At 45.7% G+C, this 72,089-nt stretch overlaps 2 protein-coding genes across 4 annotated transcripts; one reads left to right on the top strand and one right to left on the bottom strand.

Annotated features, from left to right (window-relative positions):
- Window positions 1–979: 979 nt before the first annotated feature.
- On the top strand, window positions 980–22,874 carry LOC141174314 (CKLF-like MARVEL transmembrane domain-containing protein 3). 3 transcript variants are annotated; one of them, XR_012252844.1, is made up of 5 exons: window positions 980–1,173; window positions 4,641–4,796; window positions 16,364–16,459; window positions 17,831–18,032; window positions 21,375–22,874. XR_012252844.1 is itself a non-coding variant. In XM_073659177.1 (5 exons), exons 1-5 carry the CDS (start codon window positions 1,057–1,059, stop codon window positions 21,401–21,403), a joined length of 519 nt encoding a protein of 172 aa, XP_073515278.1. In that variant the 5' UTR covers window positions 981–1,056; the 3' UTR covers window positions 21,404–22,874. The 3 variants fall into 3 exon arrangements, 2 of the variants coding, with proteins under 2 accessions (XP_073515278.1, XP_073515277.1); XM_073659177.1 differs by having other exon boundaries at window positions 981–1,173; window positions 17,831–17,951; XM_073659176.1 differs by having other exon boundaries at window positions 986–1,173; window positions 17,831–17,957.
- Window positions 22,875–24,309: 1,435 nt separating this feature from the next.
- Window positions 24,310–45,098, bottom strand: CMTM4 (CKLF like MARVEL transmembrane domain containing 4). Its single transcript, XM_073659175.1, has 4 exons — window positions 44,594–45,098; window positions 30,565–30,741; window positions 27,793–27,891; window positions 24,310–27,002 (listed from the first exon to the last, which is right to left on the bottom strand). Exons 1-4 carry the CDS (start codon window positions 44,777–44,779, stop codon window positions 26,829–26,831), a joined length of 636 nt encoding a protein of 211 aa, XP_073515276.1. The 5' UTR covers window positions 44,780–45,098; the 3' UTR covers window positions 24,310–26,828.
- Window positions 45,099–72,089: the final 26,991 nt, after the last annotated feature.

A 72,089-nucleotide genomic window follows, 5' to 3' on the forward strand; every position in this document is an offset into this window, starting at 1 on the left:
TGGTCCAACCCCCTGCTCAAAGCAGGATTCACTAAATGATCTCAGACAGATGTCTGTCCAGCCTCTGTTTGAAGACGTCCATTGAAGGGGAACTCACCTTGCAGAAGTGATCTGCAATTTTTTTTTTTCCACCAAGAGTTTTTGAAAACGAATTCAGGGAAGAAAAAAGATTAAAAAAAAAAAAAAAATCTTCATATAAACTAGTTTATTCCCATATAAGTGAATAAGAAGAGTTTTCCAAACTTTCCAAAAAAATCACCCCCGATGCCATTCTTTTGCATATTTCAGATGAGGCTCGCCTATTCTAATGTGCGGCTGTGCAAAAGTAATCGAATGTTATATGGATCATCATCCATCTAGAATCCGATTTTTACGGACACATTGCAATTCTTTTTATTTGAAAGAGACAGAGGAAGTGACATTGCAATTCTTAACATAAGAAGCTGAATTTGATTTTGTCCATTTTGAACCGTCGATGTATAAATCCAGATGAAAATTGGACAATTTTTTTCTTCCGCTCGTCTGAACCCAGACTTAACATGGAAAAAAGAATCATCTCCTCATTTCTTCAGGCTTTTGTATTTGAAAAAAATGATCACTGGAAAGCGGAATAAAATGTCACCAAACATAAAATAAAACTCTTCCAAATTTTTTGGCATATTGATTTTTTTTTCTTGCCATAAAAATACTCCCAAGCAGCTTGGGGGTCCAGATTTTACAGTCCTGGAATGATAGGAGTGGTAATCCTCCTCTGTATCTGGCAGGGTGTCACTCAGCTTTCCCAGACTCCTGGATGGCACAGCCAGGACCATTCATGGATCATAGCTGCAGGTATCAGGGGCACAGATCAGTGGGCAGTGCCAGGCTTGGCTGGTGGAGCATTGTGCGCTGCAGCCTGTGGTTTGCGCACAGGATGTGGCTCCGGCGGTGCGGGGGTTAAGGCTGCTCACTTTCACACATGCTGCACTTTTTTTTTTGCACATTTCCGCATTGTCACAGTTTCCGCTCCCCCCTCTCCCCTTCCCAAAAACACAAAACTCCTGCCCAGCACACAGCATGGATGACCCGGAGTGCGCAGAGCAGCCCCCAGCACCCAGATCTGCCCTGAGCGCCCTCATTCCAGCCAGGGAGTTCCTGACATCAAGGAAAGGACAACTGCTGCTGGCTGAATGGGTGAGTGCAGCATCACTCTCATCACCCCCCCCCCCCTGATCATCATCACCGCCCCCTGATCACCATCATCCCCCCTGATCACCATCTCCCCCCCCTGATCATCATCACCCCCCCTGATCATCACCCCCCCCTGATTGATCATCATCACCCCCCCTGATCACCATCATCCCCCCTGATCATCTCCCCCCCCCCCCCGATCATCATCATCCCCCATGATCATCACCCCCCCCCTGATCATCATCATCCCCCATGATCATCACTCCCCCCACTAATAATCATCATCCCAGCTCACCATCCTGCCAACCCTCCGCACTGCCCCCTATACCAGTTATGGATGATGCTGGTGGTCATGGGTGAAGAAGAAGCTTTCATAGACCCAAGCTGCATTGCTTCATGTTTTTGAGGATTTTCCAACTGTCCCTTAAATAATCTCTTAAATATTGATGCCCATTATTCATTTTGCACCATGCATATAGCGGCATCATCAATCTATGTCATACGGATCCGTAATATGGTGTGTACGGGCACCTAGAATCCGCAAAAGAAAAGTAACTGGGCTTGTGTATGAGGAACTGAATGGAGCACAATCCTTATCACTGTGCAGGGGAAGGGGCTTTGATTCACTTGGCTTTTTTTTTTCTATAACATCATCCTGATGTTTTTTTTCTGAGCAATCAAAACTTAAAGTGGCTCAGAAATCCCAGCATTTAGCGACTGGTTTGACTTCATCAATTTTAGGAGATGTTACTCACAGCATTCCTGTGGGCAGCAAGATCACAGGGATTTTTTTTTGTTTGTGTTAATGATTGCAATGTATCCTGGCAAAACAGATGCAATGCAGATGACCTGATCTATATGGGGTCATTTTTTTTTACTAGTTTTATCCAGAAAATGGAAGACAAGTGCATGCTGCGATTGTTTTTATTTATTTTTTGATGTGAAAAAAAAGGCGTATCGAAAAACATTTGTTCCCGTAAAATCCAATTTTATTGCAGACAACATAAGTCCACAAAATACTCTCATTGGCCTCATTCAGACTTCCATTTTTCACATGCAGGTTCTATGTTTTGTTTTGTTTTTTGCAAGCTGATTCTCCGCTAAAAAAAACCCTGAAAAACGGAGACCTGTCCATTTTTAATCCACTTTCAGAATCAAAATCACCTATTAAAGTGAATGAGTCCATCAGAAAAAAAAGTACATGGCTGCCATATGTCATATGGTTCTTTTTTTTTTTTTACTGTGTATTGGATAGGAGAAGCTTGGAAATGTTATTATTTTTTTTCCTTTGCATATTAGAAAATAAGCACACTGACCAAAAATGGATGAAAATCGAGTCCAGAAATTGTACCATCCAGTATGCACATAATTATTGGATTGGACAGAAGAGTATGCCTGCACAGCCCCTTTATGATCAGACAGGAGAGTATGCCTGCACAGCCCCTTTATGATCAGACAGGAGAGTATGCCTGCACAGCCCCTTTATGATCATACAGGAGAGTATGCCTGCACAGCCCCTTTATGATCAGACAGGAGATTATGCCTGCACAGCCCCTTTATGATCAGACAGGAGAGTATCCCTGCACAGCCCCTTTATGATCAGACAGGAGAGTATCCCTGCACAGCCCCTTTATGATCAGACAGGAGAGTATGCCTGCACAGCCCCTTTATGATCAGACAGGAGAGTATCCCTGCACAGCCCCTTTATGATCAGACAGGAGAGTATCCCTGCACAGCCCCTTTATGATCAGACAGGAGAGTATGCCTGCACAGCCCCTTTATGATCAGACAGGAGAGTATGCCTGCACAGCCCCTTTATGATCAGACAGGAGAGTATGCCTGCACAGCCCCTTTATGATCAGACAGGAGAGTATGCCTTCACAGCCCCTTTATGATCAGACAGGAGAGTATCCCTGCACAGCCCCTTTATGATCAGACAGGAGAGTATGCCTTCACAGCCCCTTTATGATCAGACAGGAGAGTATGCCTTCACAGCCCCTTTATGATCAGACAGGAGAGTATGCCTGCACAGCCCCTTTATGATCATACAGGAGAGTATGCCTGCACAGCCCCTTTATGATCATACAGGAGATTATGCCTGCACAGCCCCTTTATGATCAGACAGGAGAGTATCCCTGCACAGCCCCTTTATGATCAGACAGGAGAGTATCCCTGCACAGCCCCTTTATGATCAGACAGGAGAGTATGCCTGCACAGCCCCTTTATGATCAGACAGGAGAGTATGCCTGCACAGCCCCTTTAAGATCAGACAGAAGATTTGGGGGCATATTTATCAAAACTAGAGCAAAGACAAAGTAGTCATTATTGACAACTGTTCCAAGTGTTTTTCAGTTGCTATAAGAGGCCCCATGTGATATCTCTGCATCTTATCTCTGATCTATAATCTTCCTTTGTCTCTGCTGCTGCTGAACCTCATCAAACCTCATTATTATCCCCGCAGCCACTTAATGCAATCATCATGTGTCCCCAGGAGGGGAGCGCAGAGCTGACTCCTTCCAGATGGAGAATGCATCTTCTCTATAAAACCTGAGGGGCATTAGATAATGAATGGCCGCCCCCTGCCCTGGATCCTGGGTTATAAGGTCAGGGGGTGGCCGCATGGAACGACATCTGCAAAATCTGCTCTTCATTCACCAGCTATATCCGCTTCTGGGAAAGCTGGGTGACCTCTGTGCTGACACTCGGGCGCGGCAGCAGAAATGTCCTGCCCCGGCCAGTTCTGGATGACGTTATGGGTGTATGTGCTGGGGGTTCGCTCTGATATAACGCAGCCCGTGGAGGGTCTCGTGCTGCGCAGATGATTTCATATCTGAGCTATGGGGTCTGGGAGCAGTAATCTTGTAGAATCAGAAGTCACACATCATGCACCGCCGCCTACTCTTATTTCCGCTCTTCTTATTGTCCTTAACCCTCGCATATATACAATATTATTTTTTGGGTGCCAATGATCCCTCGTGGGCAATATTCAATCTTTATGATGTGCTCACATTGGGTGGTCAATCGAATTATCTGTGCCCGGCAAAGTGGTGACCTATGCTGCCCAGGCATCGCCATGAAAAAATGCTCTTTCTTCTGGTGACATGTGGCACTTGGGTTTAGTTTTTGGTTCCAAAAAAATGTCATTTGTAACCACTCTTTTCGAGTGATGAGTTGATTTCAAGGGGTCATGACAGGTCCCCTCCATACTTCTCTCCCCATAAGTAGTCCTCAAAAGACCTTCTACTCAAGATTTCTCCCGTGCTTCCCCCAACTTCTGGAACCTGCTGCCCCAACATGAGACTCCCATGAACCAGACTTTCAAAAGCAACCTGACCTCTCTTCTAAAACGCCTACACCCATCAGTTACGCCCTCTCGCCTTCTGTGCCAGGTTGCCACTCTCTAAGCCCACGTCTATTGCCACACATTCGTGGTAGATATTTAACCCCCTTCTCTTCCATTTCCTTCGCAGGTGGTGTCATTGATCACATTCATCTGTTACGTGGCATCGACAGCCGTGGCTCTCATGACTGTTCCCCTCATAGAATTCCTCTGGGCTCTCTTCACGTTCTTTGCTTATTCCACAAAACTAAATCAACAGCTGAAAGGAATTTTCTGGCCACTGCTGGTAAGTGCTCTGACATCTGGGACTTTCCATATTTCAGCTTTGCTTCCTCAGCCACGTCTGGGGAAGATTAGTGCAACTCTCAGTAGAAGATGTTGCATTTTGGTTTTTATTTTTTTTTTCCAGGCGAAGGCAAGGGGTATGAAATTGCAAAATAGATGCACGTGATGTTGTCACTCTGCCAGGCTCACAAATCCAGACAATGTGAACTGAGGTCTAAGATGGCAGACATACAAGAAACAGAGGCATGTTCACACTAGCAAAAAAGAAGCAAGACAAAAATATATCTCATACCCTACCATAATTATATATAAATGTAAAGCAAAATTGCATAATAAATATAGGGTACTTAGTGAACTATTTTTGATCAAAAAAAGTATACAAGCCGTCCCACCAGCGGCAAGGTGACCCTAAATTGGGACGGTACCTATACTGCCTATATTAAAAACCTTACTGTATATCAGAGTTGAAGTAATGCATATAAAAGGGTAGACAAATAGGACCGGGTCCCAACTCCAGACCACCCAGGCCCGTGGTAAGCTACATATATACCAATCAGCTCAACAAAGGGCATGCCACACCCTTAAATTGCACAGAATGCAAACAAGTCAAAAAACCAGACAATGTGAACTGAGGTCTAAGATGGCAGACATACAAGAAACAGAGGCATGTTCACACTAGCAAAAAAGAAGCAAGACAAAAATATATCTCATACCCTACCATAATTATATATAAATGTAAAGCAAAATTGCATAATAAATATAGGGTACTTAGTGAACTATTTTTGATCAAAAAAAGTATACAAGCCGTCCCACCAGCGGCAAGGTGACCCTAAATTGGGACGGTACCTATACTGCCTATATTAAAAACCTTACTGTATATCAGAGTTGAAGTAATGCATATAAAAGGGTAGACAAATAGGACCGGGTCCCAACTCCAGACCACCCAGGCCCGTGGTAAGCTACATATATACCAATCAGCTCAACAAAGGGCATGCCACACCCTTAAATTGCACAGAATGCAAACAAGTCAAAAAACCAGACAATGTGAACTGAGGTCTAAGATGGCAGACATACAAGAAACAGAGGCATGTTCACACTAGCAAAAAAGAAGCAAGACAAAAATATATCTCATACCCTACCATAATTATATATAAATGTAAAGCAAAATTGCATAATAAATATAGGGTACTTAGTGAACTATTTTTGATCAAAAAAAGTATACAAGCCGTCCCACCAGCGGCAAGGTGACCCTAAATTGGGACGGTACCTATACTGCCTATATTAAAAACCTTACTGTATATCAGAGTTGAAGTAATGCATATAAAAGGGTAGACAAATAGGACCGGGTCCCAACTCCAGACCACCCAGGCCCGTGGTAAGCTACATATATACCAATCAGCTCAACAAAGGGCATGCCACACCCTTAAATTGCACAGAATGCAAACAAGTCAAAAAACCAGACAATGTGAACTGAGGTCTAAGATGGCAGACATACAAGAAACAGAGGCATGTTCACACTAGCAAAAAAGAAGCAAGACAAAAATATATCTCATACCCTACCATAATTATATATAAATGTAAAGCAAAATTGCATAATAAATATAGGGTACTTAGTGAACTATTTTTGATCAAAAAAAGTATACAAGCCGTCCCACCAGCGGCAAGGTGACCCTAAATTGGGACGGTACCTATACTGCCTATATTAAAAACCTTACTGTATATCAGAGTTGAAGTAATGCATATAAAAGGGTAGACAAATAGGACCGGGTCCCAACTCCAGACCACCCAGGCCCGTGGTAAGCTACATATATACCAATCAGCTCAACAAAGGGCATGCCACACCCTTAAATTGCACAGAATGCAAACAAGTCAAAAAACCAGACAATGTGAACTGAGGTCTAAGATGGCAGACATACAAGAAACAGAGGCATGTTCACACTAGCAAAAAAGAAGCAAGACAAAAATATATCTCATACCCTACCATAATTATATATAAATGTAAAGCAAAATTGCATAATAAATATAGGGTACTTAGTGAACTATTTTTGATCAAAAAAAGTATACAAGCCGTCCCACCAGCGGCAAGGTGACCCTAAATTGGGACGGTACCTATACTGCCTATATTAAAAACCTTACTGTATATCAGAGTTGAAGTAATGCATATAAAAGGGTAGACAAATAGGACCGGGTCCCAACTCCAGACCACCCAGGCCCGTGGTAAGCTACATATATACCAATCAGCTCAACAAAGGGCATGCCACACCCTTAAATTGCACAGAATGCAAACAAGTCAAAAAACCAGACAATGTGAACTGAGGTCTAAGATGGCAGACATACAAGAAACAGAGGCATGTTCACACTAGCAAAAAAGAAGCAAGACAAAAATATATCTCATACCCTACCATAATTATATATAAATGTAAAGCAAAATTGCATAATAAATATAGGGTACTTAGTGAACTATTTTTGATCAAAAAAAGTATACAAGCCGTCCCACCAGCGGCAAGGTGACCCTAAATTGGGACGGTACCTATACTGCCTATATTAAAAACCTTACTGTATATCAGAGTTGAAGTAATGCATATAAAAGGGTAGACAAATAGGACCGGGTCCCAACTCCAGACCACCCAGGCCCGTGGTAAGCTACATATATACCAATCAGCTCAACAAAGGGCATGCCACACCCTTAAATTGCACAGAATGCAAACAAGTCAAAAAACCAGACAATGTGAACTGAGGTCTAAGATGGCAGACATACAAGAAACAGAGGCATGTTCACATTAGCAAAAAAGAAGCAAGACAAAAATATATCTCATACCCTACCATAATTATATATAAATGTAAAGCAAAATTGCATAATAAATATAGGGTACTTAGTGAACTATTTTTGATCAAAAAAAGTATACAAGCCGTCCCACCAGCGGCAAGGTGACCCTAAATTGGGACGGTACCTATACTGCCTATATTAAAAACCTTACTGTATATCAGAGTTGAAGTAATGCATATAAAAGGGTAGACAAATAGGACCGGGTCCCAACTCCAGACCACCCAGGCCCGTGGTAAGCTACATATATACCAATCAGCTCAACAAAGGGCATGCCACACCCTTAAATTGCACAGAATGCAAACAAGTCAAAAAACCAGACAATGTGAACTGAGGTCTAAGATGGCAGACATACAAGAAACAGAGGCATGTTCACACTAGCAAAAAAGAAGCAAGACAAAAATATATCTCATACCCTACCATAATTATATATAAATGTAAAGCAAAATTGCATAATAAATATAGGGTACTTAGTGAACGTGATGTTGTCACTCTGCCAGGCTCACAAATGTAGTTCTCCAAAGCATATAAGTTCTCCAAAAGCTTACCTCCCAACCTTCTGAGTCCAGTGGGGCGGTCCCAAATTTGGGACGCTGTTCTAGGAGGTCAGGGGAAGGTCGCAAATTCTCAGCAGCAAGGAGTCAACAGGTCATTGCTTCAGCCTTATGGCTATGTAGAAATCGAAGGTACCTTTTAGATCATGTGACAGGACAGCAGAGACTAGCTCAGTCATCATACTGTGTGTGTGGGGGGAATGTACTGTGGGGACATCATACTGTGTGTGTGGGGGGAATGTACTGTGGGGACATCATACTGTGTGTGTGGGGGGAATGTACTGTGGGGACATCATACTGTGTGTGGGGGGAATGTACTGTGCGGACATCATACTGTGTGTGTGGGGAATGTACTGTGCGGACATCATACTGTGTGTGGGGAGGGGGGAATGTACTGTGGGGACATCATACTGTCTGGGGGGAATGTACTGTGGGGACATCATACTGTGTGTGTGGGAATGCACTGTGGGGACATCATACTGTGTGTGGGGGGAATGCACTGTGGGGACATCATACTGTGTGTGGGGAATGTACTGTGGGGACATCATACTGTGTGTGTGGGGAGAATGTACTGTGGGGACATAGAATCATAGAATCATAGAATCATAGAATGGTAGAGTTGGAAGGGACCTCCTGGGTCATCTGGTCCAACCCCCTGCTCAAAGCAGGATTCACTAGATCATCTCAGACAGATGTCTGTCCAGCCTCTGTTTGAAGACGTCCATTGAAGGGGAACTCACCACCTCTCGTGGCAGCCTGTTCCACTCATTAATCACCCTAACTGTTAAAAAGTTTTTTCTAATATCTAATCTGTGTCTCCTCCCATTTAGTTTCATCCCATTGCTTCTAGTCTTTCCTTGTGCAAATGAGAATAAAGATGATCCTTCTACAATGTGACAGCCCTTGACATATTTGTAGACAGCTATTAAGTCTCCTCTCAGTCTTCTTTTTTGCAAGCTAAACATTCCCAAATCCTGCAACCGTTCCTCATAGGACATGGTTTGCAGACCAGTCACTATTCTGGTCGCTCTTCTCTGAACTTGCTCCAGTTTGTCTATGTCTTTTTTAAAATGTGGTGCCCAAAACTGTACACAGTATTCCAGATGAGGTCTGACCAAAGAGGAGTAAAGACCGATAATGACTTCACGTGATCTAGACTGTATGCTTCTGTTAATACATCCCAGAATTGTATTTGCCTTTTTTGCTGCTGCATCACACTGTTGACTCATGTTCAGTCTATGATCTATTAGTATACCTAAGTCTTTTTCACATGTACTGTTGCTTAGCTCTATTCCTCCCATTCTGTATATGCTTTTTTCATTTTTATTGCCCAGATGTAGTACTTTGCATTTTTCCCTGTTAAAAACCATTCTGTTGGTTGCTGCCCACTGCTCCAGTTTATTTAGGTCTTTTTGAATCCTCTCTCTCTCTTCTCTAGTATTAGCTATCCCTCCTAGCTTTGTGTCATCAGCAAATTTAATCAGTTTACCCTCAATTCCTTCATCTAAATCATTGATAAAGATGTTGAACAATACAGGTCCCAGGACGGAGCCCTGTGGTACCCCACTTGAGACATTCATCCAGCTGGATGTGAAGCCATTTACAACCACCCTTTGAGTCCGATCACTAAGCCAGTTATGAATCCACCTAACAGTTGCCTGGTCCATTGCATACTTGGTCATTTTTTCAATAAGGATGGTGTGAGATACTTTGTCAAATGCTTTGCTGAAGTCAAGATATACTATATCTACAGCATTTCCCTGATCCACCCAGTCAGTGATTCTGTCATAGAAGGAAATTAAGTTAGTCTGACATGACTTGTTAGTTACAAACCCATGCTGACTCTGGTTAATCACTTCATTCTTATCCATGTACTTACATATATGTTGTTTAATAATTTGTTCAAAGATCTTTCCTGGTATAGAAGTCAGACTCACCGGCCTATAGTTCCCTGGGTCCACCTTCTTCCCCTTTTTGAAGATAGGAACAACATTTGCTCTTCTCCAGTCTTCTGGGACTTCTCCTGTTCTCCAAGAATTTTCAAAGATTATGGAGAGTGGTTCTAAAATTTCTTCTACGATCTCCTTCAGTACTCTGGGGTGTAATTCATCTGGACCTGGAGACTTGAACTCATTTATGTTAGCTAAATATTCCCTCACAATCTTTCTGTTTACAGATAACTTGGATTCCTCTATTCCTTTAAAAGGACAGTGAAGATCAGTTGATGTTACATTTTCTTTCTGAGAGAAAACAGATGCAAAATAGGAATTAAAAAGTTCGGCCTTCTCAACATCCTCTCTTACCATTTCTCCATTTTCATCCTGTAAAAATCCTATAGCATCTTTGACTTTTCTTTTACTTTTGACATACCCCCAAAATCCTTTTTTATTGCTTTTGACATCTCTTGCAAGCCTTAATTCATTGTCAGCTTTAGCTAACCTGATACGTGCCCTACAGGATCTGCAGACTCCATTATAATCTTCTTTAGATATGCCTCCCTCTTTCCATTTAATAAACATTTCTTTCTTTCTTTTTAGCATGTGTTTAAGTTCTGTGTTCATCCATCCTGGTTTCCTTAAATGCTTCCCATTCTTCCTACTTTTCGGGATTGTTAACGATTGTGCTTTGAGAATCTCATTTTTAAAAATTTCCCATCCTTCCTGGACATTTTTGTCCTTAAGGACATCCAGCCATTGGATCCCTCCTATTCTCTTTCTGAGTCTCTTAAAATCTGCCTTTCTAAAATCTAACCTTGAAGTCTGAGTCTTCACATGTCTTCCTCCTCTAGTTATCCAAAATTCTATAATAGCATGATCGCTGCCTCCTAGGGTCCCAGCCACCTTTACCTCCTCAACCATTTCCTCCCTGTTTATAAGGATTAGATCCAAAGTAGCAGATCCCCTTGTTTTCTCCCCTACCTTTTGGAAGATAAAGTTGTCAGCAAGAGAGGATAAGAATTTGCTTGACCTGTTAGTTTTACTTGAGAGAGATTCCCAACAAATGTCTGGATAGTTGAAATCTCCCATGACCACTACGTCATATTTTTTGGAGAACTTGGTCATTTGATACATAAAGAGTTCATCCATATCTTCAGCTTGCCCAGGTGGCCTGTAGTAAATGCCTACAATGGTGTCCTTTCCGTTGTTCTCTCCTTGTATTCTTACCCAAACAGTTTCCACAAAACTCCCAGTCTCTGAAGCTTCAATCTCTGTGCAGATATATGCTTTTCTAACATACAATGCAACACCTCCTCCTCGTTTATCAAGTCTGTTTCTTGCAAATAAGTTGTATCCTTTTAGCCTTTTATTCCAATCATGTGTATCGTCCCACCAAGTTTCAGTGATTCCAATGACATCATATTCCTTTTCCTGCATTAGTAGTTCCAATTCTCCTTGTTTGTTGCCCATGCTTTGTGCATTTGTATAAAAACATTTTAGTTTGTGATTGGTTTCTCTTCCTCCCATATTTTTATTATTTAGATTTTTTTGTCTTTGTTCTTTCTTTCCACTTCCAGTAGCAGAGATCTCAATAGTATTTGTCAGCTGTATGGCTTTTTCTGGCCTTTTGCTTCCCTTCCCACATTGTTCTAGTTTAAAGCTCTTCTGATGAGTGTAGCAAGGCGACTTCCAAATACATGTTTTCCAGTCTTCGTAAGGTGCACCCCATCTCTAGCAAGTAGTCCATCGTATAGGTAATTCATTCCGTGATCCAGAAATCCAAATCCTTGTTGACGGCACCATCGACGTAGCCAGTTGTTCACCTGTAGAATCTTATTCCACCTCATTGTTCCATGGCCATCCACTGGGAGGATGGATGAGAAGACCACCTGCGCTCCCAATTCTTTCACTTTCTTGCCTAAGTCTTCAAAGTCACTGCAGATGGTTTCCAGGTCCTTTCTTGCGGTGTCATTTGTCCCCACATGTATTAGCAGGAATGGGTAGTGATCTGTAGGTCTGAAGAGTCTTGATATCCTGTCAGACACATCTTTAATTTTTGCTCCTGGAAGACAGCACATTTCTCTTGAGGTTATGTGTGGTCTGCAGATAGCGGCCTCTGTTCCTCTTAACAGGGAATCCCCCATGACCACCACTCTCCGTTTTTTCTTCACAACATTCTTCTTTCTCCATCCAGGAGGATTCTGAGGGCTTACAAGGTTATTCATTGCTGGCAAAGTCTTATTTTGCTGTATTTCTTCATGGTTCTCCTGCGTGAGAGCCTGGTACTGGTTCCTGAGCAGTATGGGTGCTGACTGCCTCTCGATCCTCCTGCTTCTGTGGGTCACATGCTTCCATTCCTCTGTTTTGTCAGGTGCAGTTCGAATTTCTTCTCTTACTGAATCATGAAGAGATAATTCTGCTCTGTCTAAGAACTCTTCACCTTCCTTAATGATTTTCAAGGTAGTTAACCTCTCTTCTAGATTTCGCAACTTTTCCTCCAACAGGGACACAAGCTTGCATTTCTGGCATGTGAAGTTTGGCTTTTCCACTGGCAAGTCTGTGAACATGTAGCAGGATATGCAGCTCACCAAATGGCTCCTGGACTCTTCCATGTTCTTATTGTTAATGTTCTGAAAACAGTGAAAAAAGCTTTAAAAAAAAAGCTTCAAAATGCGAAAAGTGGGAATATGCAAATTATCTCCTCAGGACTCCTCCCCTGGTTTACCGATGTCCTCTTTTCAGCTCCAACAGCCAGAATCCAGTGTTCTTTGAGCTCGCGGAGAGTCTTCACTTACCCCAAAATGCAGTGGGAATATGCAAATTATCTCCTCAGGACTCCTCCATCATACTGTGTGTGGGGGGAATGTACTGTGCGGACATCATACTGTGTGTGGGGAGGGGGGAATGTACTGTGGGGACATCATACTGTCTGGGGGGAATGTACTGTGGGGACATCATACTGTGTGTGTGGGAATGCACTGTGGGGACATCATACTGTGTGTGGGGGGAATGCACTGTGGGGACATCATACTATGTGTGGGGGGAATAGACTGTGGGGACATCATACTGTGTGTGGGGGGAATAGACTGTGGGGACATCATACTGTGGGGGGAATGTACTGTGGGGACATCATACTGTGTGTGTGGGGGGGAATATACTGTGGGGACATCATACTGTGTGGGGGGGGGAATAGACTGTGGGGACATCATACTGTGTGTGTTGGGTGATTGTGGGGACATCATACTGTGTGTGGGGGGAATAGACTGTGGGGACATCATACTGTGTGTGGAGGGGAATGTACTGTGGGGACATCATACTGTGTGTGGGGAATATACTGTGGGGACATCATACTGTGTGTGGGGAATGTACTGTGGGGACATCATACTGTGGGGACATCATACTGTGTGTGTGGGTGAATAGACTGTGGGGACATCATACTGTGTGTGTTGGGTCATTGTGGGGCATCATACTGTGTGTGGGGGGAATGTACTGTGAGGACATCATACTGTGTGTGTGGGGGAATAGACTGTGGGGACATCATACTGTGGGGACATCATACTGTGTGTGTGGGGGAATAGACTGTGGGGACATCATACTGTGTGTGTTGGGTCATTGCGGGGCATCATACTGTGTGTGGGGGGAATGTACTGTGAGGACATCATACTGTGTGTGTGGGAATGTACTGTGGGGACATCATACTGTGTGTGGGGGAATGGACTGTGGGGACATCATACTGTGTGTGTTGGGTCATTGTGGGGGCATCATACTGTGTGTGGGGGGAATGGACTGTGGGGACATCATACTGTGTGTGGGGGGAATATACTGTGGGGACATCATACTGTGTGTGGGGGGAATGTACTGTGGGGACATTATACTGTGTGTGGGGGGAATGTACTGTGGGGACATTATACTGTGTGTGGGAGAATGTACTGTGGGGACATCATACTGTGTGTGGGGGGAATGTACTGTGGGGACATCATACTGTGTGTGGGGGGAATGTACTGTGGGGACATCATACTGTGTGGGGGAATGTACTGTGGAGGCATCATACTGTGTGTGGGAGGATGAACTGTGAGGGCATCATACTTTGTATGTGGGGGACATATTGCTGTGTGTGGAGGGTATGTACTATGGGGACATCATACTGTGTGTGTGGGGAGAATGTACTGTGGGGGCATCATACTTGTGTTTGGGGGGGATTTACTGTGGGAACATCATACTGTGTGTGTGGGGGGAATGTACTGTGGGGACATCATACTGTGTGTGTGGGGGGAATGTACTGTGGGGACATCATACTGTGTGTGGGGGGAATGTACTGTGGGGACATCATACTGTGTGGGGGAATGTACTGTGGGAACATCATACTGTGTGTGGGGGGAATGTACTGTGGAGGCATCATACTGTAAGGGCATCATACTTTGTATGTGGGGGACATATTGCTGCGTGTGGAGGGGGATGTACTGTGGGGACATCATACTGTGTGTGTGGGGAGAATGTACTGTGGGGACATCATACTTGTGTGTGGGGGGGATTTACTGTTGGGACATCATACTGGGTGGGGGAATGTACTGTGGGGCCATCATACTGTGTGTGTGGGGAGAATGTACTGTGGGGACATCATACTTGTGTGTGGGGGGGATTTACTGTTGGGACATCATACTGGGTGGGGGAATGTACTGTGGGGACATCATACTGTGTGTGTGGGGGAATGTGCTGTAGGGACATCATACTGTGTGGGAGAATGTACTGTGGGGACATCATACTGTGTATGTGGGGAGAATGTACCGTGGGAGCATCTTACTGTTTGTGGGGAAATGTACTGTAGGGACACCATACTGTGTACTGTGGGGACATCATACTGTGTGTTGGGAGAGTGTACTATAGGGACATCATACTGTGTATGTGGGGAGAATGTACCGTGGGAGCATCTTACTGTTTGTGGGGAAATGTACTGTAGGGACACCATACTGTGTGTTGGGGGTGGGGGGGGGGTGTACTGTGGGGACATCATACTGTGTGTTGGGGGGGATGTACTGTGGGGACATCATACTGTGTGTGGGGAGGGGGGATGTACTGTGGGGACATCATACTGTGTGTTGGGAGGAGTGTACTGTGGGGACATCATACTGTGTGTTGGGGGGATGTACTCTGGGGACATCACACTGTTTGTTGGGAGGAGTGTACTGTGGGGACATCATACTGTATGTAGGGGGGAATGTACAATGGGGGCATCATACTGTGTGTAGGGGGGAATGTACAATGGGGGCATCATACTGTGTGTGGGGGGGAATGTACAATGGGGGCATGATACTGTGTGGGGGGGGATTGTACAATGGGGGCACCATACTGTGTATGAGGGGAATGTATTGAAAATGAAAGCGGAAAAACCCTTTAAGATCACCATGGGCCCATTTCAATTAATACAAAGTAGTGATGAATCCTTTTAAGAATTTCTATTCCATGACAGCAAGGAGATCATAGAAGATTTAAGGAACTAAAACACAAAGTATTGTAGAAATTTGCCTTAACCATCATGTACTTAAAAAAAATGTAAATGTTCCCGTAAGGCTAGTGTTACACAGCAATATTGGAGGTGGAAGTGGTGCGGCGGAGCTGGTGACTGTGGTGCGGCGGAGCTGGTGACTGTGGTGCGGCGGAGCTGGTGACTGTGGTGCGGCGGAGCTGGTGACTGGGGTGCGGCCGAGCTGGTGACTGGGGTGCGGCCGAGCTGGTGACTGCGGTGCGGCCGAGCTGGTGACTGTGGTGCAGCAGAGCTCCTGCCATGTTTCCTGTGGAGTCAGAGGAGTAAAAAACTGGATGAAGATCATAGCAGTATTTATTTAGGAATCCTCCCGACTCTCCCCTCCCCCCAATAGATGATGTCAGGGGAGAGAAGTGAACTTGTTTTCGGGGGAGACCAGCCGCTGCCAGAAGAGTCTCCTCTCTCTATGGTGCAGACACTGCTATCTCATGTGTATGGGATAAAATGGATCTGCACATCTTATCTCCTCCTCTGAACCCCTGACTCCTGGGCCTGGATTGCCTTCACCCTCCTCTTTGTTTATATAGAGGGTCCGGGTGGAGGGGGGTACATAGAGATCCCTCCAGACTAAATATTACTGTTCCCTTGTGACAGATCTGGGGCCGGTGATTTATGACTCCATTGTATGTTTGGATTAGAGCGCATTAACCCACCCCGTGCCCCTACTCACATGGCTGCTGCAATGTAACCGCAAGCTCTGCTCTCTCCTAGGATTTCATCCGCTGTGTCTCTGCTGCCATCATATATTTTGTGATATCACTTGTGGCTGTGTCCAAATATTCCTGTGTGGCATCAAAAGCTGCTGCGGTGAGTTCTCTGTTTGGGAAATGTGGGGGCCGAGGGTGTTAAGAACTAGTGGGGAGAACTGATTAAAGTTGACCAAACCTGACGATTCTGTTGTAACTGGCCGACTAATGTACATAGGGGCCGCCCGACTTTCCCACGACAGATGTTGGAGGGAATAAAGGATCGTAGTCGAGCGCTTTTGTTCTTGGGAGAAAAGCTACTAAGAGATATACCTGGCAGCTGCTTACTTCTCTCTCCCCATTGAAAATACATAAATACATGGCCAGGCTGAGCATTAAGGCCAAATTCAGATGTCCGTGAAACACAGTCCTTGTACAGACTGTGATGTCCGGTCCGGGCATGTGTCTCCTAATGTCACGCACGATGTTGGAAGGAACATTGTACAACGACGGGAAAAGGGGGAAGGGAACCCAACAACTAGGAAAAGGGGGAGTGGAGATCCCTAGGCAGATCTAATATTACCCTGACTACCCTATTGTCCCTCTATAGGTCCCACACCTATCGCTGAGCAGGAAACCTAATCCCTGAATGTCCCTAGAGCTAGGCCCTAGATAGGGAGGGGACAGGGTGAACACTAGTCAGGCCCCACTGTAACTAAAGACAACAAGGTAAACAAACAAAGGGGATACACTTACACTTAGCTTGAGAAGACATCAGAGAGATAACGCTGACTGTTCTCCAAGGGAAGTCCAAGAAGAAACTAGCCGACTACTAGTACTCCAGGCATGGACAGAGGAACATAGAACTATCACCGGAGACTGGAGACACTGAGAGTTTTTAACTACCAAGCAAGGGTGTGTCAATCAGCAGCAGAAGGTGTAGGTGGCTGCTGGGTCCTAAAGGAATAAGCATACCACTACACTACAGAGATGAGAGGATCAAGGTGTCTGCAATGCCAAGTGCAGTGACCTTCTACAGCCGGATCCAGAGAGACTGTCTGTCGTACTTGATACACCCGTGACCCCTAACCCCAAACTGTTTCATATCATGGTCTGTACATTGACCATGTTTCATGGATGTCTAAATTCCCAAAAGTATTTCTCAAGGGGTCCATTTGTTGGGACCCCCAGGTATCCATGGGTCGAGCAAACGCACCTCTGCTCCATTCATTGTCTATAGTACTGATTGAGAAATCTGAGCGTAGCAATCAGCTTTTTCTGGGAGTCCCATAGAGTTGACTGTGAATGGAGAGGTGGTGGGCACAATCGACCTCTAAGGAGCCCCATTCTCCGGACTGATGGGGGAGTCCCATTGGTCGGATCCCCAGAGATATGTAAGTTGTCCCCTATTTTATGGATAGAGGATGACTGTAACTTTGTTTTCTGGTCCTCTTGCAGCATTATGTTATATTCTACTTTTCCCATGTCCCAGGTGCTTGGATTTATTGCCACCATCGTCTATGCATTTGACTTCTACATTATCTTTAATGACCTGGTCGAATTCCTAAAGAAGGGAGATTCTGCAGATGACGAAGCTCCACGACGGAAATCAGGTGACGGTACGTAGGTTGTGGTGCGAGGGTGAAGATCCAGGCCAAATACTCTGCACCCCCATAGTATTATCTCAGATCCAGGTACGGGTCTATTCACACTGTTTCATGTATATATTGGAGACATATGTCAGGAGGACTTCCTACATATACTGTAGTGTTCAAAATATTAGCAGTCCAGTATGACTAATCAGATTAATCACTGTTTTTGGTATAAATTATATCACCACATGTTAAACAATTTACCAGTTGGTGCAGTAGATGCTAAGGAAACCCCCAGACTCCACATTCACGATATGCAGGTTTCTGAGTCTGTGTATTTGAATAATGAATTGTGTTCACAATAATAGCAGTGTGGAGTTCAATTAGTGAGGTCAATCATTCTGTGAGGAAACAGGTGTGAATCAGGTGGCCCTTATTTAAGGGTGAAGCCAGCACATGTTGTACATGCATTTCTCCTTGAAAGCCTGAGAAATCTGGGTCGTTCCAGACATTGTTCAGAAGAACTGCCTAATTGGATTAAAAAGTTGATTGGAGAAGGTAAAATGTGACATGCAGACGTAGTGCTGTTGCTTCAAAAGCATCCAGCAACTATAAGAGTTAACACAGTCACAAGAGACTGGGAGTGGTTAGCAGAGCCCCAGGGGGATTGTGGGGAACTTGTTTACTATTCTGGCAGCAGCCAAAGGGAGAAGTGGAGTGTGATCTATATCTCACAGAAGTGCAGGAAAGAGAACAGGATTCAAGTCCAGAGTGAAGCTCAACACATGTTAGATACCCTGCACTGTTAGTTCAGGAAGTCTATCATCGGGCAGGAAGATAAGGACTGGAAGGAATTGTGTCACACAGATCATCTCCCTCATCAAACCTCCCCCTCCATCTCCATGCAGGATGAAGAATGCTGTGTACTATTGTGTCCTTGTGAAGGAAAAGCCTGTGGTTGTGTATGTATAGAAGTGTGCTGCTAAGAGATCTAATCTATGCTGAATTATGCTACTGAAGAGACTAATACTGTGCCCTGTGAAGAAACTCCTGTTGTTACTGGAGCTGGTTGCTCAAGAAACTCAGACTGTACTGTAATGAAGATTGTTGCTGTAATATCCCTGAATTGCACTGGCCGTGCTTCATATTTAATTCAATCTATCGTGGGCCTGAGAGAAGCTGCAGCACATGGTCTATGGTCGCCCTGAGTAACTGTTCTCCCAGGATTCCAGTGAATTTATGAAACCCGTCTCGCCCTATCTGAACCTAGCGGCGTGCGTGTAACAAAAACTTATAAAGCAGTGCAGACAATGATCGGCTGTTCAGCTAAAATGATCTCCATTGCTTTAAAATGGAAAAAAAAAAACAGAGAGATGTGGAAGAAAACGGAAGACTACCATTCAAATGGATGGAAGAATAGCCAGAATGGCAAAGGCTCAGCCAGTGATCAGCTCCAGGATGATCAAAGACAGTCTCAAGTAACCTGTGAGTCCTGTGACAGTTAGAAGACGCCTGTGTGAAGCTAATCTCTTAGCAAGAAGTCCCCGCAAAGTCCCACTGTTATAAAAAGACATGTACTGAAGCGGATACAATTTGTCAAAGAAAACATCAACTGGCCTAAAGAGAAATGGAGAAACATTTTGTGGACTGATGAAAGGAAAATTGTTCTTTTTGGGTCCAAGGGCCGCAGACAGTTCGTCAGACGACCCCCAAACTCTGCATTGAAGCCACAGTACATTCTGAAGACAGTGGAGCATGGTGGTGGAAGCATCATGATATGGGCATGTTTCTCTTACTATGGTGCCGGACCCATCTACCTCATACCAAGGATCATGGACCAGTTTGCATATATTATAATACTTGAAGAGGTCATGTTGCCTTACGCTGAAGAGGATATGCCCTTGATATGGGTGTTTCAACAAGACAACGACCCTAAACACACCAGTAAACAAGCAAAATCTTGGTTCCAGTCCAACAAAATTGAGGTTATGATGCGGCCAGCCCAATCCCCGGACCTTAATCCGGTAGAACACTTGTGGGGTGACATCAAAAATACCGTTTCTGAGGCAAAGCCAACAAATACCAAAAAATTGTGGGATGTAATCAAAGCCTCCTGGGCTGGAATAACAGCTGACAGGGGCCAGAAGTTGGTTGACTCTATGCAACATAGATGTGAAACAGTTCTAAAAAACTGTGGGTATACAACTAAATATTAGGTTAGTGATTCACAGGAATGCTAAATCCTCAAAAAGAGAAGAGAAAATATTGTGCGTTTGTAAAGACAAATGCAGACACTGCTGTTTTTTTAGAACTTCATTTTTTGTTAAAAGTCCATACATTTCTCTTCATGTTGTGAATTAGAAAACAGTGTGCAATGTTCCCAATGCTGGAAATAAAAACTAGTATAAAGATTTTGTGCTTAACGCATGTTTTTGAACACACTGCTATTATTTTGAACACTGCTGTACCTCCGATGGCTGCCTCTGTACAGGCCTATGGTGGCATGATACCATTTTGGTAACCGTATGGCATTGTGCCCGACCTACTAATCGGTAAGTCAGGGTCACAGATTATTGATGCCTTATATGGCTGGAAAGTGTTTCCGGAAGTTTGTACATCATGTAATTAAGAAGAATATGGAAACCACAGATATTTGAGTGACCGCCTTAATGATCTTTCCCCCGGAGATGGGTTTTCTGTGGCTTCTCGCATATATTTAATTAAACGCAGGATGTATACGGTCGACGGGGTCCGACCAGACAATGGGGGCACGGTGCTGACATGGAAGTAGATTACACAAAGCAAAACAGGAAGAATTATATTATAAGATAAGGTCACGTCGGCGGTCATCTCAGCCCACATGGTAGGAGAGCGGCACCGTTTATTAACCTATACTGGCATAGAAAGACAGAGGCGGCATAGATACACAGGAAGTGAATTCTGTGATCCCCAAAAATAAAAGGGGGTTTAATCATTTTAAATGGGTTGTATTTATTTTGCCGTTCGGTCACATTCAGGTGATCTGCAATGCCAGACTAAGCCTGTGGACAAGGGTGGCGCTATTTCTAGATGAAAGCAGCCATGTTTAATAGCGTGCGCTCTTTTTAACTTAAATGAAAAAAAAAATCAGTTCCAGTCTTCTGGGGTGGACTCAGATGACGGGAAAGTTGCAGAAGTTTCTACAATAAAATCCAAAGTGCATGACCATGCTCGGATCGTAATACCCGGCCTGACCACTAGGGCATCTGAGACAGCACCAGAAGCCAAGCAAAAACACCTCCCCATCAGACTGCTGTATCCCCAGCCTTCAGCGATGACAGGTTGCAGTGTGATCGTTGCAGCGGTCCCAGATATTGCTGTATATTTTGATGACAAATGGCAAAAAAAATCCTCTCTCTCGAGTGCAATGAACCCTAATCCAATGACTCTTGTTCTCACTTCCAGATGAAGACACAGATTCGGACTCAGATTGATGATTTCCTCTCAACAAGAAGTGGAGATAATTTCCTTCCTGCCCCTGTGGATAGTTGTGGTCAACACTGGACTCCACAGCCAAGATTACTGTGAAGTTGAGGATTTTTCATCTTTTTTTTTTTTTTTTTTTTTTTATAGAGACGTTGTATTAAAGGACTGAAAAACAGGAGGCGTCAGATTGTGGAGCAGTCCCGTTACAGAATATAGACCGGTATCAGCAATCCACAACTCCCAGCAACTTATGAGGCTTTTTGGTGCATTTTTTTCCTGATTTTGTATTTTAAAAAGGAGCCACAACTATTAATAATCTTTTAATAATTACTCAGAAAACAATTATATAAGACCAAGGAAGAGAAAAGAGGTGTAGTAGGATCTGCAGGATAGGACTTTTCTGTTCAGGTGGAAATGTGCTACAATAGGCTGGAATAGATATGGGTCAGGGGGCTACAGACCCCCAACACTGGACGGGGAGGTGAGTAACTACTTTGTCCTAAGGCTTTCTGTGGCATTGTGTGAAAGAGACTTTGAGAATCACTACAGGCTTGATTATTGTACAAGGGTCAGTGTTCATGGCAGAGTTTGGGGATAGGGAGGAGTCTTTTAGCAGGTTTTTACTATGTAATTTGAGACCAGCATGATGTAGAGGCAGAGACCCTGGTTCCAGCAATGTGTCACTTAATGGGCTGCTTCAATACAATCATTGTTTTATCAGCAGGAGATTATCACTACAGGATTAGATGTCGTGGCTTCTGGTCCAACTACGCCCCCCCAGCATGGACTGGTGGCTTTCTGCCAATCAGTGATGTGGGCTGGGTTATACACAGCATTCTGAGCACTGCTAGAGCTGCAGCAGAGAAAACTGTGATCGTACCAAAATGACAGCATCGCTGGAATGAGGATCTCAGCCCCTACATCATGCTGATCCCAGATTATAAAGCAAAAAAAACTGCTGACAGATTCCCTTTAAAAGGCATACACACACGACCCTGAACTCTCCTCTACTGGAGCAAATAAAGCAGCTACAGGATTCTTTATAGTACAAGTATTGACTCATTCAGAAAGCCATATAAATGCCATAATACTGGGAAATCATGTGAACCAAGCCAGAAAACTCACTGATGATCTAACTAAAATCACAGATGGTCCGATTATGGAAAGAAAGTTTCCTGAGCTAAACCTCACAGCAGTATCTACGCAGCAGGAGCCCCACGGCCGGTCCGTATATCGCAGTGCGTAGCCCGACCGTGAAACTGGCCCTACATACACACACCACTCTTGGGCGACCTGCTCCGTATGCTCCGCTCAGAGGATTTCCCATCATTTTGTGAAAGATCTTGTTGCAAACATATGATGTGACGTATCAACAAGCCTTATTAGAGCCGAAAACTTTATACGTGGTGCCATTGTACAGGAAATTATTATTTTTGCACTTGAATAACTTTGTACAATAAAAAAATGCTCATAATTTAACAGATATCCATGCATTAAATACGACTGCAAGTCAGATAGTGAATGTCCGGCTCTAGGACCCAGAAATCGGCTGCGAGCTATGGATGTCCCTGCGCAGGATAAATTAGGTATTAAAACCAATGGTGAACTAGTGTAACCTATTGAAAACTACTACACCCAGCATGCCCTGGGAAGGGAGGGGGAGGGAAAGGAAAAAAAACAACAACCATGCATTTGATCTTTTATTACACGTTACAAAAAGAAACTCCAGTCTCCATATTGTACCAGCACACGAAAAGGAACACGCATCCAGTCTTACAATAATACACAAGTATCGGATGGTTGACAAGTGCACATCGATACGAAAAAGGCACACGAGGTGAGACGATTCCCAAAAAAACAAAAGAAAATGGAGAGTAGAAAAAAAAAAAAGCAAGGCATACACAAAGCATAATGATTACATCCAAGAGACACGTACCGTTATACAAAAACGTAGATTACAAAATATGATATATAAGCACCATGAAAAATGCTCGTATGTGTCGGCTCTTATCATACACGTGTACTGCTGGCCGATAGGGGGCGCCGTTCTTTTCTCCGTGTGGAGTGTTTAATGCAAAAAGTTACAATGAAACAGTCCGTGGCTCGGCTAAAACGACCGGATTTACACCAAAGATGTCACAACTTCAAGAAGCGTCACAGTTATGTACAAAAAGAGGATTTTACTCTAAATGATAAAGATACATTTCATTAAATAGCCTAGATCTCCTACACGGATGTGAGCGACAGTAATTACAGACAGCGTGTCTGCTCCCCGGGGTGACAGTGCGCTCCCGATAAGTGACAGTGCGCTCTCTGATGGTGCCAGCTTTTTGAGGGGGCCTGCAGGGATACTGAAGCAGGCCGGATAAAGCTTCAGAGCAGCACTTGCAGGCTCTATAGCAAAGAGCTTGTAAGCACTGCATCCCTTGACTAGGAAGCTCAGATTACAAAATTGTAATGAATGGATATGTGACTGCCCACCACTGTTTCTATGAGGCTTATGCGCCTGCAGACTCCTGGCGAAATCTGGGGGCCAGTCACAGACGCCACCGAATAGGTGGGTTTAGACTTTACGCAGGGGGTCCGTTTTGGCAGATAGACATTTTAAGACTAATGGGTCAGGCATTGGACGTCTATATGGCATTGACCACTTGCAGACTTTATCCAAGAAGCATTGCCTGTAAGCCTCCGGATCTCCACCACCAGGAGGACCAGTACCTCTCGAGATGATGTCACATACAAGATGCTCCACCTGCCATTATCACAGCAGCCAGTGATTGCTTATAGAGGAAGAAATAAAACTTCTATATAAAATTTATAAACAGTAAATATTTGGTCCTATTGCATTCACTGAAGGTCCCAACACCATAAGGCTAGGGCTACTCGGCGACTCTGGCCACGACTGAAGTTTGCGACACCAACACGACAAGTCACAAAAAATCCAACTGAGGTGCGGTCGTTAGTGTTACAATGTGACCTCAGTTCTGGGGAACGCAATGTCGCCCGAGCCTAAACCAGCCGTCAGGAAATGTCGTCGTCCTGGTCCCTCTAGTTTAGAGCGAATAGAAAACTTTGGGGGGTTTTCCTAGTGTGAAAACAGCTTCAGGGAACTCCATTTTTGGTCCCCACCACCCCGGTGCATTGTTTGGAGCATTTTTCCATCAGGAGACACTCTAAAAATAAAAAAAAAAGTGACCTGCACTTATCAAAAGCCTGAAGCAGGAGGAAAGAGAAAAAGATGTAATGCAGCCACTGGCTTTAGAGTCTTAAGGAACGGACCCCTCCTCAATGTCATCTTCTGCGGTTATACGAGCATGTATCTCGTGTGTCGAGATGGTGGGATAAATTGCGTGGAAGACTGTGGAAAAGCTACGAGGACAGGAAGCAAATATGGTTATAAGGGAATGTCCAGCTGACTGCAAAACTTACAAGTACCCCAATCCTCAGCCCCTAAGACTCTCCACGCGTTTCGGTCAGCGAGTAGACCAGTCATGGAGACATCAGGACCACAGAGGTCAATGTGGAGTGAAGCTAGGAACACATCTATGCATAGTGGATGCCTCAGAATAGAAAGTCAGTACTGTACAAGCCCCATAGAAGAATTCCCACACGTTTTGGTCAGCTAGTCGACCAGAGATGAAGACGTCAGGGCCATAGAGGTCTATGCATAGTGAATGTGTCAGACATGATAAGACTCGCTCGCCGGCTAATTGGATCCTTTACATCATAGCCGTCAATGGAGAGTCAAGAGGCCTCCATACAAGGGGTCCCTGACACTTAGGTTTGTGGGGGGTGGGGTGGCATTAATAGGACAATTCCTTTACTGATGATTTGCTTTTATGATTTTTTTTCGCACAATTACAGCTTAATAAGCTGTAAAAAAAAAAAAGTTAATAAATTACATATCCTACACAAACCCGGATTATAATCAGATACTTCATTTTTAAACAAACCTACGACGAGGCACAAAGATTATACTAAACCTTCATTTCTCAGGACTTTTTGTTTTTGTTTTTTTGGGGGGTGGTCGGTTATTGATTTTTCAGATTACGATCGATTCCCTTTAACGAGATAAATAGTGTTAAAATATTGCTTAAAAAATAAAATAGCTGTAGTTGTCAGTCCATAGTGTAATATTGCATATGTATAGTGGCGCCATCTCTCTGATCGCTACGTTACTGACATGAATTAGAAAGACGGCGATGAAAGGAAAAAAAAAGCACCGCCAGAAAAACCAAATCAAACTCCCCCGAAGTGTGAATTAATAAAAGGGGGGGGGCATCCAATCTTCCTTCTTCAGGAGCTCGGCGCTTCTTCTTCCTGCTGGGGGAGCGGTGCGCAGGAGGTTTGGTTACACCGCTGTCTGAACAGTGCGCTTCAAGCAGAGCAATCCTGGCCAGCATTTGCAAGTGCACGCTCCTTGCCTAGGTAACCGACCACCACCGATAAAACTGACAGAGGTGGCCAGTAACCTAGGCAACGACTTAAAATTAAAAATCTGTCTGTTCTAAAATTGCAATTTTATCTAAGTGCTTGTAAAAAACAAAAAGTTGAGACGGCCCCCTTTAAGAAAATTAACCTTTCATTCTTGCATCAAATTAAGGTTAGCATATCCCCATGATAACACCTCCTGTTCTGGTATTCTGGCAACCTTTATAAACTAGTGATCCCCGCAAAACCGGATTCTGATTGGGCCAGCCTCTAGCCAATCAGAAGCCCCTGGGGAAGCCTCTAGCCAATCAGAAGCCCCTGGGCCAGGTTTTTTTTCTTAAACTAGTAAATAAATGGTGTCCCTATGATAAGACGAAGCCTCCAGGAAGTTTTGTCATGGGGACACATGCAAAAAAGCTTCTCTTACTAAAAAAAACGTGCATTTTTAAGTACCGATAACTCAAAACAAGAATGAGATTTTTTTTTTCCAGATTCTTTCGTTTCCTTCAATCATTGGATGAAATATTTAAATTAAGTTAAATATTAAAAAAACTTCATTTTTCTTTTTACCATTTCTCAGTGCCCGTCTGCGGCTTCAGACTTATTCTCCCGAATAAATCCAATTAATAATCCAGAGGAAAAAAAAAACCTAATTAACAATCGCAGGATTAAAAAAAGCGATCTAATTAAAAGATGCAAGGCGGGAAAAATCTAATCATCTGTCAGAGAGGGAAGTAGAAAGGTACGTGCCAGGACCAAGGTCATCACCGTCACTGGAGATCAGTCGTCTGGTCCCAGGTTTTTGGTCCATGTAAGAACAGTCCGTGGTAGGATCTACAACGTTGGCTTCTCGGGAATGTTTGCCTTTCTAAACATTAAGACGGGAATGCGATCCAAAAAGAATCTTTGCTCCCAAAAAAGTAGTCCTGCCGGGGGAGGGAAGAGGAGGAACCATTCAGGAGGACTGAAGCCCCTCTACCACCCATCAGGCCCCCCGGCGGGTTATGCATCCAAACGCTGAATCTCGGGACGGCAGTCTACATCCCGCGACTCGCTGCGTGCCCTCATGTAGTCGCTGGACTGACGCATGTTCTGGGATCTGCTGCCAAATTTCCATTTCCTAAACGCCAAGTAGGTGTTCGCGGAGTAGGAGATCGTGGCCAAGAAGCCGAAAACCTGCAAAGAAAACAGATGTACAATTAGGGAGAATGTTGGAAGAATAAATCACTTTCCCCCCAAAAAAACCAGAGCGATCAGTGATGCATCTCAAAAGCAAGCGTTCAATTTCTCTGCACTGCCCCCGAAGGTGAAGTGCAGTATTACACCATTTCCATATAAAGCAAAACAATGATATATTATATATCAGATTCTCCAAGACAAGAGACGCTCTTTGTGGCCAGTCTCCTGTGATGGGGCCGTAATAATCAGCGGTAGCTCAGTGGTTAGCAGTGTAGCCTTACAGAACATACAAACCATCTGCAAGTCTCCAAAGACTATACTGATAGGGAATCTAGATTGCAGAAACCTTTTAAACTTCTCGACAATCCCTTTAAAAAAAAAATTTTTTTTACCAGTTTAGCTCAGCTACATCTGAGTGTAAGGAACATTACTCACACAGCCACCAGGTGGCGCTAGAGACCACTGCAAGCTGCACATCTGTTCTGCTGGATCTGTCCCCAAGTAACAGAATACTTCCAGAGCGGAGTTAACTCTTAACCCACCAAAGTCATCAGCGACGGTCCTAGTACAATTACCCAGGGTCTGATGAATTTGTCATTTGCTTTCTTAGATTCCAAAAAAACAAAAACAAACAACCAAAGGGGTCGTTGAAATAACACTACACGTCCCGAAGTGTAATAAGTTGCCAAAAATAATGGACATTTCGATCAGGAAGGGGTTAACCCACATTCCTTTTTGTCTTTTTAATGGAAAAACTTCAGAAAAGTTGTATTTTTTTTTTTCTTACCGCTGCAGAAATTTCCGCCCCAGATTTGTGGTTCAGCGATGCCAAAATTACAGAGGCAATGAAGAAAAACAGAGCGCTCAGCCCAGTGTTCACCAGATCCTGAAAAACAGGGAAATAACAAAAAACACACGAGACACGATGAAAGCGAGAAGAGAAGCAACAGAAGACGGAGCAAGCAACACGTGGGCAGACGTGGCAGCACGGAGGGTGCCAGCGCGCCAACGGATCTCCTCCGGGGGTCAAAACCTGGAGACTAGTCCTGCATTGATCAATGATCACATCTGATCTTGGACCACCACTTATTTGCAGAATAGGGCTATATAGACCCCTTTGGCACTGCACGGAGACTTGCTTAAAATGGACAACTGATTGTTTCTGTCCAGCCTAGAGGAAATCTATGAGCCGTGCCAAAGGGATAGGATCTTGGATCCTGCCTAATTTCCAGAATGGCTTCTACCAATTTGACCTCGAATTCAGTCTCACTTCTTCCCCTTCCTTTGGCACTGCTCTGAGATTTCTTTTTTTCTGGCATGTGTAATTACAGCAAGGAGATGCATCTATTCTTCTTGTGTATTATTCGGCTGCTGTTTTATTCAATTAGTTTACAGAGCCAAAGTGAAATCTCTGAGCAGTGCCGAAGGGGTCTAAAATATGCCTTCTTCCTGGAAAAAAAAAAAGTAAGGATCAGATGCTCACTTGATCACATCGGAAGAATAAAATCTAGAATTTAGCCTCAAGATGGCTGTATGGAGAGCTTAAACCCCTTTGGCACGGCACAGAGATTTACTTATAATGGGTTACTGCATGTTGCATGCCAACCTAGGTGAAAATTCTGAGCAGTGCTAAAAGGGATAATAGTTAATTTCCAGCCCATTTTGACTTTGGATTCTGCCTCGGCTCTATACAGAGAGCAAACCCCTTTGGCACCGTGCAGAGATTTCTTCTTTTTTTTTTTTTTTTTCGGCAGATAAAATAAAATACATGTATAATTTCAGCAGGTAGGAGAGGCATCTCTTCTATTTTAGTATTGTTACTCTACAGTTTGAGTTAGTTTACTCGGCCAAAGTGAAATCTCCGAGCAGTGCCAAAGGGGTCGGAATTCTCTAACCTGCTTTGTTCCAGAAAAAGAGGCAGGATTAAAGATCAGACTCTTCTGATGTGATCACGTGAGAGTTTAATCTAGTTTTACAAACTCTATGGAGAGCTCGGACCCCTTTGGTACTACCTGGAGATTCATTTTTTTGAAATTCCCAAGTTCGGACAACAGTGCAGGCTCGCCAACATGGATATGAATGGACCTTTTTTTGGTCTGCATAGTACCAAAAGGGGGTGTAAGATTGCATTAACCCTTTGAAGTCAGCCTACTAGTTGTGCGGGGCGATTTGCTTTCTATAGGACTACATGGCGGTGATACGGCCTCAGACACACACATCTGAATGAGCTGGGAAAACTTATTGCACAAGCAAATCCCTTTCACACGCCATTAAACGCCCTCCGCCTGTTGTCAGCCCTCGCTGCGAGCTCCTGGGTTAAGTTATCTACGGGAGAGGCCCCAACAGGAAGCCGACACATGCCTTCCATTATATTCATTAACAGGCCGGGACAATAAATCCCACAGGGCCGCCACAGAGCGCCAGATTATACGAGAAGGAGTGCAATGACATGCGCTAGCTCATCCAGGGAAGAAAAGGACACCAGGGAGATGGGGGCAGGGATGGGGGTCCTAGTGTGTACATAGCGTCCCCCCGGGACGCCATGTCCTTCCACAGGCACCAGGAATATTACACAGATGCCTCAGAGCAGGCAAGCGAACGCAGCCCACATCACAGGCACCGACAATGAGAATCAAAGGCAAGTCAGCAGATTTCCCCAAGAAGGCCGGCCTCGCTCCACAACCCACTGATGTCCTGTTCAACATATGGGCCCGCAGCACAGAGGGATTCAGGATGGAGCTCAATAAAAACATTTAAAGGCGTATTCCCATCTCCAAGATCCTATCCCAATATGTAGTAGGTGTAATATTATTATTATTAGCAAATACCTCCAATTAGAAATGTAGTATAGTTCTTCTGATTCGCTATGTTACTTACCCCATGTGCAGGGCATTGCAGTAGCTTAGGTATCCATGGTTACGACCACTAACAGCTAACTGTCACTAAGTGAATGGTCGTAACCATGGATATCTAAGCTACTACAATGCCCTGCACATGGGGTAAGCGACATAGATAATCAGAAGAACTATACCACATTTGTAATTGGAGGTAATTGCCATTATTATTCTCCAAGAACGTCACCCACCCCTATGATTTAGGATCTAGCGCCTCTTTACTGAGAACCCAAGAAAAGGCAGAAGGAAGATGTCAAAAATGAACCAAGTTGCTGCCATCTTGATAAGGGGTATGTGGGGGGTAATTAACCCGCTATCAAAAACTGTATCTGCCATTTAAGGGTTGCGATAACTTATGTATCAGTGGATATCCGACTGCTGCTATTCGAAAAAGACCGCTGAATAAAGCCTTTTTTAATGCTTGAGTTGTACTCCGCTATATCTGACAGTGCCATAATGGGGCATTTTAGGGCGTCATTATTGGCATTGTGGGGGGTCCTAACAGTCTGATCCTTTGGGTGGTTATAAGGTGCGTTCCCAACATTTAAAGTAATCACCTATCCAAAGGATCGGATCGGTTGTGGGACGTGGGAGAGGGGAAGGGGTGGACACTACAAACTTGCACAGAAGGAGGAATTGTCCTATGGGTTTTCCTGAGGACTCACCGTCAGGATCCAGTTGATGTGAGGGACTCGTTCATGCAGAGACAAGCTGAACATGAGCAGCAGCACGCCGGTCACCACAAAGGCGCTGCAGCTGACAAACTCAAAGAAATACAAGCCTTCGCACGGCGAGCACTCCATGATTGTCTCAATGCAGATGAAAGCAAGGAGAGCCAGGACCTAGGGCGGCAAAAAACACAAAAGGCAAATTAGGGTTTTTTTTTTTTTTTTGCAAGGACCGATCACGTCTGACATTACGTGCAGCCTACGTCCCCCTGTACATAAGAGAACTAAGAGGTTTCTTAGTTATGTAATTCAAGGAGTCTCCATCACAAAGAATTAAAGATTCCCTGATGAAGGAAGTGAGAAGTTAATATTTCCCATCCCCGGTACCTCCAGCCCCGCAGGGCGGCGTGCACCACCAGGGAGCCGTTCTCAAGGAAACCAATGTGACGATAATTACGGGTTTCCTTCCTCCTCGGATAATTATTAGACCATACGCTGCAGACATCAGCGGCTCTCAGCGAGAGGAGAATATTTATAACCCGTCTTCTCTGATCCCCAGGACTCAATGTCCTCCCCTCCCTCCAGCACGGACCTCTGGTCCGCGGTGAGAAATGCCATAAGAAGTATCATGTATATTCATTTCTTAATAGGGGTATTCCCAAAATTCAACGTTATCCCCTGATCAACAGGATCAAAGCTAAACTTACTGATCGCTGGGTCCCACCATCGATCCCGACAGCAGAGATGTGCATGCTCGACCTACGCTTTCTCCAGACTGGAGATTGAGCATGAGCATCTCCACACCATTCAAGACAGGGCTCGAAATCCATTGGCCCAATCTAGGTATCAATAGGACACCCCAGTGATCTGAACGTTATCCCTTATACCACAGCTACAAAGGATCACTTTGGATTCTTAATATTAGGCTAATGCGGTCAGAAATGGTTTACCCTGATACAGAGCTCCAAATCCCCTGCACTGAATTAACAAACATTCTGGCTGCCACCACTAGAGGGAGCTGACTTTATTATTGAGAGTAATGTATACAGCATGCAGTGAGCTCCCTCTAGTGGTGGCCAGAGGGAGTCAGAATTTATCACCATCAGATCTTTCAAAAGATTAAATATTTTCTATAAGAAGAAGATGCAAGAAATGGAAATGTCGGATATCTTTTTTTTTGGGGGGGGGGGGGGGGCAGGTCTGCTCACTTTACACATTGGACAAACAAGTCCTCATAAGAACATCCCGTCATCTGCAGCTTAGATACATCCCGTGACAGGCATCTAAGCAGCTATTTAACCCAGTGCAATGCTGATATTGGATGCACTTTTGCCTCTCCCAACGCGTTTCACAGAGCGATTTCTACCTAGTTTTTCTCTTTTTTTAGAGGTAGGTTAAATAAGGAGTCTCACTTGATGCCAATGTAAACTCATCTGGGGAGCTGGAATACAGGGGTTTCTGCTTCCCAAGAAGCTACATCTCCAAGATATACAAAGGATTTATACATAATAAGTCGCCAGACTCAGAGCACTTTCTTACTAAAGGATCACAGGTTAGGAAATTAGGATACATGACCTGCTTAGCTGCAATACCAGATAAGAACTAGAGTGGCGTCGTATATATAGCAGCCTGGACGTCTCCTATGTGACGTGTAAACAGCAGTCTCGGAGTCTCCTATGTGATGTATATACAGCAGCCTCACTATCTCCTCTGTGACGTGTAGACAGCAGAGTCTCGGAGTCCCCCCTGTGACGTGTAGAGAGCAGTCTCGACGTCCCTCCCCCCCCCCTGTGACGTGTAGGCAGCAGCCTCACTATCTCCTCTGTGACGTGTAGATAGCAGCGTCTCGGCGTCCCCCGTGACGTGTAGACAGCAGCCTCTCGGCGTCCCCCCTGTGACGTGTAGACAGCAGCCTCACTGCGTCCCCCATGTGACGTGTAGACAGCAGCCTCACTGCGTCCCCCATGTGACGTGTAGACAGCAGAGTTTCGGCGTCTCCCCTGTGACGTGTAGACAGCAGCCTCACTATCTCCCCTGTGACGTATAGACAGCAGAGTCTCGGCGTCTCCCCTGTGACGTGTAGACAGCAGAGTCTCGGAGTCCCCCCTGTGACGTGTAGACAGCAGCCTCACTATCTCCTCTGTGACGTGTAGACAGCAGAGTCTCGGCGTCCCCCCCTGTGACGTGTAGACAGCAGAGTCTCGGCGTCCCCCCCCCCCTGTGACGTGTAGACAGCAGAGTCTCGGCGTCCCCCCCCTGTGACGTGTAGACAGCAGAGTCTCGGCATCCCCCCCCTGTGACGTGTAGACAGCAGAGTCTCGGCGTCCCCCCCCCCTGTGAAATGTAGACAGCAGAGTCTCGGCGTCCCCCCCCCTGTGAAATGTAGACAGCAGAGTCTCGGAGTCCCCCCCTGTGACGTGTAGACAGCAGCCTCACTATCTCCTCTGTGACGTGTAGACAGCAGCGTCTCGGCGTCCCCCCTGTGACGTGTAGACAGCAGCGTCTCGGCGTCCCCCCTGTGACGTGTAGACAGCACCGTCTCTGAGTCCCCCCTGTGACGTGTAGACAGTAGCGTCTCGGCGTCCCCCTGTGACGTGTAGACAGCAGCGTCTCGGCGTCCCCCCTGTGACGTGTAGACAGCAGCATCTCGGCGTCCCCCCTGTGACGTGTAGACAGCAGCATCTCGGCGTCCCCCCTCTGACGTGTAGACAGCAGCATCTCGGCGTCCCCCCTGTGACGTGTAGACAGCAGCGTCACTATCTCCTGTGATGTGTATACAGCAGAGTCTTGGCGGTTCCCTATGTGACGTGCAGACAGCAGAGTAATAATAATAGTTTTTATTTTTATAGCGCCAACATATTCCGCAGCACTTTACAAATTTTAGGGGGGGACTTATACAGACAATACAGAATAAGCATATCTCATATCGAAAGGAGTGAGGGCCCTGCTCGCGAGCTTACAGTCTATGAGGAAATGGGGGAGACACAAAAGGTAGAATGTACATATATTGTATAATGCAGCCTTGATATACTAAATAGGATAAATAATACATGGACTGGTCGCCAGCCAGTATGTGTGCAGTCCTGACAGAGGCTATTGAGTGCATGGTTGGTATGAACCTGAAGTTGAAGAAGATTTTAATATGGGGGAAAACTGGGACAGACAACTGGGATGGACAGATAGTGTGTTTAGGCGATACGCCAGTCTAAAGAAATGGGTTTTTAGGGTTCGCTTGAAACTGTGGGTATTGGAAATTAATCGAACTGTCCTGGGTAGTGCATTCCAAAGAATTGGCGCAGCATGCGAGAAATCTTGGAGGCGGGAGTGGGAAGTTCGGATTATGGAGGATTTTAGTTTTAAGTCATTTGCAGAACGGAGGGCACGTGTAGGATGGTAGACAGACAAGGGAGGAGATGTAGGGGGGTACTTGAAGCATGGAGCGCTTTGTGGGCAAGCGTGATAAGTTTAAATTGAACTCTATATTGGATGGGTAACCAATGCAATGACTGGCACAGGGAAGAGGCATCGGTGTAGCGGTTGGCGAGGAATATGATCCTGGCTGCTGCGTTAAGGACGGATTGGAGAGGGGAGAGTTTAGTAAGAGGGAGACCGATTAGTAGAGAGTTGTAATAGTCAAGACGAGAATGAATAAGAGCGACAGTAAGAGTTTTTGCCAAGTCAAAGGTGAGAAAAGTCCTGATTCTTGAGATGTTTTTGAGGTGTAGATGACATGAACGAGCGAGTGATTTCATGTGAGGGGTGAAGGAAAGATCTGAATCAAAAATTACTCAAGCCAGCGGGCTTGTAGCTGGGGAGTAATGATGGAGTCACAAACAGAAATGGCAATATCGGGCACAGGTAGGTTAGTGGACGGAGGAAAGACGAGTAGTTCAGTTTTTGACAGATTCAGTTTTAGGTAGAGGGAGGACATAATGTTAGACACAGCAGAAAGACAATCACTGGTCTTTTGTAGTAATGCAGGGGTGATATCCGGAGCAGAGGTGTATAATTGGGTGTCATCAGCATAGAGATGGTACTGAAAACCGAATCTACTGATTGTTTGTCCAATGGGAGCGATGTATAAGGAGAAAAGAAGGGGGCCTAGGACTGATCCTTGAGGAACCCCTACAGTAAGGGGAAGGAGAGAGGAGGAGGAAGAGCCGGCGAAAGACACAGAAGGAGCGGTCAGAGAGATAGGAGGAGAACCAGGAGAGAACAGTGTCCTTGAGGCCAATAGTGCGGAGCATAGTGAGGAGGAGCTGGGGATCCACAGTGTCGAATGCTGCAGAGAGATCCAGGAGAATCAGCAGGGAATAGTGACCATTAGATTTAGCTGTTAGTAAATCATTAGAGACTTTAGTGAGGGCAGTTTCAGTAGAATGTAAAGAGCGGAAACCAGATTGTAAAGGGTCAAGAAGAGAGTTGTCTAAGAGATAGCGGATTAGACGGGAATGGACCAGGCGTTCCAGGAGTTTAGAGATGAAGGGAAGATTGGAAACAGGTCTGTAGTTGGCCGTGCAGTTCTGGTCAAGGGATGGTTTTTTAAGTAATGGTTGTATGCTGGCGTGTTTGAAAGAAGAGGGAAAGATACCAGATGAGAGGGAAAGGTTGAAAATTTTAGTTAGGCGAGTGGTGACAGCTGGAGCAAGGGACTGAAGGAGATGTGAGGGAATAGGGTCACTGGTGCAGGTGGTAGGGCGAGAAGATGCAAGGAGTCTGATCACTTCATCTTCCGTGACTGGTTCGAAGTCAGAAAGTGAGCAAGATACAATGTGGCGGGGGAGAGCATGCATAACATTTGGGGATTGGGAGAAAATTTCCTGTCGGATATGGTCAATATTTTCTTTGAAATAATTGGCCAGATTGTCAGCGCTGAGGTCGGTGATCGGGGCCTGGGCTGTTTGATTGAGGAGAGAATGAAACGTGTCAAAGAGTCGTTTAGGATTATTGGAAAGTGAGATGATGAGGTTGTTAAAGTAGGTTTGTTTGGAGAGGTGAAGGGCAGAGTTATATGTTTTCAGCATAAATTTATAATGGAGGAAATCTTCGGGCAGATTAGATTTTTTCCAAAGCCTTTCAGCGCACCTGGAGAACCTCGGGAGAAGACGTGTTTGAGGAGTGTGCCAGGGTTGTCACGGTCTATGCCGAATTCTTCTTTGTGTAGGAGGTACGGCTTCATCCAGGGCGCATAGCATTATTTTGTTATAATGCTTCAATGCAGAGTCGGGACATGAGAGGGAGAAGATTGGGGCCAATGATGATTGCAACCTTTTTATAAATTTCTGGGTGTTAATGGCACGTATGTTTCTATAAGTGTGGAAAGTGGGGGTATCTTGAGTAGAGTCACAGTTCTTGACAGAGAATGAAAGAAGATTATGGTCAGAGAGTGGTAGGGGAGAGTTAGTAAAGTCATGTACTGAGCAAAGTCGGGAGAAGATCGGGTCCAATGTGCTCCCCTCCTCATGTGTAGGAGAATTAACAAGCTGTGAAAGGCCGAAGGAGGAGGTTAGTGATAAAAGATGAGCGGCAGATGGGGAAAGAGAATCGCCAATTGGGATGTTAAAATCTCCCATGATTATCATGGGGATGTCACAGGATAGAAAATTTGGAAGCCAGGCAGCAAAGTGATCCAGGAATTGACGGGGGGGGGACCTGGAGGGCGATAGACAACCGCCACTCGCAGGGAGAAGGGCCGGTACAGTCTCGACGTCCTCCCTGTGACGTGTAGGCAGCAGCCTCACTATCTCCTCTGTGATGTGTATACAGCAGAGTCTAAGCAGCCCCTATGTGACGTGTATACAGCAGCCTCAGCGTCTCCTCTGATGTGTATACAGCAGTCTCAGTATGGCATTTTATTACTTAGATTTGTACATTTTCTATATTAGTGATTAGTGGGATTTTTGGCAACAATTTAAAAAAAAGACTCTAAGCGAATTCGGATTATTACGTGTGATGGCGGATTTCACAAAATGACACATGGACTTTCTTCACTTATCAGCTTTAGTTGGCGTTTATATATTTAATGTGTGGCCCGACACATATAGGGTCAAGCACTCCGTGATAGAGAAGCTTCTTCCAATCGGTAGCACCAGAGAGACAGTTCTCCCTTCTGGAGGAGAGCTCATTTGCATACGATTCTCCACCAGGAGAGTTGTATCGGGGGGGGGGGGTGTTATCATGCAGCCCCTTCCCCTCTTCTCCCGCCCGAGACATAACACATGGGGCTAAACCAGTCATATGGACATCGGAGGCAAGAATCCCCCATTAGTGATCGGCTGATAACGATGTGGACAATCTGCGGCTCCTGCCCAAGACAGAGAATTCGGTACAAATTTATTGTGTTGCTTCTGGAAAAAACAGGCAACGGGCTGCACATTCCTCCGTCTAGGCCGCTCTTCCCCTCATTAGACCACAAGCTATTTATTTCTGGAACAGAGAAGGTTTTCCTCCTCCAGCTGTGGGGGAATTAAAGGGCAGACATGTCTATATCTTAAGTGCACAGACAGCTACTTCCTGTCACTGACGGTGGCCGGGTGACAGTCGCCCTCATACTGCGGCCACTGATGTACTCCAGAGCTGTAATCTGGGGAGGGACAGTCGGCTCCTAGAGTCAAGTCCAAACCAGTGACCCCCTAAACCTGCAGCTCACCGGCTGACGTGCAACTACAACCCCCAGCATGTCCTCATAGGCTATGCACTACAACCCCCAGCATGTCCTCATATACAGGCAATGCACGGATCATCACCAGCGACTGCTTGGAGGCTTCATTTCAGCTGACTGACCCCAGACTCACACTTTGCATTGGTGACAGCCCCCTGATCGCAGCTTTTATCCCTGATAATAGGAGGAATTCGCTTTCATCATAAGCCGCAAAAGTTATTTTTCTTTTTTTTTTTGTAGCCAGGGAACGAGTTAATCTACGGCGCATTCATCATCAGATGTCGCAGGAATGCAGCGCCATGTGCTCAGATTGTGACCTTTCAGAAGGGCAGAGCGTTCACAAGCAAAAAGCCAAATACCAGCAAGCACTGGCATTGGCGCAGAAAAACCTGAAATCGCCTTGTAACCAAGGCTGCACGCCAACCCCCAACTCCAACAGAAGCCATTAGTGCTCTGTCCTGCCACAGGGTTTGCCCATTCAGGTTTCTCACATCCAGACTCAAAGAAGTCAACGATCCCTCCCTGCAGCTCTTCCCTCCCTCTCACAGCACCAGTCTCACACACACACACAGAGAGAGACTGCAGCATCATCTCCCTCCTCCCACCTTACCTCTCCTTGTCTCAGGTACTTAAAGACTAATGCAGTTCTGCACAACATGCAGCAAGCGGAGAACCAGGAGACATCGGGTCTCATTTTCCTATATTCAACTGTAATTGGTCCTTTCACACACAAAATCAGTTGAACACTTCGGCGCCAGGACTGGGGCAGACCAGCGCTCATCAGCTCCCGCCCCAAGCTGTGACCTCATCATACTGATGCCATAGCCAGCGCCGCCCCACACAGGAAGCAAGGTCCCGGCGGGAACAGTAAGCGGTCCATAACTTATTATAGCAGGGGAGGGGTTGGTATTACTATGAGGAAACAGTATGCAAAAGGGCAGTATGTGGGGGAGATTATGGAGAGGGGCATATTTTTTTTTTGCAGGAAGCACAGTGAGAGGCAATTATTTATTCAGGAGCGCCGCATGGAAGATATTTTTATTCATTGGGCAGTATAGATACTTTTATTTTTAAAGGGCACCATGCCGGAAAGAGCTACTGAAGGCCGGAGAAGAAGGAAGTCTGGAGAGAAGAGCGCTGGGCATGAAATCTCATCATGGTGGTGAAATGGATGGGAACGACATCAGAGAAGAGGTCACGTATAAGGTACCTGGATGTAATCAGTATCGCAAATAAACATTTACATCCCATCAGTGCTGTGGTTTCTGTATGGTCCGTAGTTTGACGAGGACTGGTAACAACTCCCATTAACTCCTTACCATTATTAACGACGTACTGGACGTTGCAGATGCACGTGTGTATATGGAGATGACTTAAAACTGCAATTTATCACTGTACTAAGTTTGGCAATATATTCATGTACTGACGGTGGTTCCGGCGCTGCATTCATGTACTGACGGTGGTTCCGGCGCTGCATTCATGTACTGACGGTGGTTCTGGCGCTGCATTCATGTACTGACGGTGGTTCTGATCATAGAGCAATCCATAATGTGCTTTATGATAAAACTGAAAAATCCTCAAAACTTAGTTTTGAGATTGTGAGGAGGATTTGGTTAGCATGTTAGCGTGTGTTCACACTGATTTTTTGGAGCAGAAACTCTCCAAATCCTGAACACTTGGTTCTGATTATGTATTAATGTACTGACAATGGTCCTGGTGATTTATTCATGCAAAAAAAGATTTGAATTCCTTCAGATTGTCATACTGAACCAATGTGACCTTTGGATTAAGAAATGTTTTGCACCCCTGGTCTAATGTGTATGGAATTCTTAAAGGGGCAGTCCAGACTGCAGCTGATCGGAGGGGTGGTGGCACTTTAGAATCAGCCTATAGCCAAGAGACCAATCTGAGAAATGGGGCTTGTCCAAAGTGGAGTGACCCTTTAAAAAGTTGGCAAACTTTACTTCACTATTTTTAAAAAAGGTAAAAGGTGATAAATTATAGTCTTTTCACACCGGTGGGACAGAACATTTTCTTCCATGTTGAAGCTTCATCATCGCACATTAGATTAGGTTGTAAATGAGTGATGAATATAACGAGCACAGACGCCAGGTCTAAGAAGGACGACACCGGGGTCACAAGAGCTGACGCTCCATCTATCACTGCGCCAGGGCAGGTGCAGAACACGCAGCCGATGCGACCTGCATGTAACCTTGTGTGTGACAGAGTCAGGAGGCAGCCGCCAAATAAAAGGATCAAGTAGTTACACAAATATCCAACCAGAGGAGAAGAGATCTGCTGTCCTGTCCTATATCACAACCGTAAGGGGCTGTGCACACGCTAAGTATTTGGTGCAGAAATGTCTGCACCGTTTTTGCATCTCTTGGCAGGAAAAACGCAGCGTAAAATAGGTGCATTTTTTGCCTGTTTTTTGATGCGCTTTTGGTGTAGATTTTTCCCCACTCATTAGTATAGGTGAAATCTGCAGCCAAAAACAAATTGTCATGCTGCAGCTTTAAATCTGCAAGGAAAAAAAATAAGCAGTGTGTGAATGACACTTCAGGACTCATTCATTCTGCTGGCATCAGGAAATCCTTCAGGTTTTGCGACAAAACTGCAGGAAAAAAAAAGCAAATCTGCAACGTGTGCACAGGCCCTAACATCGGCCAGAACGCTGCGAGGCCTGATAAAAGGCTAAAGCTGAGAGGACGAAGAAAACCGAGAGATACCGACAACCCCTGCCTGGCGGATATATGGCTGTCACAAGCTTTATCAGGAGCAGAGTGAACCAGGAGTAACCAAATGGTTAATCTTTTCATAGAGGTTGACATACACTATGTATGGGAGAGCGCATGCAGCGCGTATGTACAGTCATGGCCGGAAGTGTTGGCACCCTTGAAATTGTTCCAGAAAATGAAGTATTTCTCCCAGAATTATTGCAATTACACAGGTTGTTATACACGTTTATTTCCTTTGTGTGTATTGGAACAAAAAAAAAAAAGAGGGCAAATTGGAAATAATTTCACACAAAACCCTAAAAATTGGCCTGACAAAATTGTTGTCACCTTTCAAAAATTGTGTGTGTGTGTGTGTGTGTGTGTGTGTGTGTGTGTGTGTGTGTGTGTGTGTGTGTGTGTGTGTGTGTGTGTGTGTGTGTGTGTGTGTGTGTGTGTCACACTATGCATGGAGAACAGAAAGAGGACAAGAGAACCTACTACAAATATTTAAAAAAATATCAACAATCTCAAGGTTACAAGTCCATTTCTAGAGATTTTGATGTTCCTTTGTCCACAGTGCGCAACATAATCAAGACGTTTACAACCCATAGCACTGTAGCTAATCTCCGTGGACGGCAGAGAAAAATTGATGAAGGGTTGCAACGCAGGATAGTCTGGATGGTGGATAAGCAGTCCCAATCAAGTTCCAAAGAGATTCAAGCTGTCTTGCAGGCTCAGGGTGCAACAGCGTCAGAGCAAACTATCCGTCAGCATTTGAATGAAATGAAACGCTATGGGAGGAGACCCAGGAGGACCCCACTGCTGACACAGACATAAAAAGATAGACTGCACTTTCCCAAAATCCTTCTGGGAAAGCGTCTTGTGGACAGATGAGACCAAGATAGAGCTTTTTGGTAAAGCACATCATCCTACTGTTTACCGAAAACAGAATGAGGCCTGCAAAGAAAATAAGACAGCACCTACAGTCAAATATGGTGGAGGGTCACAGATGTTTTGGGGCCGTTTTTTCTGCCTCTGTGCAAGACATCATGAAATAAGAAGATTACCAAAGGATTTTGGGTGACAATGTAGTGCCCAGTGTCAGACAGCCGTGTCCTAGGTCATGGGTCTTCCAGCAAGACAGTGACCCCAAACATACAAAAAGCCCTCGGAAATGGATGGAAAACTCTGGAGAGTTCTGAAGAGGCAGCAATGAGTCCGGATCTAAATCCCATTGATCATAAATGGGATCTGTGGAGAGATCTTACAATTGCGGTTGGGAGAAGACTCCTTCATATAGGAGAAATCTGAAGCAGATTACAAAAGAAGAGTCCAAAATGCCAGAAGAGAGGTGGAAGATGCTGATGGGTATAGGAAGAGACTGATTGCAGTTATTTATCCTGAAGGACATGCAAATAAATATTAAGTTTAGGATTCCAATAATTTGTCTGCTCCATTTTTGGGGTTTTGTGAGAAATTATGTCCAGTTTGCCTTTTCTCTGTTTTTTGTATGTTGTTCCAATACACACAGAGGAAATAAACATGTGTATAACAAAACAATTTCAAGGGTGCCAACACTTGTGGCCATGACTGTATATGTGGAGCATATGCAGAGCCCCGGCACAGTAATGCACCATGCCTCCACCCCCAGCACGTGTAGTGTGTATATATATATATATATATATATATATATATATATATATATATATATATATATATATATATATATATATATATATATATATATATATATATATATATATATATATATATATATATATATGTGCATGCGGAGCGTACGCAGCGCCCCTGCACAGTAACGCACCATCCCTCATGCACAGAGCTATATATGTACGCAGCGCCCCTGCACAGTAACGCACCATCCCTCATGCACGGTGCTATATATGTACGCAGCGCCCCTGCACAGTAACGCACCATCCCTCATGCACGGTGCTATATATGTACACAGCGCCCCTGCACAGTAACGCACCATCCCTCATGCACGGTGCTATATATGTACGCAGCTCCCCTGCACAGTAACGCACCATCCCTCATGCACAGTGCTATATATGTACGCAGCGCCCCTGCACAGTAACGCACCATCCCTCATGCAGTGCTATATATGTACGCAGCGCCCCTGCACAGTAACGCACCATCCCTCATGCACAGTGCTATATATGTACGCAGCGCCCCTGCACAGTAACGCACCATCCCTCATGCACGGTGCTATATATGTACGCAGCGCCCCTGCACAGTAACGCACCATCCCTCATGCACAGTGCTATATATGTACGCAGCGCCCCTGCACAGTAACGCACCATCCCTCATGCACGGTGCTATATATGTACGCAGCGCCCCTGCACAGTAACGCACCATCCCTCATGCACAGTGCTATATATGTACGCAGCGCCCCTGCACAGTAACGCACCATCCCTCATGCACGGTGCTATATATGTACGCAGCTCCCCTGCACAGTAACGCACCATCCCTCATGCACAGTGCTATATATGTACGCAGCGCCCCTGCACAGTAACGCACCATCCCTCATGCACAGTGCTATATATGTACGCAGCGCCCCTGCACAGTAACGCACCATCCCTCATGCACGGTGCTATATATGTACGCAGCGCCCCTGCACAGTAACGCACCATCCCTCATGCACAGTGCTATATATGTACGCAGCGCCCCTGCACAGTAACGCACCATCCCTCATGCACAGTGCTATATATGTACGCAGCGCCCCTGCACAGTAACGCACCATCCCTCATGCACGGTGCTATATATGTACGCAGCGCCCCTGCACAGTAACGCACCATCCCTCATGCACAGTGCTATATATGTACGCAGCGCCCCTGCACAGTAACGCACCATCCCTCATGCACAGTGCTATATATGTACGCAGCGCCCCTGCACAGTAACGCACCATCCCTCATGCACGGTGCTATATATGTACGCAGCTCCCCTGCACAGTAACGCACCATCCCTCATGCACAGTGCTATATATGTACGCAGCGCCCCTGCACAGTAACGCACCATCCCTCATGCACAGTGCTATATATGTACACAGCGCCCCTGCACAGTAACGCACCATCCCTCATGCACAGTGCTATATATGTACGCAGCGCCCCTGCACAGTAACGCACCATCCCTCATGCACAGTGCTATATATGTACGCAGCGCCCCTGCACAGTAACGCACCATCCCTCATGCACAGTGCTATATATGTACGCAGCGCCCCTGCACAGTAACGCACCATCCCTCATGCACAGTGCTATATATGTACGCAGCGCCCCTGCACAGTAACGCACCATCCCTCATGCACAGTGCTGTATATGTACGCAGCGCCCCTGCACAGTAACGCACCATCCCTCATGCACAGTGCTATATATGTACGCAGCGCCCCTGCACAGTAACGCACCATCCCTCATGCACAGTGCTATATATGTACGCAGCGCCCCTGCACAGTAACGCACCATCCCTCATGCACGGTGCTATATATGTACGCAGCGCCCCTGCACAGTAACGCACCATCCCTCATGCACGGTGCTATATATGTACGCAGCGCCCCTGCACAGTAACGCACCATCCCTCATGCACAGTGCTATATATGTACGCAGCGCCCCTGCACAGTAACGCACCATCCCTCATGCACAGTGCTATATATGTACGCAGCGCCCCTGCACAGTAACGCACCATCCCTCATGCACAGTGCTATATATGTACGCAGCGCCCCTGCACAGTAACGCACCATCCCTCATGCACAGTGCTATATATGTACGCAGCGCCCCTGCACAGTAACGCACCATCCCTCATGCACAGAGCTATACATGTACGCAGCGCCCCTGCACAGTAACGCACCATCCCTCATGCACAGTGCTATATATGTACGCAGCGCCCCTGCACAGTAACGCACCATCCCTCATGCACGGTGCTATATATGTACACAGCGCCCCTGCACAGTAACGCACCATCCCTCATGCACAGTGCTATATATGTACGCAGCGCCCCTGCACAGTAACGCACCATCCCTCATGCACGGTGCTATACATGTACGCAGCGCCCCTGCACAGTAACGCACCATCCCTCATGCACAGTGCTATATATGTACGCAGCGCCCCTGCACAGTAACGCACCATCCCTCATGCACAGTGCTATATATGTACACAGCGCCCCTGCACAGTAACGCACCATCCCTCATGCACAGAGCTATACATGTACGCAGCGCCCCTGCACAGTAACGCACCATCCCTCATGCACAGTGCTATATATGTACGCAGCGCCCCTGCACAGTAACGCACCATCCCTCATGCACGGTGCTATATATGTACACAGCGCCCCTGCACAGTAACGCACCATCCCTCATGCACAGTGCTATATATGTACGCAGCGCCCCTGCACAGTAACGCACCATCCCTCATGCACAGTGCTATATATGTACGCAGCGCCCCTGCACAGTAACGCACCATCCCTCATGCACGGTGCTATATATGTACACAGCGCCCCTGCACAGTAACGCACCATCCCTCATGCACAGTGCTATATATGTACGCAGCGCCCCTGCACAGTAACGCACCATCCCTCATGCACAGTGCTATATATGTACGCAGCGCCCCTGCACAGTAATTCCCCTCCGTCCCCCCGCACTCACCACTTGGCCGCACTTCAGGACCCCGGGCAGGGAGCGGATATATTCCCCGTCGCAGCGGACGCCCCTCCAGCCGCGGATCTCCCGCACCGGCTCGGTGGTCGGCTGGTAAGGGCTGCTGGCTCCGGACACCATGGAGGCTGTAGACGCCTCCGCCTCGAAGCCGTCCATGTCCTCGGCCGCTCTCATGCCGGGGGCTCCGGCTCAGCGCTGGGGGCCACACTCCCCACAATGCATAGCGCTGGACCCCGGGATTAGGAGCCCCTCAGAGACCCCCATATGTCAGTCCCGCACGCGTCTGAGGCCACAAGAGCGCAGCCTCGGGGCTCAGGCGCCACACCCCCGTGCCCCCACCGGCTACGGTCCACCCTCGCCCCCTCTCCGTGCTGCCCTGGGCCCCGGTTCTTTTCCCGGTGATGCGCAAGTCGCAGCGCAATCCTGACACTGACGCGCTCTGCAGGTAAACTGCGCCCGACCAATCGCAGGCGAGGCTCTTTGTGACGTCACAGGACGACTCATCAGCATAGCTCCGCCCACACATCTACGTCTTGCCTTGTCCTGATTGTAGGCGGCTTCTCACTCTACTAATGAGAAAACTGTGAACGCCCCACACCGGGACATGCGACCAAATCGTGCGACTTTCCTACCGTCGCAGGACTAATATCGAGTTTCTGAGACTTTATAGATCCTGAAAATTAGCAGATGGAATCCTTATGGGTACATATTAATTATTCCTCCTCCACCATCCACAATAGGTGATATCACAGCTCACCTCCTCCTCCTGTACAATGACTGATAACACCTCTATATACAGTAGATAACGCAGGATCCACCATTCACAATAGGTGATGTCACAGCTCACCTCCTCCTCCTCCTCCTGTATAATGACTGATAACACCTCTATATACAGTAGATAACGCAGGATCCACCATTCACAATAGGTGATGTCACAGCTCACCTCCTCCTCCTCCTGTATAATGACTGATAACACCTCTATATACAGTAGATAACACAGGATCCACCATTCACAATAGGTGATGTCACAGCTCACCTCCTCCTCCTCCTGTACAATGACTGATAACACCTCTATATACAGTAGATAAAACAGGATCCACCATTCACAATAGGTGACATCACAGCTCACCTCCTCCTTCTCCTGTACAATGACTGATAACACCTCTATATACAGTAGATAACGCAGGATCCACCATTCACAATAGGTGATGTCACAGCTCACCTCCTCCTCCTGTATAATGACTGATAACACCTCTATATACAAGAGATAAAACAGGATCCACCATTCACAATAGGTGACATCACAGCTCACCTCCTCCTCCTCCTGTACAATGATTGATAACACCTCTATATACAGTAGATAACACAGGATCTACCATTTACAATAGGTGATGTCACAGCTCACCTCCTCTTCCTCCTGTACAATGACTGATAACACCACTATATACAGTAGATAACACAGGATCTACCATTTACAATAGGTGATATCACAGCTCACCTCCTCCTCCTGTACAATGACCGATAACATCTCTATATACAGTAGATAACACAGGATCCACCATTCACAATAGGTGATATCACAGCTCACCTCCTCATCCTCCTCTACAATGACTGATAACACCTCTATATACAGTAGATAACACAGGATCCACCATTCACAATAGGTGATGTCACAGCTCACCTCCTCATCCTCCTCTACAATGACTGATAACACCTCTATATACAGTAGATAACACAGGATCCACCATTCACAATAGGTGATGTCACAGCTCACCTCCTCATCCTCCTCTACAATGACTGATAACACCTCTATATACAGTAGATAACACAGGATCCACCATTCACAATAGGTGATGTCACAGCTCACCTCCTCCTCTTGTACGATGACTGATATCTACTGTATATAGAGGTGTTATCAGTCATCGTACAAGAGGAGGAGGTCAGCTGTGACATCACCTATTGTGAATGGTGGATCCTGTGTTATCTACTGTATATAGAGGTGTTATCAGTAGTGTTGAGCGATACCTTCCGATATCGGGAAATATCGGATCGGATTGGATCGGACCGATACCCAAAAAGTATCGGATATCCCCGATTCCGATACCGGAAATCAAGTCAATGGGACACAAATATCGGAATGAAAATAAACCCTTTCTTTCCTTGTAGGTTAATTCTACATGAAGGAAAACAACTAAAAATAATATAGAATGACATGAAAAGCCGGCAATTCATCAGCGGCATACACCGGTACCCGACAATTTAGAACAGAAAGAATAGAGCTTCACACATAGATTAGATAGATAGAAACATGTCAGTCACATATATATGAAGTACAGTGACAGTGTTGGTTACTGTACTTGTCATTTAGTGTTAAAATAAAGGATTTATTAAAAAAAAATTTAGCATGGGGTTCCCCGTAATTTTAGTCTCTAGCGGAGGTTAAGCAGACGGCTGGGGCAGATGTTTGAAGCCTGGGAAAGGGGTAATACCCACGGAGCTTCCCAGGCTACTAATATCAGCCGCCAGCTGAATACCTAGCCTTTACTAGCTATTAAAATGGGGAACCCCCCAAAAAAATGACGTGGGGTCCCCCCTATTTTAATAGCTAGCAAAGGCTAGGCAGACAGCTGGGGGCTGACATTAATAGCCCAGGAAGGGTGCCATGAATATTGGCCCCCTCCCAGGCTAGAAACACCAGCCGTCAGCCGCCCCAGAAATGGCGCATCCATAGGATGCGCCAACTCTGGCACTTAGCCTCGCTCTTCCCACTGCCCTGTAGCGGTGGCAGTGGGGTAATAGGGTTGGGGTTGATGTCAGCTTATAATGCCAGCTGACATCAAGCCCAGGTTAGTAATGGAGAGGCGTCTATAAGACACCCCCATTACTAACCCCATAGTCAAAGTTAAAAAAAAACACAACACCCAGAATAAAGTCCTTTAATTGAAATAAACACACAATTTTTTAATGTTCTAAATTAAACCATACTTACCATCACGCCCATTCCAGCTGAAGCCAATGATCTCCTGCAATAAAAGTAAAATAATAAAGCAACCTCATCCTTACCTTTCCATGGTTCCCAGGACGGCTCCAGCTCTGCTACATTCACATGACAGGCTGGACCGCAGCAGAACACTGCCATCCAGCTTGCCATGCCGCAGAGACTGAGAAGCGCAGGCATGCTTGCGCTCCTCAGTGTCTGGCTGTGACGGCATCCAGATGAGCCGAGTTCATGTCCAATGAACTCAGCTCACCTCATGCACGTCACTGACAGCGTGGGAAAATTCTCCTGCTCAAGCGCTGAGCGCAGGCGAATTTTCCCACGCTGTCAGTGACGTGCATGAGGTGAGCTGAGTTCATTGGACATGAGCTCACCTCATGCACGTCACTGACAGCGTGGGAAAATTCTCCTGCGCTTTCAGTGAGCGTGGGAAAATTCTCCTGCGCTCAGCGCTTGAGCAGGAGAATTCTCCCACGCTGTCAGTGACCTGCATGAGGTGAGCTCATGTCCAGTGAACTCAGCTCACCTCATGCACGTCACTGACAGCGTGGGAAAATTCTCTTGCGCTCAGCGCTTGAGCAGGAGAATTTTCCCACGCTGTCAGTGACCTGCATGAGGTGAGCTCATGTCCAATGAACTCAGCTCACCTCATGCACGTCACTGACAGCGTGGGAAAATTCTCCTGCGCTCAGGGCTTGAGCAGGAGAATTTTTCCACGCTGTCAGTGACGTGCATGAGGTGAGCCGAGTTCATTGGACATGAACTCGGCTCATCTGGATGCCGTCACAGCCAGACACTGAGGAGCACAAGCAAGCCTGTGCTTCTCAGTGTCTGCGGGATGACAGGCTGGATGGCAGCGTTCTGCTGCAGTCCAGCCTGTCATCTCGATGTAGCAGAGCTGAAGCTGTCGTGGGAACCATGGAAAGGTAAGGATGAGGTTGCTTTATTATTTTTATTTTATTGCAGGAGATCGTTGGCTTCAGCTGGAATGGGCGTGACGGTAAGTATGGTTTAATTTAGAACAATAAAGGATTGTGTCTTTATTTCAATTAAAGGACTTTATTCTGGGTGTTTGTGTTTTTTTTAACTTTGACTATGGGGTTAGTAATGGGGGTGTCTTATAGACGCCTCTCCATTACTAACCTGGGCTTGATGTCAGCTGGCATTATAAGCTGACATCAACCCCAGCCCTATTACCCCACTGCCACCGCTACAGGACAGTGGGAAGAGCGAGGCTAAGTGCCAGAATTGGCGCATCCTATGAATGCGCCATTTCTGGGACGGCTGGTGTTTCTAGCCTGGGAGGGGGCCAATATTCATGGCTCCCTTCCTGGGCTATTAATGTCAGCCCCCAGCTGTCTGCCTAGCCTTTGCTAGCTATTAAAATAGGGGGGACCCCACGTCATTTTTTTGGGGGGTTCCCCATTTTAATAGCTAGTAAAGGCTAGGTATTCCGCTGGGGGCTGATATTAGTAGCCTGGGAAGCTCCGTGGGTATTACCCCCTTCCCAGGCTTCAAACATCTGCCCCAGCTGTCTGCTTAACCTCTGCTAGAGACTAAAATTACGGGGAACCCCACGCCAATTTTTTTTTTAATAAATCCTTTATTTTAACACTAAATGACAAGTACAGTAACCAACACTGTCACTGTACTTCATATATATGTGACTGACATGTTTCTATCTATCTAATCTATGTGTGATACTCTATTCTCTCTGTTATAAATTGTCGGGTACCGCTGCTGAATTGCCGGCCAGCTTTTTTAAAGAGACGGTGCATGAAAACACTATTATTTTTTTTAATAAATCCTTTAACACTAAATGACAAGTACAGTAAGCTGAGCTCTGCCATCCAGCTTGTCATCCTTCAGATACACTGCAGAGCGCAGGCATTATGGGAACTTCCGATTCCGGTATTCGATATTCTAAAAGTATCGGAACTCAGTATCGGAATGCTCAACACTAGTTATCAGTCATTGTACAGGAGGAGGAGGAGGTGAGCTGTGACATCGCCTATTGTGAATGGTGGATCCTGTGTTATCTACTGTATATAGAGGTGTTATCAGTCATCGTACAAGAGGAGGAGAAGGTGAGCTGTGACATCACCTATTGTGAATGGTGGATCCAGTGTTATCTACTGTATATAGAGGTGTTAACACTGGATCCACCATTCACAATAGGTTATGTCACAGCTCACCTTCTCCTCTTGTACGATGACTGATAACACCTCTATACACAGTAGATAACACAGGATCCACCATTCACAATAGGCGATGTCACAGCTCTCCTCCTCCTCCTGTACAATGACTGATAACACCTCTATATACAGTAGCTAACACGAGATCCACCATTCACAATGTGATATCACAGCTCACCTCCTCCTCCTGTACAATGACTGATAACACCTCTATATTCAGTAGATAACACAGGATCCACCATTCACAATAGGTGATATCACAGCTCACCTCCTCCTCCTCCTGTACAATGACTGATAACACCTCTATATACAGTAGATAACACAGGATCCCCCATTCAGAATAGGTGATATCACAGCTCACCTCCTCCTCCTCCTGTATAATGACTGATAACACCTCTATATACAGTAGATAACACAGGATCCCCCATTCACAATAGGTGATGTCACAGCTCACCTCCTCCTTCTCCTGTATAATGACTGATCACACCTCTATATACAGTAGATAACACAGGATCCCCCATTCACAATAGGTGATGTCACAGCTCACCTCCTCCTTCTCCTGTACAATGACTGATAACATCTCTATATACAGTAGATAACACAGGATCCCCCATTCACAATAGGTGATGTCACAGCTCACCTCCTCCTGTATAATGACTGATAACATCTCTATATACAGTAGATACCACAGGATCCCCCATTCACAATAGGTGATGTCACAGCTCACCTTCTCCTCCTCCTGTACAATGACTGATAACACCTCTATATACAGTAGATAACACAGGATCCCCCATTCAGAATAGGTGATATCACAGCTCACCTCCTCCTCCTCCTGTATAATGACTGATAACACCTCTATATACAGTAGATAACACAAGATCCCCCATTCACAATAGGTGATGTCACAGCTCACCTCCTCCTCCTCCTGTATAATGACTGATAACACCTCTATATACAGTAGATAACACAGGATCCCCCATTCACAATAGGTGATGTCACAGCTCACCTCCTCCTTCTCCTGTACAATGACTGATAACATCTCTATATACAGTAGATAACACAGGATCCCCCATTCACAATAGGTGATGTCACAGCTCACCTCCTCCTGTATAATGACTGATAACATCTCTATATACAGTAGATACCACAGGATCCCCCATTCACAATAGGTGATGTCACAGCTCACCTTCTCCTCCTCCTGTACAATGACTGATGACACCTCTATATACAGCAGATAACACAGGATCCCCCATTCACAATAGGTGATGTCACAGCTCACCTCCTCCTCCTCCTGTATAATGACTGATAACATCTCTATATACAGTAGATAACACAGGATCCCCCATTCACAATAGGTGATGTCACAGCTCACCTCCTCCTCCTGTACAATGACAGATAACACCTCTATATACAGTAGATAACACAGGATCCACCATTCACAATAGGTGATGTCACATGTTACTTAGAATCAGAGAATAAAAGGAGCTGAGAAAAAAAAGGTTTTCCTTTAAATTCCATATTATTCACACTTGCACAGATCAGACACCGGGGGGCGCCACATTACACAGAATTCACTAAATCTAAGCCATGTAAAAGTTTTGCACTGACATTTATTACAGCAATAAATAGGGCTGTCCATGGCTTTCAGCGCTGGGTGTACTTACTTTATGTATCTGGCACAATGCAGGACAGTAGCTGCACAGCTGAAACCACTCAGTGACAAGTTAGGGTCTTATTTTGACATTTTGCTGTAGTGGGGTACGTGTACACCTGAATATACAGACCACCTCCTGTAGATGTCATAAGGCCAACAAATCATCTCTGTCTCTCCCAGCAGGGGATATGTCATGAGCGCCTGTGTCAGGCACGCTGCTGCGCTCAGCACCGTCCACAGCCGCTCCTGGGCCGGAGGAATGCACCTGACTATTCAGCATCTTGGTCACAATTTGGAATTATCGGGGGCGTGGCCTGGACGCTGAGGATGTAAGCCCCAGGAGTCCTGAGCTCCGTGATTGTAAACCCTTAAGCTACTGTACCTCCACAGCTACTGGAAGAAATATTCCTGAACTTCATCTACTCTGGACCACTTCAGGACCATACTGGGATCATTTTGAATCCAATATTGTGGATATCGGACATTTACTGACGAAGTTATTACCTCCTGAAGCTGGCGGTAAGCTAAACCCCAGACAAGGGACTTCCTCTGTCATGGCTGCTGCGCAGACCAGCGCGGGAAAATGCCTCGGCCACTCTGAATAAGCACTACCTGGCCCAGGAGTTTTGGACCTATTTGATATGCCCACACCTCCTTGGAAATCTATCCTGAGTACCCAGACACCCTATAAGTGAGATCCAGTAGCACCGGACAAACCCTCAGTTTTTTCTGTCGGACCCGGGTCTCATCTACCTCTGCAGGGAAGTCCGTAGACCTCTGCTCCCCGACACGCAGCTACTGTCTCCCTCATTAAAGACCCCTCGGGATCTATCTGTGGCCCCCACCCCAGTCCCTCTGCTGGTGTCCGGCACGTGCTGTAGTGGGACGTACATATACGCCGAGGGTTTGTGCGCCCCCACCACCTCCCCCTGTGCCCTGCGACACCCTCACTACCTGGTCCAGCTTAGTCTGCCCACTACTGTGCCTAGTGAGGAGACCTTGTAAGCCTGACACCTTTCTTGAGGTGTTTGCTGGTGGCACAGGGCAGGAATGCAAAGAACCTACCGACGGGTCCCTGGCTAGCTGCGAAGCCGGAGAAACGACCCCGCCGCTTTGTAAAGCCTACCGCGCACCCCTCACTGCCTCGTCCCATCCGATTTGACCCTCTGTATGCCCAGAAAGCCACCCCGAGCGGTTTAACACCCCTATTGGAACTCTCCTTGGTGGCACAGAGAAGAAATCCGCAGGTTCTGTCGGCGGGTCCCCTGCTCAGCTGCGGCGCCGGTGAACAGACCCCGCCGCTTTGTCTAACCTGACACTCACCTTCTATTGCCTAGTTCTCACCTTCTACGTGCCCTGTGAGGTGCCTAAGGAGGATCGCTACACTTCCTGTGTCCCTCGCTGGTGGCACAGAGGAGGGTTCAGCAGGTTTTGTCGGCGACCGGCTTAAACTGCGGCATCGGTGAAAAGACCCCGCCGCTTTGATTATCATCCTGCACAACCTCTACTGATGGGTCCTTCCTATCTTGCCCTCCTCGGCGTCCTGTGAGGTGCCCCAGGGGGGTTGATACCCTCCTGGTGAGGTTCATTGGTGGCACAGAGGAGTTATACACTGCTTTTGCTGGCGGGTCCCCTGCTCCTCCGCGGTGCCAGTGGAAGTGGAAGTGCAGTCCTCTTCCTCCTCGGTGCTCTCAGATTAACCTGAACATGCACTTACCTGAAGCTGTCCTCCACCTGGAGTCCCTCTGGACCTCTTCCGAGCCTCTGGTCTCGCCGGATCATCTTCTGCTGAAGTGCTCCTCTGGATCCACGGTGCGTCTACCTTCTCTGCCGGTCACTGAGTAAGTGAAAGCCAGCGCCTGTCACATCCAGTCTTCCTTATAACTATCTCCACAGAACATGCCATCTACACCCAGGCTCCCTCTATACTACCCAAGCAATCTGTGAAAAGCATCACTGAGGGGTTCCTATAGACACTGAGTGCGTCCATCCCTGTACATGATTGCTGGCTGATAAGAGATCATATCTCAGGTCCTATCATTTACAGGACCTCACCTCTCTGATTACCTCCTCCCCAGACCTTTTCTTACCAGGGGGTGAGAATTAGCTATGCGGATATATCAACTGGTCCGCGGTATCCCGTTCCTCCATTACTTTCTACTGTGAACTCTGCTGGGATTACATCCTCTACTGATCTCTACTCCTGCCCTGACTGTTGCCCTGGTTTTAACCCCGGGGGCCACAGAGGAGCTCGTCTTTAATCCTATAGTAATTTTTTTTTTTTTTTCTCTCAAGTGGACCTCTAACTTATAAAAACATTTACGGATCGTTATCAACCCATTATTTCAGGTCCTCTAATTTTCTCTTGATTATCTCTACGCTGAGGCCAAGGACTGGCACAGAACATTCTAATCTATAAATAAGTTGTACACTGTAACAGATTTGTAATATCGTCCCGCACTGTATTGCTTCAAGACAGTATACTGTTCGCTCATACTCCTCAATTCCATTGTCTTGTTAAAACCGCTCAATACTGTTTTCTACACCTACCAAAATGAGTGGCGCTAAAAATAAAATCCCCTCCTCTAACAAAACCTCTGACTCCTCCAACAAACCCATATCTCAGAGAGAGAAACTCTCTCAATCTCAATCACACTCCTGCTTATCTTCTTCTAAATCATCAGAGGATTCAGCTAACATAACCAGCCCAATTAAATCCAGATCACCTCTTAAAAGAGACGAAAATAAATCTACTGCCAAAAATAAAAACACACCTTCTACGTTCAATAGACTTATCCATTTCAGCAAAAAGGAAAGAGCCAGGAGATTGGGGCCATTTAAGCTCATCCCGCGAAGCATCAGAAGATGAATTCGGTGACTCCTCCCCCAACATCAGCCCCCCCAAAAAAAACCGCTTCAAAAAAGACTGTCAATCTTCATCTAGTATCCAGTTACCCAGTTCTAATTCCGATTTCCATTTTGGTTCTGAGGAGAACTCTCTCACTGGATACTTAGATAATCTAACAAGAATGCTCAATGAGAACATGAATCTCGGCTTTGCAAAACAAGCCGTCCTCATTCAATCCAACTTTGACACCCTAAACCAAAAATTTGAGGATAATAAAACAAAGAATTATCCGGGTTGAGGAAAAAACTGAGAATCTCATAAAAGATAACCACGACATTCACCAAGAAATCCGCAAACTTAAGTCTAAAATAGCAGACTTGGAAGACAGAAGCCACAGGAATAATTTAAAATTACGAGGAATTCCAGAATAATCTAGCTGATTATGTCAAAACAATCTTCAAAAAGGCTCTCCCCTCACTTTCCAACTATGATCTAAACATAGACAGGGTCCACAGGTTACCCCAGCCGTCATCTATCCCCTCTGACAATCCAAGGGATTTCATCTTGAGAATACACTTCTATAATACCAAGGAAAAAATCCAGAATTACATCAAGGAAAACAAGACCTTTCCAGACCCTTACGGCCATATCAAGGTCTTTGCTGACCTTTCTAAAGAAACCATTGAAGAAAGGAAAGCATTCAGAGAAGTTACAGCTTCTCTGAGAAGTAACAACATACTCTACAGGTGGGGTTTTCCTTTAAAACTCCTGATACTCTTCAGAGGCAAAACAATCCCGTTCTTCATCCCTGATGAAGGAATTAATTTCATTGCTTCTCTTAAAGAAACGTCCTCCCCAACGGTCAAGCGCTGAATGGTTTAACTTTAAATCCTTGTTTTCTTCTCAGGATCGTTGATCCAAAAGGTTATTCTGTATAAAGTTTCTCTTCTTTATGTTATATATTTGTATCATGGTATAATCAATTATATTTAAGGAAGAAGGAGAAGAAAGGAAAGATAATCATACTCATTTAATTATACCAGGATTTCTTCATCCTCTGTTGTTACATTCATGGTCCTCATTCACGAACTTTCCCCACTAAGAAGTAGAACCCTCCACCGGGCTGGGTTCCTTCAGGAGGACTTGATCTATAGTTATATCTAAAGTTTATACTTGCGATTTGTGATTCATTAACATTTTCACTGTCATTTACTATTGTTATCAATCAATACTTGTCTATTTTGTATTAGTCTTTGTATTTTATTTGTTGCCTTATCACTCACCCTAGAATCTATTTTGTCAATCCGACTAACCAAACTCCCATTATCATTTCACATAACACCCAAAGAATTGAATCATGAGTATTAAACTTCTGTCATATAACGTGAGAGGCCTAAACAGCCCAAACAAAAGACACTCCATCTGGAAGGAAATCAGCAACAGCTAAGCAGATGTAACGGGTCTCCAGGAAACAAAATTTTCCCAAACAAACCACCCTAAATTTTCACACAAGAATTTTCCCAATATCTTCGAATCCTCAAACTCCAATAAAAAAAAAAGCGGGAGTTGCCACAATGATAAAAAACTCGATTCCCTTTGAACTGATAGAAGGGCATTGTGATTCTTCAGGCAGATATCATATCTTGATCTGCTACCTGAACAATCAATTGAGTACCCTTATCAATATCTATGCCCCCAATAAAAGACATATTTCTTTCTTGGACAAACTTATGAGGAAAGTCCAACTAGTAACAAAAGGTGCCTTAATTCTGCTAGGTGACTTTAATATTGTACCAGACGGTCATCTAGATTCCTCCTCCCCAACTCAACATACCGCTGCCACCCTCAATAATTGGATCTTTAAAAATGAACTCTTCAACACCGAATATACCCATTTTTCCGACGTGCACCAATACGCTTCTAGAATCGATCTTATTATCACGGATGTGTTCTCTCTTCCTAAATTTTTGAAAGTAACAATCCTTCCAAGATCTATCTCCGATCATTCTCCTGTTATGTGCGAAATCTCATTAGGACCTAATCTCCAAAATACATTTCTGTGGAAATGCAACTCCTCTCTTCTACAAAACCCTAATTATACAGAAGAAATCGATTCCGCCTTAAGAAATTTCTTTACTGAAAACTGTATAGAGGGTATGGATCCTTTCATCTGTTGGAATGCTCATAAAGCATTTATGAGGGGGGTCCTGATGCAGATTTCATCCAGACACACAAAAAAATATAGAGCTAAACTAACCTCTTTGCAATCTCAAATAAAAATCAAAGAGGACCTCCAACTCAACTCTTCCTCTATATTAATTCAAAAAGAAATTTTCAATCTCAGACAAGAATTAAAACACAAAATTTTTTCCTCTTACGACTCAATGATCAAATCCTCTAAACACAATTTCTATACCTTTATAAACAAACCAACCAGATTTATGATGCGTCGTCTAAAATCCAATAGACTAAAAAATAGAATTGACAGGATCACTTCTTCTAAAGGAGTTCCGTCATCTCATCCAAAAGAGATTGCGGACATCTTTGCAGAGTACTACCATAAGCTATATAACCTACATCTCAACCCTCTCTCTCCCCAACCAAATAAAACTGATATTGACTCATTCCTTTCGTCCACTAATCTTCCCAAGATTAACCCTAATGACTTAGATCAATTAACCGCCCCGTTCTCCAAAAAATAAATCAAAGATACCATTTGTAATGCACACGCCCGGGCTGAGCGGCGTGTGCGTGTGATTGTAGTGATTCCACTGGACCGTGCCGGAGAGTGAATGCCTGGAGGGGCGTAACTAGGTATTCACCCGATCCGACCAGGGTCGCACGACGGCATACGACGCCAGTGCACCAAGGAGGAACCGAGCAGAGGGACCAGGTGCTACTCCAGGACAGACCCCGGACACGGCTGTTGACCCACACAGGGGAATACAGGAACAGACTGGTAGGCTGGCACACAGACTGGTGGGTATAGGCAGGCACGACTGGTATGCAGGCAGGCAGGTATGCAGGCAGGGGGGTACAGGCAAGCACAGCTAGAGTGCAGACAGGGAGGCACTAGCAGGTAGGAACACAGGCGGGATAGGACCCAGTACACACTGGGACTCAGGAACAATACAGGCAGAGGGGTACAGGCAAGCACAGCTAGAGTGCAGACAGGGAGGCACTAGCAGGTAGGGACACTGGCGGGATAGGACCCAGTACACACTGGGACTCAGGAACAGAACCACAGATGTGGCGGACAAACACAGCAGAGTGAGGCCGCCCAGAGAGGTGAGCGAGAACAGGGCAGGACAAGGCCGCCTGGAGCGGTGAGCAAGAGTAGAGCAGGACAAGGCTGCCAGGAGCGGTGAACAAAGGGTCAGAGCTGAACGAGACTGCCGGAGCAGTGAGCAAGAGTAAAGCAGGACGAGGCTGCCTGGAGCGGTGAGCAAGAGTGGAGCAAGACTGCCGGAGCAGTGAGCAAAAGGATAAGAGCGGAGCGAGACTGCCGGAGCAGCGAGCAAAAGGGTCCGAGCGGAGCAAGGCTGCCGGAACAGCGAGCAAAGGAGTCAGAGCAGGCTAGAACCGCCGGAGCGGTGAGCAAAGGAGTCAGAGCAGGCTAGAACCGCCGGAGCGGTGAGCAAAGGAGTCAGAGCAGGCTAGAACCGCCGGAGCGGTGAACAAAGGAGTAGGAGCAGGCTAGAACCGCCGGAGCGGTAAGCAAGGCAGAGCAGGGGGGACAAGGCTCTGTTCACACGGAACAGACAGGAAGAGAAAGGCAGAGCCAGATACCCACAGGATACTTGCAGTGAAGTAGCGAGTGGACCACAAACTCACAAACGGGAGTACAGAGACAACAAGCAGGAGTTAGGTACGAGTTCAGACTCTGCAGAAAAAGGAAGGGAACGGACATAGAGGCAAAACAGGTAAAGGATAGGAAAGAGTTCAGACTGGAACTGAGTGTACGGAGGAGACCGACACTGCAGCGGGATACGGCCCCCAGAGAGGCGGGACGAACAGGCAAGGAGCGTGTTCAGACAGGACAGACAAGATACAGGAACAGGTCTAGGTAATCGGCCCCTAGAAGGCGGGAGGAACAGGCTAGGAGCGAGTTCAGACAGGCCTGGAAATACAGCCTCCAGGATAGGCAGACAAGAGAACTCAGACAGGACTCAGTTCAGACACGGGAACTGATACCGCAAGGCAGGAGACATAGACAGGACTCAGTTCAGACACGGGAACTGATACCGCAAGGCAGGAGACATAGACAGGACTCAGTTCAGACACGGGAACTGATACCGCAAGGCAGGAGACATAGACAGGACTCAGTTCAGACACGGGAACTGATACCGCAAGGCAGGAGACATAGACAGGACTCAGTTCAGAGACGGGAACTGATACCGCAAAGCAGGAGACAAAGAACGGGACCTGGCACCTTCAGAGTGCAAGCACACACTGAATGAAACACTATGCTCAGGCAGGGATAGATGGGAGCAGCAGAGCTATATACCAGGTGACAGACAGCAATAGGCTGAGGACGCACAAGGGGTGTGACCCACAGCAGGTGCAAAAAGCAGGAAGTGATCGGGCGCCGCCCTTAAGCAGCAGAAACAGACACAAACAGACAGCATGGAGGGAAACCAGAGAGACATTCTGGACTGGAGATCAAGTGCGCGCTCTTGCACAGTGGGAGATGGACCACCATGCAAGGACACCGCCAGGTATGTTACAGTACCCCCCCCCTTACGCCCCCTCTTCTTCAGGCCTGCCAGAATCTTCCGCAGGGAATTCGAGGACCAGTCGTTCACTTCAAGGAGATCACTTCCACTGTCCACAGGAAAAACTGATCTCATCTGGTTAGCTAGGATGCTACCTCCTATCCAGCCATCCTCAGCAACAGACGAAATGGGTGGAGTACCAGGAACAGCACACAAGGAAGTCTCTCTCCACATATTTTCAGGTGGCACCCCAGAGGGTACAGGAGACAACTGGAAGTCCTTCACCGGGTTGGAGGGGGACAGAGACTTGGGGGTAATCTCTGCTTCGAGGTACATCTTGTCAAGCTCACAGGAAGAAATAGACGGGTTATCAGGTACATAATGAGGAAAAGTCACTGTCTCTTTGTTATCTGGTGGTACCCCGGAGGATTCAGGAAACAACTGGAGGTCCTCCGCCGGGTCAGAAGAGTGCAGAGGCTCAGAGAAAACATCTGCTTCAGAGTACACTAGGTCGGACTCACTGGACGAAGCAGGCGAGGTATCGGGTACCGAGTATAGGAAAGTCTCTGTCCATTCACCACCAGGTGGCACCCCGAAGGGTTCTGGAGACAACTGGCGGTCCTCCGCCTGGTCAGAGGGGTGTAGAGACTCACGGGTAACCTCTGCTTCAGAGTACACTAGGTCGGACTCACTGGACGAAGCAAGCGAGGTATCAGATCCAGGATATAGGAAAGTCTCTGTCCATTCACCACCAGGTGGCACCCAGAAGGGTTCTGGGGACAACTGGAGGTCCTCCGCCTGGTCGGAGGGGTGTAGAGACTCGGGAGTAACCACTGCTTCGGAGTACACTAGGTTGGACTCAGTGGACGAAGCGAGCGAGGTATCAGGTATAGAGTATAGGAGAGTCTCTGTCCTTTCGCTACCAGGTAGCACCCCGAAGGGTTCTGGAGACAACTGGAGGTCCTCCGCCTGGTCGGAGAGGTGTAGAGACTCGGGAGTAACCTCTGCTTCAGAGTACACTAGGTTGGACTCACTGGACGAAGCGAGCGAGGTATCAGGTACAGAGTATAGGAGAGTCTCTGTCCTTTCGCTACCAGGTAGCACCCCGAAGGGTTCAGGAGACAACTGGAGGTCTTCCGCCTGGTCGGAGGGGTGTAGAGACTCGGGGGTAACTACCACTTTGGGGTACCCATTGTCAGGCTCACAGGACGAAGCGGACAAAGTATCGAGTACCGGGTGTAGAGAAGTCTCTCTCCATTTGTCATCGAGTGGTATCCCGGAGGATTCAGGAGGCAACAGGGGGTCCTCCACCAGGTAGTAGAGGTGCACAGACTCTGACATAACCACAGCTTTGGAGCATCCTTGGACATGCACACCGGTTAAAGTGGGTGAAGCATCTGATGCCGGGTGCAGGAAGTTCTCCTGTGTGGAGTCTGGATGGGCAGAAGTCTCTTCGGGCAGGAGAACTGGTGCACTACCCACGCACATTACCCGTTGGGGCTTCTCTGGGATACAGGGAGATGAAGCTTCAGTAGGGACTTCAAGGTTGGGGTCAGGAGGTCTCAGGGAGGACAGACCCTGGCGTGACGGCTTGCCTCTACGTCTAGCACGTCTGGACTGCCTCTTGAGGTTGGGAGAAGTATTCCGGAAAGCGTAGTCACCCTGTGAGGATTCTGGGTGGGCAGTAGTCTCATTGGGCTGGAGGACTATTGCGCTACCCACACACATTACCCGTCGGGGCTGCTCCGGGATATTGGGAAGTGAAGCTTCAGCAGGGGCTTCAGGGTTAGGGTCCTCGAAGACCATACGAAAGGCCACCAGGAAGGCCTGCAGGTCAAGGACGACAGGATCCCATGCTTCCCATAGGGGGGTGACCCATTTCAAGGCATCACCCGCTAGGTAGTCAATCATAAAGGCCACTTTAGCCCAATCGGAAGGAAAATAGAGAGGGTAGGCCTTAAAGTGTAGCATGCATTGCTCCACAAATGCACGACACTGTCTTGGATCCCCATAGTAACGTGGCGGATCCGCAGGAACGAGAGCTGATAGATCCATCTGGACGGTGCGTAATTCGCCTGGAACTCAGCTAAGGAAAAAAAAAATTTATTTATTTTAATGCATGTATTCGCTGGAAAACTTCTCAGAGAGCGAAGGCCGTGGGGCTCAACGGGAACCATGGCCTGAGCATGCTGTAATGCACACGCCCGGGCTGAGCGGCGTGTGCGTGTGATTGTAGTGATTCCACTGGACCGTGCCGGAGAGTGAATGCCTGGAGGGGCGTAACTAGGTATTCACCCGATCCGACCAGGGTCGCACGACGGCATACGACGCCAGTGCACCAAGGAGGAACCGAGCAGAGGGACCAGGTGCTACTCCAGGACAGACCCCGGACACGGCTGTTGACCCACACAGGGGAATACAGGAACAGACTGGTAGGCTGGCACACAGACTGGTGGGTATAGGCAGGCACGACTGGTATGCAGGCAGGCAGGTATGCAGGCAGGGGGGTACAGGCAAGCACAGCTAGAGTGCAGACAGGGAGGCACTAGCAGGTAGGAACACAGGCGGGATAGGACCCAGTACACACTGGGACTCAGGAACAATACAGGCAGAGGGGTACAGGCAAGCACAGCTAGAGTGCAGACAGGGAGGCACTAGCAGGTAGGGACACTGGCGGGATAGGACCCAGTACACACTGGGACTCAGGAACAGAACCACAGATGTGGCGGACAAACACAGCAGAGTGAGGCCGCCCAGAGAGGTGAGCGAGAACAGGGCAGGACAAGGCCGCCTGGAGCGGTGAGCAAGAGTAGAGCAGGACAAGGCTGCCAGGAGCGGTGAACAAAGGGTCAGAGCTGAGCGAGACTGCCGGAGCAGTGAGCAAGAGTAAAGCAGGACGAGGCTGCCTGGAGCGGTGAGCAAGAGTGGAGCAAGACTGCCGGAGCAGTGAGCAAAAGGATAAGAGCGGAGCGAGACTGCCGGAGCAGCGAGCAAAAGGGTCCGAGCGGAGCAAGGCTGCCGGAGCAGCGAGCAAAGGAGTCAGAGCAGGCTAGAACCGCCGGAGCGGTGAGCAAAGGAGTCAGAGCAGGCTAGAACCGCCGGAGCGGTGAGCAAAGGAGTCAGAGCAGGCTAGAACCGCCGGAGCGGTGAACAAAGGAGTAGGAGCAGGCTAGAACCACCGGAGCGGTAAGCAAGGCAGAGCAGGGGGGACAAGGCTCTGTTCACACGGAACAGACAGGAAGAGAAAGGCAGAGCCAGATACCCACAGGATACTTGCAGTGAAGTAGCGAGTGGACCACAAACTCACAAACGGGAGTACAGAGACAACAAGCAGGAGTTAGGTACGAGTTCAGACTCTGCAGAAAAAGGAAGGGAACGGACATAGAGGCAAAACAGGTAAAGGATAGGAAAGAGTTCAGACTGGAACTGAGTGTACGGAGGAGACCGACACTGCAGCGGGATACGGCCCCCAGAGAGGCGGGACGAACAGGCAAGGAGCGTGTTCAGACAGGACAGACAAGATACAGGAACAGGTCTAGGTAATCGGCCCCTAGAAGGCGGGAGGAACAGGCTAGGAGCGAGTTCAGACAGGCCTGGAAATACAGCCTCCAGGATAGGCAGACAAGAGAACACAGACAGGACTCAGTTCAGACACGGGAACTGATACCGCAAGGCAGGAGACATAGACAGGACTCAGTTCAGACACGGGAACTGATACCGCAAGGCAGGAGACATAGACAGGACTCAGTTCAGACACGGGAACTGATACCGCAAGGCAGGAGACATAGACAGGACTCAGTTCAGACACGGGAACTGATACCGCAAGGCAGGAGACATAGACAGGACTCAGTTCAGACACGGGAACTGATACCGCAAAGCAGGAGACAAAGAACGGGACCTGGCACCTTCAGAGTGCAAGCACACACTGAATGAAACACTATGCTCAGGCAGGGATAGATGGGAGCAGCAGAGCTATATACCAGGTGACAGACAGCAATAGGCTGAGGACGCACAAGGGGTGTGACCCACAGCAGGTGCAAAAAGCAGGAAGTGATCGGGCGCCGCCCTTAAGCAGCAGAAACAGACAATCAGACAGCATGGAGGGAAGCCAGAGAGACATTCTGGACTGGAGATCAAGTGCGCGCTCTTGCACAGTGGGAGATGGACCACCATGCAAGGACGCCGCCAGGTATGTTACACCATTCAAAATCTAAAAAATCATAAAGCTCCTGGCCCTGATGGCTTTATCAACGAGTTCTTTAAAATTTTTAACAAACATTTGATCCCAAAAATGACCCAAATATTCAACTTAGCCTCTTCCCAAGGATCTTTCCCTGCAGAAATGCTTAAAGCCAACATTATACTAATTCCAAAATCTAAAGACTAACTAGATCAGGTCAAAAATTTCAGGCCAATTTCACTGATTAATACAGACCTTAAAATTGACGCTAAAATTGTAGCAAGTAGATTGAAAAATTTCCTCCCATACCTAATAAACAACGACCAAATTGGTTTTGTTGGTGGCAGACAGGCCACGGAAGGAACAAGGAGAATTATAAATATTATTAAATTGATCAATTCCTCGAAGCTTCCCGCAATTTTTCTTACCCTTGATGTCGAAAAGGCTTTCGACTGACTGAACTGGAACTATTTAAATTCAATGCTCCTTAAATTCGGCTTTAACGACAAATCTCTCCTTTTCATTTCTGCTCTCTACTCAAATCCTAGTGCTAATATCTACGTAAACAATCATATCTCAAAGCCATTTACACTGTCCAATGGCACCAGACAAGGGTGTCCACTATCCCCTCTCCTTTTTGCTCTCGCAATGGAGCCTCTAGCTCAAACAATAAGGGACAATCCAAAAATATCTGGAATCTCGATTCCTTCACGTCAATACAAAATTGGTCTCTTTGCGGATGACCTTTTTTTTGACTCTTTGATCCTGTCGATTCTATTTCTGAACTCACCAAAATACTCGACGCATTCTCAAAAATCTTATATTTCCAGATCAACGAAAATAAATCTAAAATTCTGCATTTCAATCTCAATGGCCACTCCATAGATAAAATGAAAAACCTTTCATCTTTTTCTTGGTCAGAAAATGAACTCCCGTATTTAGGTATCTCAGTTACCAAAAATATTAACTCTATGATTTCTCTCAACATTGATAACTTAAGTACTACCATAACTAAGGGTTTACTGGCCCTAGGTAATCATGATCTTTCATGGTTGGGTAAAATATTAATAATTAAATCTATTATCCTTCCCAAAATGTTATATCTTTTAAGAACACTTCCTCTTACAATTCCATCCTCCTCCTTATTGAGGCTACAAAACCAAATTAATTCCTTTATATTGAATTATAAAAAAGCTAGGAGTTCCTACTAATATTCTATATAAAAAAAAACAAAATGGCGGCGACAATCTCCCTAACATTAAAGCGTATTATTTAGCCAACTTGATCAAACAGAGCTCTTACTGGTTTGTTCCTGATAACCCTCCTGCCTGGTACAATCTGGAATTACATCAAAATAATAACTCCCCTTCTTGTGACCTATTATATAAACAATTATTTAAAAACTCCTCCAACTACCCTGATAACCCTATTTTCCAAGCTACTATTTCTGCTTGGGAAAAAATATCAAAGCCCAGAAGGAAAACAAAAAAATTCGACATCATTAAAACTCATCCTTTATCATTCATAGCTTCTCTTAACAACTCCCTAATCCCCTCTCACTGGTCGAATCTTGGCCTTAAAAAAATAAAGGATTTATACAATGGTGATAATATCTGTTTATATACTGAATTAAAAGCTAGATTCAATCTACCTACATCTGATTTTTTACATTTTATGATCCTAAAAGACTATATAAAACAATTCTTATTCAATAAACCAAAAATCTCTAAACAATCAGCTAAACTCCTTTGCAATATTAACCACAACCTGTTTTGCGGCACCAAAAATTTATATTCCTGGTTTAACAACGACTCCGAATTTGTTGAAAATTCATATTTTGCCAAATGGGAATCTGATTTAAAATTTTCTCTAGATTAAGAACAATGGGAAGACGCTATAAACTACTCCTACTCAGCTGCTATATCAACTTCTCTTCAAGAGTCTTACTATAAAATTTTGACTAGATGGTATTACACCCCCTCTAGATTATCCCATACTAGCTCTGATTCTTCTCCATTGTGTTGGAGAAATTGCGGTATTAAAGCAGCTCTTCTGGTCCTGCCCGAAAATCAAAACCTTATGGAACTAAATCTCCTCCCTCATAAACCGATTACACAACAGATCTCTAAAAATCCCCCACAGATGGCCCTACTATCTATTGACTTAGAAACCCTGGAACCTCATTGCTGGCGTCTCCTCATACATATATTTCTTGTTGTCAAAAACTCATTGGCCTTCCTTTGGAAGAAAACAGACATTCCCAAATTATCAGATATTATCGACAAAATCTCTACACACAGGGAATTTGAACTTAGATTTGCTATTATAAATAATTGTCTGCCTAAACATTCCAAGAAATAGGATCTTTGGTCTGATACTTACTCTTAAAACTCCTTTGCTTGTAAAAGATTTGTACTCTGTCATTGGGTGAATATTGACTGTTTATTATTTGTAATTGTTCTTTAATGATTATTACTAATGTACTAAGGTATCATTATGTTTGGATGCTACACCTTCCCTTATCATCTCTACTTGCTTAATTATCCTCCCTTATTCCTTCCCCTCCCATTCTCCCAACCCACCCCTCCCTCACTCCCTTATCTTTTCCCTGTTTTATAAAAAACTATCAATACAATTATTGGAAAAACAATTTGGAATTATCAGTATAACTGCAGCTACTGATACACGGGGCCTGCAACACCTCTGTACCAGGTATAACACAGGATAAGTAATGTACAGTGACTGCACCAGCAGAACAGTGAGTGCAGCTCTGGAGTGTAATACAGGATGTAACTCAGGATCAGTAATGTAATGTATGTACACAGTGACTGCACCAGCAGAATAGTGAGTGCAGCTCTGGAGTGTAATACAGGATGTAACTCAGGATCAGTAATGTAATGTATGTACACAGTGACTGCACCAGGAGAATAGTGAGCGCAGCTCTGGAGTATAATACAGGATGTAACTCAGGATCAGTAATGTATGTACACAGTGACTGCACCAGCAGAATAGTGAGTGCAGCTCTGGCGTATAATCCAGGATGTAACTCAGGATCAGTACAAGATCAGTAATGTAATGTATGTACACAGTGACTGCACCAGCAGAATAGTGAGTGCAGCTCTGGGGTATAATACAGGATGTAACTCAGGATCAGTAATGTAATGTATGTACACAGTGACTGCACCAGCAGAATAGTGAGTGCAGCTCTGGAGTATAGTACAGGATGTAACTCAGGATCAGTACAGGATTAGTAATGTAATGTATGTACACAGTGACTGCACCAGCAGAATAGTGAGTGCAGCTCTGGAGTGTAATACAGGATGTAACTCAGAATCAGTAATGTAATGTATGTACACAGTGACTGCACCAGCAGAATAGTGAGTGCAGCTCTGGAGTATAATACAGGATGTAACTCAGGATCAGTACAGGATCAGTAATGTAATGTATGTACACAGTGACTCCACCAGCAGAATAGTGAGTGCAGCTCTGGAGTATAATACAGGTCGTAACTCAGGATCAGTACAGGATCAGTAATGTAATGTACACAGTGACTGCACCAGCAGAATAGTGAGTGCAGCTCTGGAGTATAATACAGGTCGTAACTCAGGATCAGTACAGGATCAGTAATGTAATGTATGTACACAGTGACTGCACCAGCAGAATAGTGAGTGCAGCTCTGGGGTATAATACAGGAGGTAACTCAGGATCAGTACAGGATCAGTAATGTAATGTATGTACACAGTGACTGCACCAGCAGAATAGTGAGTGCAGCTCTGGCGTATAATCCAGGATGTAACTCAGGATCAGTACAAGATCAGTAATGTAATGTATGTACACAGTGACTGCACCAGCAGAATAGTGAGTGCAGCTCTGGAGTGTAATACAGGATGTAACTCAGAATCAGTAATGTAATGTATGTACACAGTGACTGCACCAGCAGAATAGTGAGTGCAGCTCTGGAGTATAATACAGGATGTAACTCAGGATCAGTACAGGATCAGTAATGTAATGTATGTACACAGTGACTCCACCAGCAGAATAGTGAGTGCAGCTCTGGAGTATAATACAGGTCGTAACTCAGGATCAGTACAGGATCAGTAATGTAATGTACACAGTGACTGCACCAGCAGAATAGTGAGTGCAGCTCTGGAGTATAATACAGGTCGTAACTCAGAATCAGTACAGGATCAGTAATGTAATGTATGTACACAGTGACTGCACCAGCAGAATAGTGAGTGCAGCTCTGGGGTATAATACAGGAGGTAACTCAGGATCAGTACAGGATCAGTAATGTAATGTATGTACACAGTGACTGCACCAGCAGAATAGTGAGTGCAGCTCTGGAGTATAATACAGGATGTAACTCAGGATCAGTAATGTAATGTATGTACACAGTGACTGCACCAGCAGAATAGTGAGTGCAGCTCTGGAGTATAATACAGGATGTAACTCAGGATCAGTAATGTAATGTATGTACACAGTGACTGCACCAGGAGAATAGTGAGCGCAGCTCTGGAGTATAATACAGGATGTAACTCAGGATCAGTAATGTATGTACACAGTGACTGCACCAGCAGAATAGTGAGTGCAGCTCTGGCGTATAATCCAGGATGTAACTCAGGATCAGTACAAGATCAGTAATGTAATGTATGTACACAGTGACTGCACCAGCAGAATAGTGAGTGCAGCTCTGGGGTATAATACAGGATGTAACTCAGGATCAGTAATGTAATGTATGTACACAGTGACTGCACCAGCAGAATAGTGAGTGCAGCTCTGGAGTATAGTACAGGATGTAACTCAGGATCAGTACAGGATTAGTAATGTAATGTATGTACACAGTGACTGCACCAGCAGAATAGTGAGTGCAGCTCTGGAGTGTAATACAGGATGTAACTCAGAATCAGTAATGTAATGTATGTACACAGTGACTGCACCAGCAGAATAGTGAGTGCAGCTCTGGAGTATAATACAGGATGTAACTCAGGATCAGTACAGGATCAGTAATGTAATGTATGTACACAGTGACTCCACCAGCAGAATAGTGAGTGCAGCTCTGGAGTATAATACAGGTCGTAACTCAGGATCAGTACAGGATCAGTAATGTAATGTACACAGTGACTGCACCAGCAGAATAGTGAGTGCAGCTCTGGAGTATAATACAGGTCGTAACTCAGGATCAGTACAGGATCAGTAATGTAATGTATGTACACAGTGACTGCACCAGCAGAATAGTGAGTGCAGCTCTGGGGTATAATACAGGAGGTAACTCAGGATCAGTACAGGATCAGTAATGTAATGTATGTACACAGTGACTGCACCAGCAGAATAGTGAGTGCAGCTCTGGCGTATAATCCAGGATGTAACTCAGGATCAGTACAAGATCAGTAATGTAATGTATGTACACAGTGACTGCACCAGCAGAATAGTGAGTGCAGCTCTGGAGTGTAATACAGGATGTAACTCAGAATCAGTAATGTAATGTATGTACACAGTGACTGCACCAGCAGAATAGTGAGTGCAGCTCTGGAGTATAATACAGGATGTAACTCAGGATCAGTACAGGATCAGTAATGTAATGTATGTACACAGTGACTCCACCAGCAGAATAGTGAGTGCAGCTCTGGAGTATAATACAGGTCGTAACTCAGGATCAGTACAGGATCAGTAATGTAATGTACACAGTGACTGCACCAGCAGAATAGTGAGTGCAGCTCTGGAGTATAATACAGGTCGTAACTCAGAATCAGTACAGGATCAGTAATGTAATGTATGTACACAGTGACTGCACCAGCAGAATAGTGAGTGCAGCTCTGGGGTATAATACAGGAGGTAACTCAGGATCAGTACAGGATCAGTAATGTAATGTATGTACACAGTGACTGCACCAGCAGAATAGTGAGTGCAGCTCTGGAGTATAATACAGGATGTAACTCAGGATCAGTAATGTAATGTATGTACACAGTGACTGCACCAGCAGAATAGTGAGTGCAGCTCTGGAGTATAATACAGGATGTAACTCAGGATCAGTAATGTAATGTATGTACACAGTGACTGCACCAGCAGAATAGTGAGTGCAGCTCTGGACTATAATGCTGGATGTAACTCAGGATCAGTAATGTAATGTATGTACACAGTGACTGCACCAGCAGAATAGTGAGTGCAGCTCTGGACTATAATGCTGGATGTAACCCAGGATCAGTAATGTAATGTATGTACACAGTGACTGCACCAGCAGAATAGTGAGTGCAGCTCTGGAGTATAATACAGGATGTAACTCAGGATCAGTACATGTTCAGTAATGTAATGTATGTACAGTGACTGCACCAGTAGAATAGTGAGTGCAGCTCTGGAGTATAATACAGGATGTAACTCAGGATCAGTACAGGATCAGTAATGTAATGTATGAACACAGTGACTGCACCAGCAGAATAGTGAGTGCAGCTCTGGAGTATAATACAGGATGTAACTCAGGATCAGTACAGGATCAGTAATGTAATGTATGTACACAGTGACTGCACCAGCAGAATAGTGAGTGCAGCTCTGGAGTATAATACAGGATGTAACTCAGGATCAGTAATGTAATGTATGTACACAGTGACTGCACCAGCAGAATAGTGAGTGCAGCTCTGGAGTATAATACAGGATGTAACTCAGGATCAGTAATGTAATGTATGTACACAGTGACTGCACCAGCAGAATAGTGAGTGCAGCTCTGGACTATAATGCTGGATGTAACTCAGGATCAGTAATGTAATGTATGTACACAGTGACTGCACCAGCAGAATAGTGAGTGCAGCTCTGGACTATAATGCTGGATGTAACCCAGGATCAGTAATGTAATGTATGTACACAGTGACTGCACCAGCAGAATAGTGAGTGCAGCTCTGGAGTATAATACAGGATGTAACTCAGGATCAGTAATGTAATGTATGTACAGTGACTGCACCAGTAGAATAGTGAGTGCAGCTCTGGAGTATAATACAGGATGTAACTCAGGATCAGTACAGGATCAGTAATGTAATGTATGAACACAGTGACTGCACCAGCAGAATAGTGAGTGCAGCTCTGGAGTATAATACAGGATGTAACTCAGGATCAGTACAGGATCAGTAATGTAATGTATGTACACAGTGACTGCACCAGCAGAATAGTGAGTGCAGCTCTGGAGTATAATACAGGATGTAACTCAGGATCAGTAATGTAATGTATGCACACAGTGACTGCACCAGTAGAATAGTGAGTGCAGCTCTGGAGTATAATACAGGATTTAACTCAGGATCAGTAATGTAATGTATGCACACAATGACTGCACCAGCAGAATAGTGAGTGCAGCTCTGGAGTATAAAACAGGATGTAACTCAGGATCAGTACATGTTCAGTAATGTAATGTATGTACAGTGACTGCACCAGCAGAATAGTGAGTGCGGCTCTGGAGTATAATACGGGATGTAACTCAGGATCAGTACAGGATCAGTAATGTAATGTATGTACACAGTGACTGCACCAGCAGAATAGTGAGTGCAGCTCTGGAGTATAATACAGGATGTAACTCAGGATCAGTAATGTAATGTATGCACACAGTGACTGCACCAGTAGAATAGTGAGTGCAGCTCTGGAGTATAATACAGGATGTAACTCAGGATCAGTAATGTAATGTATGTACACAGTGACTGCACCAGCAGAATAGTGAGTGCAGCTCTGGAGTATAACACAGGATGTAACTCAGGATCAGTAATGTAATGTATGAACACAGTGACTGCACCAGTAGAATAGTGAGTGCAGCTCTGGAGTATAATACAGGATGTAACTCAGGATCAGTAATGTAATGTATGCACACAGTGACTGCACCAGCAGAATAGTGAGTGCAGCTCTGGAGTATAATACAGGATGTAACTCAGGATCAGTAATGTAATGTATGCACACAGTGACTGCACCAGCAGAATAGTGAGTGCAGCTCTGGAGTATAATACAGGATGTAACTCAGGATCAGTAATGTAATGTATGTACACAGTGACTGCACCAGCAGAACAGAGAGTGCAGCTCTGGAGTGTAATACAGGATGTAACTCAGGATCAGTAATGTAATATATGTACACAGTGACTGCACCAGCAGAATAGTGAGTGCGGCTCTGGAGTATAATACGGGATGTAACTCAGGATCAGTACAGGATCAGTAATGTAATGTATGTACACAGTGACTGCACCAGCAGAATAGTGAGTGCAGCTCTGGAGTATAATACAGGATGTAACTCAGGATCAGTAATGTAATGTATGCACACAGTGACTGCACCAGTAGAATAGTGAGTGCAGCTCTGGAGTATAATACAGGATGTAACTCAGGATCAGTAATGTAATGTATGTACACAGTGACTGCACCAGCAGAATAGTGAGTGCAGCTCTGGAGTATAACACAGGATGTAACTCAGGATCAGTAATGTAATGTATGAACACAGTGACTGCACCAGTAGAATAGTGAGTGCAGCTCTGGAGTATAATACAGGATGTAACTCAGGATCAGTAATGTAATGTATGCACACAGTGACTGCACCAGCAGAATAGTGAGTGCAGCTCTGGAGTATAATACAGGAGGTAACTCAGGATCAGTAATGTAATGTATGCACACAGTGACTGCACCAGCAGAATAGTGAGTGCAGCTCTGGAGTATAATACAGGATGTAACTCAGGATCAGTAATGTAATGTATGTACACAGTGACTGCACCAGCAGAACAGCGAGTGCAGCTCTGGAGTGTAATACAGGATGTAACTCAGGATCAGTAATGTAATATATGTACACAGTGACTGCACCAGCAGAATAGTGAGTGCGGCTCTGGAGTATAATACGGGATGTAACTCAGGATCAGTACAGGATCAGTAATGTAATGTATGTACAC

Source organism: Phyllobates terribilis, unplaced genomic scaffold (genome assembly GCF_046119375.1).
Source record: "Phyllobates terribilis strain yellow unplaced genomic scaffold, ASM4611937v1 Scaffold_13__5_contigs__length_258822181, whole genome shotgun sequence".
NCBI classification, from domain to species: domain Eukaryota; kingdom Metazoa; phylum Chordata; class Amphibia; order Anura; family Dendrobatidae; genus Phyllobates; species Phyllobates terribilis.

Excerpts from the sequence above, each read along its gene's own strand:
- LOC141174314 (XM_073659176.1), top strand. The coding sequence starts at position 1,057 with ATGGATGACCCGGAGTGCGCAGAGCAGCCCCCAGCACCCAGATCTGCC. Across the intron at positions 1,174-4,640 it reads AACTGCTGCTGGCTGAATGG|GTGGTGTCATTGATCACATT; the intron begins GTGAGTGCAGCA and ends TTTCCTTCGCAG. Across the intron at positions 17,958-21,374 it reads ACGACGGAAATCAGGTGACG|ATGAAGACACAGATTCGGAC; the intron begins GTACGTAGGTTG and ends TCTCACTTCCAG.
- CMTM4 (XM_073659175.1), bottom strand. The coding sequence starts at position 44,779 with ATGAGAGCGGCCGAGGACATGGACGGCTTCGAGGCGGAGGCGTCTACA. Across the intron at positions 27,892-30,564 it reads ACATCAACTGGATCCTGACG|GATCTGGTGAACACTGGGCT; the intron begins GTGAGTCCTCAG and ends CCTGTTTTTCAG. Across the intron at positions 27,003-27,792 it reads GGGCGGAAATTTCTGCAGCG|GTTTTCGGCTTCTTGGCCAC; the intron begins GTAAGAAAAAAA and ends TTTTCTTTGCAG.